Source organism: Phyllobates terribilis, unplaced genomic scaffold (assembly GCF_046119375.1).
Source record: "Phyllobates terribilis strain yellow unplaced genomic scaffold, ASM4611937v1 Scaffold_115__1_contigs__length_5345438, whole genome shotgun sequence".
NCBI lineage: Eukaryota > Metazoa > Chordata > Amphibia > Anura > Dendrobatidae > Phyllobates > Phyllobates terribilis.
Window position 1 is genome coordinate 730260 of NW_027362875.1, and position 72089 is coordinate 802348.

Sequence of the window (72089 nt, forward strand, 5' to 3'; positions counted from 1 at the left end):
CTGGGACAAGACTGCTCCCAGCCCGACATCCGATGCATCCATCTGGACCACAAACTCTTTGGAGAAGTTGTGCGCCACCAAGACTGGCTGTTTACAGAGGGCCAGTTTCAATTCCTGGAAGGCCACTTCAGCTTCCGTGGACCACTTGGCCATAGCTGACTTCGTCCCTTTCAGCAGATCCGTCTGCTATCAGGGCAAAGTTAGGGACAAATCTTCGATAGTAGCCCACGATGCCTAGAAATGCCCTGACCTGCTTCTTCGAGAGGGGCTGTGGCCAGTTCAGGATCGCCTCGACCTTATTTATTTGTGGTTTTATTTCCCCTCTACCAACCACGTAGCCCTGATACTTTGCTTCTTCAATCTCCATGGCACATTTCTTCGGGTTGATGGTAAAGCCCGCCTTCCTTAGGGCGTCAAGTATGGCTTGAACTTTTCCAAGAATACGTTCCCAGTCCTGGCTGAATATGATGATGTCATCTAGGTAGGCCGCTGCATACTTTTTGCGGGGTGCTAAGATCCGGTTCATGGCTCTCTGGAAGGTGGCCGGAGCTCCCTGCAACCCAAAAGCCATCCTGATGTATTGATAACATCCGTCTGGCATCGAGAAAGCCATCTTCTCTCTGGCCTCTTTGGACTGGGGAATCTGCCAATATTCTTTGGTGAGGTCCAGGGTGGTGATGTACCGAGCGGGTCCTAGCCTTTCAATAAGCTCATCTAACCTAGGTATTGGGTAGGCGTCAAACTTCAAGACCTCGTTCAGCTTCCGATAGTCGTTGCAAAACCGCGATTCTCCATCTGGTTTCGGCACAAAGACTATAGGACTGGACCAGCCACTCTTGGACTCCTCAATGACTCCCAGGTTCAGGATCCGCTTCACCTCTTTCGAGATCACCTCTCTGCAGGCCTCTGGGTCCGATATGGTTTTAGGTTGACATGAACATGAGGCTCTGTGAGTACTTCATGCTCTATGGCCTGATTGAGTCCTGGCAACTCCGAAAACGGGTCTTTATTTTAATGTAGCAACTCTTTGCACTGTTGCTTTTGGGCACGTGACAGTGACTCTGCCACCTTGACCTCTTTCACATAAGCGTCAGGCTCCGCCACTAAACACGAAGCTTCCACGGGTTCCCTATCTCACTATGGCTTAATCAAGTTGACGTGGTACACCTGGTAGGGCTTCCTTCTCTCTGGCTGGTAGAGTTTATAGTTGACCTCACCAACCTTTTCAACTATTTCGTAGGGGCCCTGCCACTTCGCTAAGAATTTGCTCTCCGCTGTAGGTACCAGTACCCGATCCCTAGGATTGAAGTGTCTCACTTGTGCTGATCTATTGTTCACCCTAGATTGCGCCTCTTGTGCTTGGAGGAGGTGCTCTTTCACGATGGGCATCACCCTGGCAATTCTCTCTTGCATTTGGGCCACGTGTTCGATTACACTCTTGCAGGGTATAGACTCCGCCTCCCAGGTCTCCTTTGCCACATCCAGGAGTCCTTGGGGGTGTCAGCCATCCAACAGTTCAAAAGGGGAGAATCCAGTACAGGACTGTGGTACCTCTCTGATGGAGAAGAGAAGGTACGGAAGTAGGCAGTCCCAGTCTTGGCCGTCCTCTCTACGACCTTCTTTAACATTGCCTTCAAGGTTTTGCCAAACCTTTTACACCAAGCCATCCGTCTGTGGATGGTAGACTGAGGTCTGTAGTTGTGTGATTTGCAGAGTTTTGCACTACTCTCTCATCACCTTTGACATAAATGGGGTCCCTTGATCCGTTAGGATCTCCTTAGGTAACCCCGTTCTAGAAAAAAAATGGACAAACTCCCGAGCTATATACTTGGAGGAGGAGTTACGTAGCGGCACAGCCTTCGGATACCATGTCGCATAGTCGAGTACCACTAGGATGCACTGATGCCATCTGGTGGACTTTACCAGGGGCCCCACCAGATCCATGGCTATGCGATCAAAGGGCACCTCGATGATAAGTAACGGCACCGGAGGCGTGTCAACAGAGTGGTCAGCTGGCAGGTGGGACAGGACCTACAATAATTTACAATTTCTCGGTGACAACCGGGTCAATACAACCTCTGGAGGATTCGTTCCTGTGTTTTTTCTACCCCCAGGCAACCACCTAACACATGTGCATGGGCCATGTCTAATACCTTACGACTGTATGTTCCCAGCACCAGCAACTGCTCGACGAGCTCCCCTCTCACCTTGGTGACTCAGTCCCCATTGGCGGCAAAGTATGGGTATCTGGTGTCACCCCCGGCTCTTGAGCAACAACGTGAAGTATAGACACATTATCAAATGTCCCTTTAAGCGTTAAATCCCTGAGTTGGGCAGTTCCACAGTTTCCCTTGGACACCTCCAGCTCAGGGATGTTGGCGTCAGGAGATGCTGCCCCATCCTCATCGCCCACAAACACACATGGGAAACTCTTCGGTTACGGCCTGCGGCGAGGTTTCTTCAGGGGTGTTCTGGCTGTCATCTAAGCAACCAGGTGTCACCACTTTCCCCCTCATGTCCCAGAATAATGCACAATCCCGTCCAATTATTATCAGGTGCAACAAGTCTTTAACGACCCCCACTTCCTGAGCTGTGGTGCCACAGTCCGTGTTTACATCCACCCTGGCAACAGGACATTTTTTAGCATCCCCATGGATACACCAGACACCCACCACCTTCCCAGGAACCAGCCAATGAGGGAGTTTGGCGCTTATCAGGGTTACCAAACTTCCTGAGTCCAGCAGTTCAGACACTTGCATCCCGTTCACGGACACTGAGCACGCCAGAGGGCTCTCGCCGTGTTGATGAACCGCACTAGAGGCAGGGTAGGCAAGTAGAAGCAATGCCGGCCTATGCTGCAGTCCATTGGCTCAGAGTTCCTGGGCCACCAAGCAGCTATATGGCCAGGGGCATGACAACTCCAACAGAGGATGGATTGGGACTGATTCCCCAGCTGCGATTCATCTGCCTCTTGGACTTTGGACGAACGCCCAGTGAAGATTTAGTCCCCTTCTTTTGGGAGCCCCAGAAAGGTGACCTAACCACTGCTAGACCACCCAGGGAGCCCTCTACTGCCCGGTACCTCTCTACTAGGCCCACCAGGTTGTCTGCATTTTGGGGATCTCCCTGGGCAACACAGGACTGAATCGGCTTCGGCAGAGAGTGGACAAACCGATCCACGATCCATGACCACTCTCTCTACCATCTGGCTGGGGAACAAGTCTCTGGCTGCAGCGACTTTTGTACCAGGTGCAGAAGATCAAACATTTGTGACAAAGGAGTTTTGTCCCTGTGGAAGTCCCAGAGGTGGACTCGTACTCTGACTGCCAGGGTTATGCCCAGCCGCCCCAGGATCTCAGCCTTAAACTTGCTATACTCCTTAGAGTCCTGCAGTGCCAGATCAAAATACGCCTTCTGTGGTTCCCCGATCAGATATGGCGCCCACTGCTCTGGTAGTAGTATCTCATGGTCCGCCACCCTCTCAAACACGGCCAGAAACGCCTTGACGTCAACCCCCCGGAGTCATCTTTTGCAACGCCCCTCTCACGGTTTTCCTCACCTGGGTCTCATCGCTTTGGCTTGGAGGTGGTGCGGCTTCTCCGATACGGAGGGCCTCCGCCAGGAGCGTCATCTGTTCCTGCTGCTGTCACTGCTGTATCTATTGCTGTTGAAGCTGGAACTGTTGTTGGTCTGCTGAGCTTGCTGCTGAGGTATATTCGCCTGCACCAGTTGCTTTATCAGCTCCTCCATGTTGCCGGACGAACCTTGCTGGCTGGCGGCCTTCACCCAGGACATATACGTTTTCCTGTAGCAGTCACACTGCCCCTTGGGATTTGTGCCCGCATTCTCCACCAATCTGTGACAGATAAGCTCTCGGGCCGGCGCAGGTTCACACAGGAATGCAGTCCGCAGGTTCAAAAACAAACTGGTGGTTTATAAAATGTCCATAAACCAACCAGGAAAACAAAACATAACAGCCTTTTTCTGGCACAAAAGGTATAATAGAACAAAACTCAAAATAACCCGTCCATATGCAGCACGGCTTCAGCCGTTTAAATGTAGTGCTTCTCTCTACCTCCAGCAGACTCTGAGCAGCACATGCAAGGTCTGCTCACCTTGCACAACACACAGCACACTGAGACAGGCACAGCTGTCTTAAATCAGGCCTTCCAAGACCTGAACTGAAGGTAAGTGAGCAGCTGACCCACCATCCCCCACCCCCAGCTCTTTCAGCTGCTCCTTTAATCCGGGCCCATTAACTCCCTCTCAGCACTATGTGTGCTGGAGCCTGCTTCTCCAGGTCCTACATCACCGAAGGTTGGTACTTCGAGGACACATACCTCCCATCCATGACCTGTCCGGAAGCCACCTTACAGCGCACAGATACGTACACTTCGTACACGCGCGGCTCTGCTCCGTACATCTCGTACACACGCGGCTACGCTCCGTACACCTCGTACACGCGCGTCTCCGCTCCGTACACCTCGTACACGCGCGGCTCCGACCGTACACCTCGTACCTGCGCGGCTCCGCTCCGTACACCTCGTACACGCGCGGCTCCGCTCCGTACACCTCGTACACACACGGCTCCGCTCCGTACACCTCGTACACACACGGCTCCGCTCCGTACACCTCGTACACACACGGCTCCGCTCCGTACACCTCGTACACACACGGCTCCGCTCCGTACACCTCGTACACGCGCAGCTCTGCTCCGTCCACCTCGTACACACACGACGCTCCGCTCCGTACACCTCGTAAACACGCGCGGCTCCGCTCCGTACACCTCGTACGCACACGGCTCCGCTCCGTACACCTCGTACGCACGCGGCTCTGCTCCGTGCACCTCGTACACACGCGGCTCTGCTCCGTGCACCTCGTACACACGCGGCTCTGCTCCGTGCACCTCGTACACACGCGGCTCTGCTCCGTGCACCTCGTACACACGCGGCTCTGCTCCGTGCACCTCGTACACACGCGGCTCTGCTCCGTGCACCTCGTACACACGCGGCTCTGCTCCGTGCACCTCGTACACACGCGGCTCTGCTCCGTGCACCTCGTACACACGCGGCTCTGCTCCGTGCACCTCGTACACACGCGGCTCTGCTCCGTGCACCTCGTACACACGCGGCTCTGCTCCGTGCACCTCGTACACACGCGGCTCTGCTCCGTGCACCTCGTACACACGCGGCTCTGCTCCGTGCACCTCGTACACACGCGGCTCTGCTCCGTGCACCTCGTACACACGCGGCTCCGCTCCGTGCACCTCGTACACACGCGGCTCCGCTCCGTGCACCTCGTACACACGCGGCTCCGCTCCGTGCACCTCGTACACACGCGGCTCCGCTCCGTGCACCTCGTACACACGCGGCTCCGCTCCGTGCACCTCGTACACACGCGGCTCCGCTCCGTGCACCTCGTACACACGCGGCTCCGCTCCGTGCACCTCGTACACACGCGGCTCCGCTCCGTACACCTCGTACACACGCGGCTCCGCTCCGTACACCTCGTACACACGCGGCTCCGCTCCGTACACCTCGTACACGCGCGGCTCCGCTCCGTACACCTCGTACACGCGCGGCTCCGCTCCGTACACCTCGTACACGCGCGGCTCCGCTCCGTACACCTCGTACACGCGCGGCTCCGCTCCGTACACCTCGTACACGCGCGGCTCCGCTCCGTACACCTCGTACACGCGCGGCTCCGCTCCGTACACCTCGTACACGCGCGGCTCCGCTCCGTACACCTCGTACACACGCGGCTCCGCTCCGTACACCTCGTACACACGCGGCTCCGCTCCGTACACCTCGTACACACGCGGCTCCGCTCCGTACACCTCGTACACACGCGGCTCTGCTACATCCACACTGTAAACCCCTGCTGACCCCACACATAAACTTCAGCTCATCCAGCACCATGACAACCAGCACAGCAGAGTCCTGCATCCACTGAGGCCCCTGATCATGTGACCCCTGACTCCTCCCCTCCTGTGACCTCATCACAGCTCCTGTGCGCACAGAGCAGCCATATATGTGGTGGTGGCTCTGCAGGTGGAGGTATGTGGAGACCCCATTACTGGGCGCAGGGGGCATTAACCCCTTCAGCACGGAGACTCTTTTGGGGTCTAGTGTTGCCCCTTTATAAGAATCATAAGGTTTTTGTTCTGTTTCCTGTAATAGATACATACGACCCAACTATGGAGACAGGAAGGGAGGAAACGTATTGTTCTCATAGTACAGGACCCCTTTACTGCCCCACAGTGTAATGCCCCCATTATGCCCCTTATGCAGGATGTATGATGCCCCCACACAGTGTAATGCCCCAATTATGCCCCTTATGCAGGATGTATGATGCCCCCACACAGTGTAATGCCCCCATTATGCCCCTTATGCAGGATGTATGATGCCCCCCCACAGTGTAATGCCCCCATTATGCCCCTTATGCAGGATGTATGATGCCCCCACACAGTGTAATGCCCCCATTATGCCCCTTATGCAGGATGTATGATGCCCCCACACAGTGTAATGCCCCCATTATGCCCCTTATGCAGGATGTATGATGCCCCCCACAGTGTAATGCCCCCATTATGCCCCTTATACAGTATGTATGATGCCCCACACAGTGTAATGCCCCCATTATGCCCCTATGCAGGATGTATGATGCCCCCACACAGTGTAATGCCCCCATTATGCCCCTATGCTGGATGTATGATGCCCCCCACAGTATAATGCCCCCATTATGCCCCTTATGCAGGATGTATGATGCCCCCCACAGTGTAATGCCCCCATTATGCCCCTTATGCAGGATGTATGATGCCCCCACACAGTGTAATGCCCCCCATTATGCCCCTTATGCAGTATGTATGATGCTCCACACACAGTGTAATGCCCCCATTATGCCCCTTATACAGGATGTATGATACCCCACAGTATAATGCCCCCATTATGCCCCTTATGCAGGATGTATGATGCCCCCACACAGTGTAATGCCCCCATTATGCCCCTTATGCAGGATGTATGATGCCCCCACACAGTGTAATGCCCCCATTATACCCCTTATGCAGTATGTATGATGCCCCACAGTGTAATGCCCCCATTATGCCCCTTATGCAGTATGTATGATGCCCCCACACAGTGTAATGCCCCCATTATGCCCCTTATGCAGTATGTATGACGCCCCTACACAGTGTAATGCCCCCATTATGACCCTTATGCAGTATGTACAGTGGTGGCCAAAAGTATTGGCACCCCTGCAATTCTGTCAGATAATACTCAATTTCTTCCTGAAAATGATTGCAATCACAAATTCTTTGGTATTATTATCTTCATTTAATTTGTCTTCAATGAAAAAACACAAAAGAGAATGAAGCAAAAATCAAATCATTGATCATTTCACACAAAACTCCAAAAATGGGCCAGACAAAAGTATTGGCACCCTCAGCCTAATACTTGGTTGCACAACCTTTAGCCAAAATAACTGCGAACAACCGCTTCCGGTAACCATCAATGAGTTTCTTACAATGCTCTGCTGGAATTGTAGACAATTCTTCTTTGGCAAACTGCTCCAGGTCCCTGAAATTTTGAAGGGTGCCTTCTCCAAACTGCCATTTTGAGATCTCTCCACAGGTGTTCTATGGGATTCAGGTCTGGACTCATTGCTGGCCACCTTAGAAGTCTCCAGTGCTTTCTTTCAAACCATTTTATAGTGCTTTTGGAAGTGTGTTTTGGGTCATTGTCCTGCTGGAAGACCCATGACCTCTGAGAGAGACCCATCACCTCTGAGGGAGACCCAGCTTTCTCACACTGGGCCCTACATTATGCTGCAAAATTTGTTGGTAGTCTTCAGACTTTATAATGCCATGCACACGGTCAAGCAGTCCAGTGCCAGAGGCAGCAAAGCAACCCCAAAACATCAGGGAACCTCCGCCATGTTTGACTGTAAGGACCGTGTTCTTTTCTTTGAATGCCTCTTTTTTTTCCCTGTACACTCTATGTTGATGCTTTTTCCCAAAAAGCTCTACTTTTGTCTCATCTGACCAGAGAACATTCTTCCAAAACGTTTTAGGCTTTCTCAGGTAAGTTTTGGCAAACTCCAGCCTGGCTTTTTTATGTCTCGGGGTAAGAAGTGGGGTCTTCCTGGGTATCCTACCATACAGTCCCTTTTCATTCAGACGCCGACGGATAGTACGGGTTGATACTGTTGTACCCTCGAACTGCAGGGCAACTTGAACTTGTTTGGATGTTAGTCGAGGTTCTTTATCCACCATCCGCACAATCTTGCGTTGAAATCTCTCATCAATTTTTCTTTTCTGTCCACATCTAGGGAGGTTAGCTACAGTACCATGGGCTTTAAACTTCTTGAAGACACTGCACGGAAGACACAGGAACATTCAGGTCTTTGGAGATGGACTTGTAGCCTTGAGATTGCTCATGCTTCCTCACAATTTGGTTTCTCAAGTCCTCAGACAGTTCTTTGGTCTTCTTTCTTTTCTCCATGCTCAATGTGGTACACACAAGGACACAGGACAGAGGTTGAGTCAATTTCCTTCTATGACAGAATCACTGACTGGGTGGATCAGGGAAATGCTGTAGATATAGTATATCTTGACTTCAGCAAAGCATTTGACAAAGTATCTCACACCATCCTTATTGAAAAAATGACCAAGTATGCAATGGACCAGGCAACTGTTAGGTGGATTCATAACTGGCTTAGTGATCGGACTCAAAGGGTGGTTGTAAATGGCTTCACATCCAGCTGGGTGAATGTCTCAAGTGGGGTACCACAGGGCTCCGTCCTGGGACCTGTATTGTTCAACATCTTTATCAATGATTTAGATGAAGGAATTGAGGGTAAACTGATTAAATTTGCTGATGACACAAAGCTAGGAGGGATAGCTAATACTAGAGAAGAGAGAGAGAGGATTCAAAAAGACCTAAATAAACTGGAGCAGTGGGCAGCAACCAACAGAATGGTTTTTAACAGGGAAAAATGCAAAGTACTACATCTGGGCAATAAAAATGAAAAAAGCATATACAGAATGGGAGGAATAGAGCTAAGCAACAGTACATGTGAAAAAGACTTAGGTATACTAATAGATCATAGACTGAACATGAGTCAACAGTGTGATGCAGCAGCAAAAAAGGCAAATACAATTCTGGGATGTATTAACAGAAGCATACAGTCTAGATCACGTGAAGTCATTATCGGTCTTTACTCCTCTTTGGTCAGACCTCATCTGGAATACTGTGTACAGTTTTGGGCACCACATTTTAAAAAAGACATAGACAAACTGGAGCAAGTTCAGAGAAGAGCGACCAGAATGGTGACTGGTCTGCAAACCATGTCCTATGAGGAACGGTTGCAGGATTTGGGAATGTTTAGCTTGCAAAAAAGAAGACTGAGAGGAGACTTAATAGCTGTCTACAAATATGTCAAGGGCTGTCACATTGTAGAAGGATCATCTTTATTCTCATTTGAACAAGGAAAGACTAGAAGCAATGGGATGAAACTAAATGGGAGGAGACACAGATTAGATATTAGAAAAAACTTTTTGACAGTTAGGGTGATTAATGAGTGGAACAGGCTGCCACGAGAGGTGGTGAGTTCCCCTTCAATGGACGTCTTCAAACAGAGGCTGGACAGACATCTGTCTGAGATGATCTAGTGAATCCTGCTTTGAGCAGGGGGTTGGACCAGATGACCCAGGAGGTCCCTTCCAACTCTACCATTCTATGATTCTATGAAAAAAGACTTCCCTCCCGTTTGATGACATGGGAGCATTAAAAGACCCCCTGGACAGACGAGCCGATACCTTCTTAAAAGGTGCATGGGAGACAGCTGCAGGAGCACTGAGACCAGCAGTAGCAGCCACCTGCACATCTAGAGCCCTGATGGTTTGGCTGGAACAGTTAAACAGTCAGCTAAGGAATGGTGTCTCTAGGAAGGAGATTATTTCTTCCCTTCCACTGATTCAGGGTGCAGCGGCCTTTCTTGCTGATGCGTCTGCAGACTTAGTCAGATTCGCAGCAAAGTCATCAGCTCTGTCAAATGCGGCTCGACGAGCGCTATGGATTAAATGCTGGCTTGGGGATGTACAGACAAAGTCCAGGCTGTGTGCAATCCCTTGCGAAGGGGAATATCTCTTTGGCCAGACTATGGACGAATTATTGGAGAAGGCCGGAGATCCTAAGAAGTGTTTTCCATCAGTACCTCTACCCTCCTTTAAGAGATCGTTTCGGAAAAGAAAATTCATCCGAAGAAGATTCTTCAGGGAACCGGACAAGTCCGAAGAAAGAGGTCGAAAAGGTAGAGGCCTTCTCTTTGGTTCATCTCCAAAAAATCAGCAGAAGCCAGGGAATGCACAATCAGCCCAGGTGGGAGGGAGATTGTCATTATTTTCCCCAGCTTGGGAACAGATTTCTCATAGTAATTGGATTTTGAGCCTGATTAAATATGGTCTAAAATTTCAATTTCAAGCTTTTCCTCACAAGAGATTCGTGATTGTTCCCTCTAGTTCCTCCCCAGAACGCCAGACTGCCCTCGTATCGGAAATTCAAGTCTTAATAAGGAAAAACGTCCTGATTGAGGTTCCGGATTCAGAAAAGGGTCTCGGATTCTACTCCCCGCTCTTCTTGGTCCCAAAACCGGATGGGAGTTTCAGGACAATTATAAATCTAAAATCCTTAAATAGCTTCCTTAAAGTAGACACTTTCAAAATGGAATCCTTGAAAACAGTAATAAAGTTGCTTTTTCCCCACTGTTATATGGTAGTTCTCGATCTCAAGGATGCGCATTACCATATTCCCATTCATAGTTACTATCAGAAATACCTGAGGCTGGCCATTGAAATTGAGGGGGTGGTTAAACACTTTCAGTACACTGCACTTCCCTTTGGGTTAGCAATAGCCCCGCGAATTTTCACCAAATTAATGGCAGAGGTTATGGCCCATATAAGAGAAAGAGACATTCTAATAATCCCTTACCTAGATGATCTCCTGATAGTGGGAAACTCTGTTGTTCAATGCGAGGCCCACCTTCGGGTGACCATGTCTGTCTTGGAGGGCTTGGGGTGGTTTCTAAATTTGGAAAAATCTAGATTAACTCCACTCAAAGCTCAGCAGTATCTGGGGGTCATGTTAGATTCTAAAAAACGGTTATGTTATTTATCTGAAGAAAAAATCACAAGAATCCAGGGTTTGGTAAGACAGTGTATGGATAAACCCTCTATGTCACTCCGTAAAGCCATGTCGTTATTAGAGACCTTAACCTCGAGTTTTTCCGCAGTTCGTTGGTCACAATTTCATTCAAGGGCTCTTCAGTGGGATGTATTGTATAACAACTCAGTCCTAGAAGGACATTTAGACCGTGAGTTTACCCTGTGTCCTCGGGCCATACATTCCCTTCATTGGTGGTTATGACACGATAATCTTTCTAGGGGGGTCCCCTGGGAGTGTAAGCCGATGGCAGTCTTAACTACAGATGCGAGTGCTGCAGGTTGGGGAGCTCACTTCAATGGGAACTTAGTTCAGTGGACCTGGTCAAGGAGTGAGATACAGTTGTCATCAAATGTTAAGGAGCTTTTCGCGGTGGATTATGCGTTCAACAAGTTCCTTACAGGGCCAGCATGTCCGTATACTCTCGGACAATCAAGTCTCGGTAGCTTATATAAATCACCAAGGGGGAACCCGCTCAAGAGACTTAATGAGGGTAGCGGACAGACTTCTTCAGAATATCATTGTCTCTCCCTTTCGGCTATTCATCTAAAAGGGAAAGAAAACGTCACAGCGGATTTCCTAAGCCGTATTTCCATAAAAGAGGGAGAATGGTCCTTGAATCCTCAAATCTTCTCCAGAATTGTGGCAATGTGGGGTCTTCCGACAGTGGACTTATTTGCGACGAAATGCAACCGGAAGGTGACAACATTCTGTTCCCTAGACCCCAGAGAAGAACCCCTGACAGTGGACGCCTTTATGGTTCCCTGGAAATTCCCTCTGACATATGCATTTCCTCCCATGATCCTGCTTCCAGCAGTTATAAGGAAGATCAGGGCAGACAAGGCCAGAGTAATACTCATATGCCCCTTTTGGCCCAAAAGACCGTGGTTCCCTTGTCTCCGAAAAATATCCATATCAGATCCCTGGATCCTTCCGGAGATTCCAGACCTTCTCACACAGGGTCCGGTTTCCCATACTCCAGCCTCGAGTCTCCATTTGACGGCGTGGAATTTGAGAGGGTGCTGTTAACCAACAAGGGATTCCCCGCAAATGTAGTAAATACTCTCTTGTCTAGCAGAAAACCCGTTACCACCCGCATTTATGCTAGGACCTGGAGGAAGTTTTTATCATTTACTGAATTTAAATCAGAGGAGGGTCCCCCTATTGGGAAAATACTAGAGTTTCTGCAGCGGGGCTTAGAATTGGGGCTTACCACTAGTACCTTAAAAGTACAGGTGTCGGCTTTGGGAGCTTTGTTTTCTTCCGATATTGCAGCTAATTATTGGATAGCACGATTTATAAAAGCTTCCTTTAGGTGTAGACCCATTATCAAAGCAAAATCCTCTCCCTGGGATTTGAATTTGGTCCTAGAGGCCTTAACTAATCCTCCCTTCGAGCCCCTAGATTTAGCCTCCCCAAAAATTATTCTCCTAAAAACAGCCCTGTTAGTGGCCCTGACTTCAGCCAGAAGAGTGAGTGACATACAGGCTCTTTCCATATGTCCGCCATTTACTCAGATTCTGGATCATAGGATTGTATTAAAACCTGACCCAGCCTTTCTTCCAAAAGTAGTCACTCGGTTCCATAGAACTCAGGAGGTAGTTCTCCCAACCTTTTGCTTTCCCCCCAAAAATCAAAAAGAGGAGAGGCTACACACTTTAGACGTGAGGAGGTGCGTACTCAAATACCTACAGATTTCACGCAGTTTTAGGAAGGATAATTCCCTATTTATATGCCATCAGGGGGCTAGAAAGGGTTGTAAGGCCTCAAAGTCTACGATTGCAAGATGGATTAGAGAGGCCATATCCCTCGCCTACTCCTCAGGGAATAAGGAGGTTCCGGAGGGGTTGAGAGCTCATTCCACCAGAGCGATAGCAACCTCCTGGGCGGAGAAAACGGGGCTTTCCATCGAAGAGATATGTAAGGCTGCCACTTGGTCTTCTCCTTCTACCTTTTATAGGCATTATAGATTGGACCTGGGTGTCTCTGCTGATCTCACCTTTGGGAGAAGGGTGCTTCAAGCGGTGATCCCTCCCTAATTTCCTTTCGTCTCTGTAATTCTCTCGTGGTGCTGTCATGGGAGAACGAATAAAGCCTTAGTTACTTACCGGTAACGGGATTTTTCGGAGCCCATGACAGCATCCGTATATTCCCTCCCTTCACTGGTGTTTTGCACTCCCGTAGAGTTGGCTTTCCTTTGTTTTGTGCACCTTTGGGAGAAGTTGGTGAAAGTAATGTACTTAATGTAATGATGTGTTTATTGTAACTAACCTTGGCAGTCCTCTCATGCTCTGTTAACTAAACTGAGGCGAGAGAGAGGTGCCGCCCTTTTTAACCTGTAGGTTTCCTGTCCTTGATGGGCGGATCCTCTCTCTCGTGGTGCTGTCATGGGCTCCGAAAAATCCCGTTACCGGTAAGTAACTAAGGCTTTTCTCAGCTAAAAGTCTAGACTCTTAGATCAGGAATAGGCAAGACATTTATAGGATTTTTACAGGATGAAAATGGAGAAATGGTAAGAGAGGATGTTGAGAAGGCCGAACTTTTTAATTCCTATTTTGCATCTGTTTTCTCTCAGAAAGAAAATGTAACATCAACTGATCTTCACTGTCCTTTTAAAGGAATAGAAGAATCCAAGTTATCTGTAAACAGAGAGATTGTGAGGGAATATTTAGCTAACATAAATGAGTTCAAGTCTCCAGGTCCAGATGAATTACACCCCAGAGTACTGAAGGAGATCGTAGAAGAAATTTTAGAACCACTCTCCATAATCTTTGAAAATTCTTGGAGAACAGGAGAAGTCCCAGAAGACTGGAGAAGAGCAAATGTTGTTCCTATCTTCAAAAAGGGGAAGAAGGTGGACCCAGGGAACTATAGGCCGGTGAGTCTGACTTCTATACCAGGAAAGATCTTTGAACAAATTATTAAACAACATGTATGTAAGTACATGGATAAGAATGAAGTGATTAACCAGAGTCAGCATGGGTTTGTAACTAACAAGTCATGTCAGACTAACTTAATTTCCTTCTATGACAGAATCACTGACTGGGTGGATCAGGGAAATGCTGTAGATATAGTATATCTTGACTTCAGCAAAGCATTTGACAAAGTATCTCACACCATCCTTATTGAAAAAATGACCAAGTATGCAATGGACCAGGCAACTGGATTCATAACTGGCTTAGTGATCGGACTCAAAGGGTGGTTGTAAATGGCTTCACAGCCAGCTGGATGAATGTCTCAAGTGGGGTACCACAGGGCTCTGTCCTGGGACCTGTATTGTTCAACATCTTTATCAATGATTTAGATCAAGGAATTGAGGGTAAACTGATTAAATTTGCTGATGACACAAAGCTAGGAGGGATAGCTAATACTAGAGAAGAGAGAGAGAGGATTCAAAAAGACCTAAATAAACTGGAGCAGTGGGCAGCAACCAACAGAATGTTTTTTAACAGGGAAAAATGCAAAGTACTACATCTGGGCAATAAAAATGAAAAAAGCATATACAGAATGGGAGGAATAGAGCTAAGCAACAGTACATGTGAAAAAGACTTAGGTATACTAATAGATCATAGACTGAACATGAGTCAACAGTGTGATGCAGCAGCAAAAAAGGCAAATACAATTCTGGGATGTATTAACAGAAGCATACAGTCTAGATCACGTGAAGTCATTATCGGTCTTTACTCCTCTTTGGTCAGACCTCATCTGGAATACTGTGTACAGTTTTGGGCACCACATTTTAAAAAAGACATAGACAAACTGGAGCAAGTTCAGAGAAGAGCGACCAGAATGGTGACTGGTCTGCAAACCATGTCCTATGAGGAAAGGTTGCAGGATTTGGGAATGTTTAGCTTGCAAAAAAGAAGACTGGGAGAAGACTGAATAGCTGTCTACAAATATGTCAAGGGCTGTCACATTTTAGAAGGATCATCTTTATTCTCATTTGCACAAGGAAAGACTAGAAGCAATGGGATGAAACTAAATGGGAGGAGACACAGATTAGATATTAGAAAAAACTTTTTGACAGTTAGGGTGATTAATGAGTGGAACAGGCTGCCACGAGAGGTGGTGAGTTCCCCTTCAATGGACGTCTTCAAACAGAGGCTGGACAGACATCTGTCTGAGATGATTTAGTGAATCCTGCTTTGAGCAGGGGGTTGGACCAGATGACCCAGGAGGTCCCTTCCAACTCTACCATTCTATAATTCTAGGACATTTCATAACTTTCCCAAATTCTTATGAAAAAATATTCCTCACAAACTGCATTGAACTACTGTACCCAATTTATTATATATTTTAGGCGTCGGAGTGGGACCATTTTATACCGAATCCACCAAAATGGGCACCGACTCCGACTCCACAGCCCTGGTTTGGACCCTAGGGACACTCATCTACCATAAACTATTAAAGTGGGATAGCCACCACTGCATCCTACTAAAAAAAAAAAAAATATCCAAGGGCCAATGTTTTACAGTTGAGAAGAAACTGCTCTAATGTCACAGATATTAATATACAGGCAATAGACATGAACACCAGATTCAGGGAAAAAGGTATCCAAAGTACATTTTGGATTCCGCACGATTGTTTGCTGAAAAACAGGAGAGAGAGACACTTCTACATACCTAACCAAGACGCCAAGAAAAATATGGGATAACACAAGTAATAGGAACTTGTGACCATATCTTTAATATCCTCAGAAAACACTAGGATGTACTTGTGGCTGACCTGGACCTGAGGGTGCTTTGTGATCTGCTCCCACAATAACTTTCAGAAAGGGTTAGTCAATTAGGGACCGTTTAGTGCATAGTTTCTAAAAAAAACTGCACCCAAGGGGACATGGCTGGATAGAAGAATCTGTTTTTTTTAGATGTGTAGAAAGTTGTACATGTAATTGGATGAGACCATGTAAATCTTTCTCGAGTTCCTCTACAGGTGAAACCTCTTTCCAGAGGGATTATTCCAACTGTAAAACCTTGTATACTTGTATATGTGGCCACATGCACCTACCTCCTAGGTTATGTAAGCACGACCAAGAGGCAGTCTAAGAGGAGTGTCGGGGGGGGGGGGGGGCATTTGGGCGAAATACGCCATGGTTGGGTGTCACGGGTGTGTCAGAGGTGACAGACAGTCGCCCTGCAGGGGTTTGCAGGAGATCTCCACGTTTGGCAATGCAGACAGCTGCCTAGATGAGAGGCTGTGTTTAGGACCCAGATTCTACCTCCATTTAGTCTGGGTGTATATATACCTGGTGTGTCTATGTTGGCGTCGCCGGGTATACTCATTTCTACTTGGAACTTGGCTGAAGCAGTATCACGTCCTCTTTGGAGTCTTGAGGCCGTGTGCCCTGTTGGAGTTTCTTCTAAAGCAAAGTTTTAATTCCCCTGTGTTGTCTTTCCCTTTTGTCTTTAGAGTGCTAGCGGAGGTTGACTAGTGCTCATCTCCTTCCACCCCCAGCTATAGCCTTACGACAGGGATAGTTGGGCGAGGCATGTGATGGGCGACAGCTGCGGAGGCTGTATAGAGACGTTAGGGGGAGACAGGGTGATGCTAGTCCAGATTAGGAGGTCACCTCTTCCCCCTTTTCCATAGTGTCTGGGCTCCCTTTCCCTTTCTCCTCTGTGTTGCACTCACACCTGGCGTGACATTGGGACACCCCATTAGTGAGACACTGAGACACATGAACAGTGCACATTGAGGTGAAACAAGAGACATCTCCTTTTGCATCATTGAGGTGGTTAAACCTAATGTGAGAGGTGGTGATCTTAATAGATGTATCCTCAAAAAAGAAAGTGAATGTATTTCCAGACTGGATTCACTAGGCCCTAAGGGACTGAATGAGCAAATTTCCTATGCCTGTTTTGTATGAATACAGCCCCATTCTGGATTACATTTTAGGATTTTATACTCTACCCATTGCTACTCAGTTCCCTGTGAACGAGGTTCACATATTGTTTTACTTCATCAAGAGATCTGAGCTTCTATATCAGAATTATTTCTTATCAGTTATATCCCAATTATACTATTTAGTAACTAACAAGTGTGGTGTTCCTTGTGTATCTCTAATTATGCAATAGGGGTCAAATATGACCATTTAGGAGTATACTGTGGGCCACCATACCATATATTTTGTAGTGATAAAGTAGATCCACATGCCGATTGCATGATGGAAGGATGTGCAATACTTGTTTTTAGTCTCCCATGATACTGATCTCAGAGGATTTTTCTGTTGGTGGAATGCAATCCAATACCATATGCACTCCGGTGTGGAACGCAGACATATGGGCATGCACATTTGTGGACAATGATCCTAGATGGAATGATGACTACGGGCATGCGCAGTCACAGGTACGAGTTTCACGGCGGCAATCAGTTTATCTGGTGTTTCAGCATAAAGCACGTCACTTCCGGACATGCACACTAGGTGATGGACATTATCGAACCTCTAGCTCATGAGAAGTAGCGTAGGTGCTGTATATTATTGTAGACAGACTCTATTCTGTATATCCTGTGACAATTCACCTCTAGGAATGGGAATGAGCCTCATAGTCTGGGAGGGGTTTTGGATGAAGTGGGATATTTAAACATGGACACCTGGCTATTAGGCACGCTATGTTGAACATCATGAATTATCATCCCTGTATCAAGCCTCCTAATGAACCTGTTGGGAAAATGCATTGAGGCGAATTATTGAAACATTCTCTGAGTACCATAGCCTTTCCTTTATACATATTGTAGGGGATTTACTCACTGGGGCACAATAGGAGGAAAACAGGAGGCATGTTCTTAAATTTCATGTGGGTTTATTACTTCATAAACCCAGAAGCCAAACAGAAAAGCAAATAGCCTTTAGATCAGGCAAACAAAGTAAATGTCCTTAGCAGGTCTCTACTCAGCCAGGCCTGTGTGGCACACAAGCTGGGGTAGCGTCCAGTGTCTTGGCTTGGTCTGAAGACAAACATACACAGTAGGCCTTCTACCTCCAAACACACAGACCATGTGCCAAACAACAGCCTTCATTTTATAGGCTGTTAACCACACCCAGAGATGAGGTATGTGGGTAGCTGGACCCGCCCATTCTCTCCTAGCTACCCGTAACCCGGCTCCCAGGTGCACCAAACGATCTTCTTAGTGCTTATGTGCTCTAGAGAAACACTCCGGGTTACATCACACAGACCAGCCATCTCTGTGACGCATACCTCCCATGGACTACGCGACCATTAGCCACCTTACATACCCCCCCGCCTAAACCTGTGGGGTTGACACCTTTTACTACCAGACAGGGGATTCTCGAGAGAGCATCGGCATTACCATGTAGCTTCCCTGCTCTATGTTCTACAGGGAAGTAGGAGTCCTGTAGGGCTAAAAACCCGAGGGTGACTCTGGCATTTTTTCACTTTTTTCCCTCATCCATCTGAGTGGAGCATAGTCGGATAATAATCTAAATTTTTGACCTAACAGTACGGTAAGGTGTCCACCGCACACTTTATAGCCGAGCGTTCCTTCTCTATGACCGAATAATTTTTCTCGCAGTAGAACAGCTTTCTACTCAGGTAGAGGACAGGGTGCTCCTCCCCGTGTATCTCCTGGGAAAGGACTGCTGCTAACACGACATCTGAGGCATCTGTCTGGAGTATAAACTCTTTCTTGAAGTCCGGGGCAACCAGGACCGGTTGCCTACACAGAGCCAGTTTCATCTTTTGAAAGGACGTCTCCGCCTCTGCTGTCCACTTGGCCTTGGCTGATTTTGTCCCTTTAAGGAGGTCAGTCAGGGGTGCGGCCATCATGGCGAAGTTTGGGATGAATTTTCCTGTAGTATCCCACGATTCCCAGGAAGGCTCTGACTTGCTTTTTCGACACCGGTCTCAGCCAATTTTGGATTGCTTCTACTTTAATATTTTGGGGTTTTATCTTGACTCTACCCATTACATATCCGAAGTACTTGGCTTCTTATTTCCCCATGCCACATTTCTTCGAGTTTATTGAAAACCCCACCTTCCTCAGAGCATCAAACACAGCCTGAATCTTTTCCAGATGACTCTCCCAGTCTGGACTGAAGATAATAATATTGTTCAGGTATGTTGCAGCATATTGCTTATGGGATGCAAGGATGCAATCCATAGCTCTCTGGAATTTTGCAGGGGCCCCTGCAGTCCAAACGGCATACGGGCATACTGGAAGCATCCGTCCAGCGTAGAAAACGCAGTCTTCTCTTTGGCTACCTGTGCCATGGGGGTCTGCCAATATCCCTCCGTCAGATCCAAGGTGGTTATGTGCCTTGCTGGCCCAAGCCTCTTGATCAGCTCGACGACGCGTGGCATGTGATATGCATCAAATTTGGAAACCTCATTCAACTTCCGATAGTCGTTGCAGAATCTCCACTCACCATTGGGATTTGGGACCAAGACAATCAGGCTCGACCAACTGCTCTTGGATTCGTCAATGACACTGAGCTTCAGCATACAAGCTACCTCTTTGGATATCAACTCTTGTCGGGCCTCAGGTATCTGATAGGGCTTCAAGTTCACCCGCACATGTGGCTTCGTCAGAACCTTGTGTTCTATGACCCTTATGCAGCCCGACAATTCCGAGAACAGATCCCTATTCTTCTGCATCAACTCCCAACACTGCTGTTTCTTGGCCTTCGTTAGCGTTTCCGCTATTGCGACTCCTCCAACGTCACCTTCTAGCTTGCCCAGCAAGCATGGAGCTTCCACAGCCTCTCTGTCTTGCCACGGCTTGATGAGGTTGATGTGGTATATCTGGTACAGCTTACGTCGTCCCGGTTGATGAACCTTGTAGTTCGCTTCACCCACTTTTTCCACCCTTGCCACATGGCCAAGAACTTACTTTCCACCGTAGTAATTAGCATGAGGACTCCGGTCTCCCGGATTGAAGTGCCTCACTCTGGCTGACTGGTTGTAGACTCTGGCATGAGCTTCTTGTGCCTGGAGGAGATGTTCTTTTACAATGGGCATCACCTTCACAATCCTCTCCTGCATCAGAGCAACCATGCTCGATGACGCTCCTATGGGGCGTGAATTCGGCTTCCCAGATTTCCTTTGTGACATCCAGAAGACCCTGCGAATGTCGGCCATACAGAAGTTCGAATGGCGAGAACCCTCTAGAGGCCTGTGAAACCTTTCGGTTGGAGAACAACAGATATGGTAGGAGACAGTCCCAGTCTCTACTGTCCCTTTCTATGTCCTTCCTCAGTATACTCTTCAGAGTCTTGTTAAACCTTTCGACTAGGCTATCTGTCTGAGGATGGTATACTGAAGTCCTCAGTTGGGAGATTTGGAGGGCTTTGCATAACTCCCTCATCACCTTACTCATAGAGGGAATTCCCTGGTCAGTGAGTATCTCCCTTTGGTAAGCCTGTTGGGGGGAAAAAACGTGGACCAACTCACGGGATTTATTCTTTGCGGAGGAGTTTCTCAGTGGAATCACTTCAGGATAGCGTGTGGCATAGTCCAGGATAACCAATATAAATTGATGCCCACAAGCAGATTCAACCAGGGGACTGACCAAGTCCATAGCAATTCTCTCGAACGGCACTTCAATAATGGGCAATGGCACGAGGGGACTTCAAAAGTGAGAGGTGGGGTCGGTTAACTGGCACGTAGTGCAAGACCTGTAATACTTAAATATTTCCCGGTGACATCTGGGCCAATAGAACCTTTGTAAAAGATAATGCCTTACCAACACCAGATGCAGCAAGCCTCCATGATAAAGGCGGGGCCAGCACATGTGCAAAATACTGATGCAGACAGCCACTCACTAACCTACCAATTCATGGAGGGGGGTGGCTGTCTAGTATTATACATGCACACCGATGGAGTCTGCATAGGGCGCCAGTCACACAGATAAGTGTGGTGCACAGTTTCTGGCTTGCAGCTTGTTGATGACACCCATACTATTAGATCAGGCGGGCTGCCCAGCACTATATACGTGCACCCCCACAAGACAGACGCCCCAATTCCCCCAGCCAACACTAAAGAGGCCTAGCCTCATCCTGCAAAAAAATGTGCAAAAAAGATGAAAAATAGTGTAGAAGATAAATACACCACATGAGGTGTTGGTCGATATTTTGGCCAAAATACAGAAGCTCGCAACCCAAACGTCAAGGGTCCTCATACTTGCGAGTCCTAACACTAAACATTAAAAATGGTGAACATTGGACATAATTTCAAAAAACATCACAGTAAGGCTGTATGCCCACTATGCGTTTTTTAAGCGTTTCCGCAGCGGCAATTCCGCTGCAGAAACGCTTAAACGCTTGGTAGAAGGTCTGTCATGTTCCCCAATGATAATCCCATGTGCTGTGCACATGCTGCGGAAATTTCCGCTGCGGATTATCATTGCGGAAAAATCCGCAGCACTACCAATTATTTTGCAGAAGCGCGGCATGTTCGCCGCCATTGACTTACATTGGAACGCATGGAATCCGCATCATTGCATCTGCAGATGCGGAATCCATGCGTTTCAATGTGCGGATGGTACCCGGGTTTGGAGAAGAGGAGACTCTCCTCCGGACCCGGGTACCATAGAACCTGTAAAAAAAAGAATAAAATAAAAAATATACATTATACTTACCTTCTGATGGCCCCCGGTGTCCTTAGCGATGCGTCTTGGCTTGCTGGCAGCTCACGATGGTCTGAAAAAGACCTGCCATGACGTCAATTAGTCATGTGAGGGGTCACGCGACCGCTGACGATGGCAGGTCCTTTAGTCTACCGCGAGCCAGGACGCATCGGATAAAGACACCGGGGGCCATCAGAAGGTAAGTATATATTTATTTTTTACCATTCTTTCGGTCACACTATATAAATCCATGCTGGTTGCATGGATTTATATAGTGTGACCAAGTTGTCAAGCACTTTCCAAGTGATGTTAAAATCGCTTGGAAAGCGCTTGACAACCCGCATGCGGAAATGCTTGTGAAGAACGCTTCACTTCCGTACAATCCGCATGCGTTTTTTCTGCCAAGGAGATGCAGAAACGCTCAGGAAAAAATCCAGAGCATTTCTGCATCGTGGGCACATAGCCTAAAAGATAATGCCTTACCAACACCAGGTCAGATTACCAATGCACTGCAGGATGCAGCAAGCCTCAATGATAAAGGCGGGGCCAGCACATGTGCCAAATACTGATGCAGACAGCCACTCACTAACCTACCATTTCATGGAGGGAGTGGCTGTGTAGTATTATACATGCACACCGATGGAGTCTGCATAGGGCGCCAGTCACACAGATATGTGTGATGCACATTGTCTGGCTTGCAGCCTATTGATGACGCCCATACTATTAGGCTGTGTGCCCACGATGCGTTTTTAATGCTTTTCCGCAGCGTTTTTGCATGTAGAAGGGCAGCAATGTTCCCCAATGATAATCCGCAAATTTAATTTCCGGTGCGGATTATCATTGCGGAAAAAACGCAGCACTACCAATTATTTTGCGGAAGCGCTGCGTTTTCGCTGCAATTGACTTGCATTAGTACGCGCCAATTCCGAAAGACTGCATCTATACTTGCGTAATTGGCACGTTCTAATGTGCGGATGGTACCCAGTTGTGGAGGACAGGAGACTCTCCTCCACACCCAGGTACCATTAAAAAAGCTGTAAAAAAAGAAGAATAAAATAAAAAATAAATATATACTTACCTTCTGGCGGCCCGCAGTGCACTCCTCCTTGCTTCCCGGCACTTAGCGATGGAATGAAGGACCTGCTCTGATGTGAGAGTCATGTGACGGGTCACACGACGCTGACGTTGGCAGGTCCTTCAGTCTACCACTGCCGGCGGCCGGGACCGAGCGAAGCAAGACAACGCAGGCCATCGGAGGGTAAGTATAGATTTATTTTTTTACATTCTCTCAGGTCACACTATATAAATCCATGCTGGTTGCATGGATTTATATAGTGTGACCAAGTTGACAAGCACTTTCCAAGTGATGCTAAAATTGCTTGGAAAGCGCTTGTCAACCCGCATGCGGAAACGCAAGTGAAGAACGCTTCACTTCCGCATGTCCCTGGCAGGAAAAAGACATGTACAATCCGCATGCATTTTTTTCTGCAAGGGAGATGCAGAAACGCTCAGGAAAAAATCCTGAGCATTTCTGCATCGTGGGCACATAGCCTTAGATCAGACGGGCTGCCAAGCACTATATACATGCAAGCACACAAGACATATGCCCCAATTCACCCAGCCAACACTAAAGAGGCCTGGTGGGGTATTTATCATGTGGTGTATTTATCTTATACACTATTTTTAATCTTTTTTGCACTGTGCACCCGCCCTATGCAGACTCCATCGGTGTGCATGTATAATACTACACAGTCACCCCCTCCATGAATTTGGTAGGTTAGTGAGTGGCTGTCTGCTTCAGTATTTTGCACATGTGCTGGCCCTGCCTTTATGATGCAGGCTTGCTGCATCCTGCAGTGCATTGGCAATCTGACCTGGTGTGGGTAAGGTATTATCTTTTACTGTGATGTTTTTTGAAATTATGTCCAGTGTTCACCAATAGAACCTTTGCACGATCCGTTCCTGCGTTTTAACCACTCCCAGATGTCCCCCCAAGACATGTGAATGGGCCATGTCCAACACCTTCCGTCTAAAGGGGCCCGGCACTATTAACTGCTCCACACTCTCCTCCCTCACTTTCTTGACCCGGTACAACAACTCCTTACTCATCATAAAATGGGGAAACCTTGTGTCAGTCCCTGACTCCTGTGCAACCCCATTAATAATAGTGACATTATTAAAGGCTTCCTTCAGAGTTAGGTCCCTATGTTGGGCTGACCCAAAATTCTCGCTGGTCACCCCTAACTCTGGAATTGCAGACTCAGGGGGCACTACCTCCTCATCCCCCACAAGGACACAAAAAGGAAACCTGTCTGACTCTGGGTGTGGTGATATCTCATTAGGGTTAATTTTTTTCTTATCTGAGCCAGCGAACTCAGAACCCTTCCTCCACAGATCCCAAAACAAGCAAAAGTCCCAGCCTATAATAATAGGGTGCAACAAGTTCTGAACGACGCCGACCTCGTGGGACTCTGTACCGTGGGCCATTTCAATGTCCACTCTGGCCCGTAGGGTAGTCTTTAGCATCACCATGAATGCGCTGAACGCCGACTTTTTTCCCCGGGATAATTTGGAGGGGGTCACCAGGCTCCCGGAGTCTAGCAGTGCCGTTACTTCCCATCTGTTCACCTTCATGTGACATGCTTGTGGCCCCTCGCTGGGTGGACAGTTCACCCTGCAGGCCGGATAAGCATAATATGAACAACATTGTCCTATGCTGCAGTCCATCGGCTCAAGGGTCAGGGGATGACGGGCGGCTATATGGCCTGGGCCGTGGCACCGCCAGCAAACAACATCACCTGTATGGACCTTGGGCACCACCTCCCTCGTCCATTTGGACCTTGGAAGTCCCACCACCTTTTGGGCCTGCACCCCCTGTTGGGAACTCCAGCATGTAGTGGGCTGCCTTCCCAAGGAACCTTCAACCCCCTGGTATCTCTCGATCAGTCCGACCAGTTAATCCGCATACCGGGGATCACTCTGGGCAACCTAAGGCTGTATGGGCCTCGGCAGGGAGTGCACAAACCGGTCCATCACCACCCACTCTACCATCTGCGCAGGCATTGAGGACTCTGGCTGCAGCCACTTCTGGACCAGGTGCAGCAGGTCAAACATTTGGGACAGAGGTGGTTTGTTCTGGTGATACGAACCCACTGTGCCCTGATAGTCATTGTCAACCCCACGCGTGCGAGAATCTCACTTTTTAGCTTGCCATACTCTTTGGCATCCTGCAAAGCTAAATCATAGTACGCCTACTAGGCGTACTTCTGGGGCTCCCCAAGTCAAGTATGGCGACAATACCTCTGCCCACTGCTCTTGTGGAAATTTCTCCCTCTCGGCCACCCTTTGAAACACCATCAGGAAGGTCTCAACGTCATCCCCCGGGGTCATTTTCTGCAAAGCCCATCATACCGCCTTCCGGACATGGGAGTCCTCAGTCTGACCTGGGGTTGGAGCGCTCATCCTGTCCTGGATGGCGGTTGCCAGAAGCTGCATCTGCTGACGTTGTTTCTGCTAGTGCTGCTGGATCTGCTGTAACTACAGCCTGTTGGTCTCCTGTTGATGCTGCTGCGACTGGACCAGGTGTTTCAGCAGGTCCTCCATTTCGTCTGGCGATGCTTGCTGGCTTGCGACAGACTTCACCCAGGGCATGCAGTCCATCCTGTAGCAGTCACACGTCTCTGCTGGTAATGCTACCCGCAAGTCTAACACTAATTGTGGAGGTTTTACTCACTTGGGTGTGACAGGAGGAAAACAGGAGGCATGTTCCTTTAAAAGTTCATGTGGGTTTATTGCTTCATAAACCCAGAAGCCAAACAGAAAAGAAAATAGCCTTTAGATCAGGCAAACAAAGTAAATGTCTTTAGCAGGTCTCTGCTCAGCCAGGCCTGTGTGGCACACAAGCTGGGGTAGCGTCCAGTGTCCTGGCTTGGTCTGAAGACAAACATACACAGGAGGCCTTCTCCCTCCAAACACACAGACCATGTGCCAAACAACAGCCTCCATTTTATAGGCTGTTAACCACACCCAGAGGTGTGGTATGTGGGGGGTAGCTGGACACGTCCATTCTCTCCTAGCTACCCGTAACCCGGCTCCCAGATGCACCAAACGATCCTCTTAGTGCTTATCTGCCCTAGAGAAACACTCCGGGTTACATCACACAGACCAGCCATCTCTGTGACACATGCCTCCCATTGACTACACAACCATTAACCAACTTAGAATACTTTGATACATATCTGGTTTTATGATTACCCCACGGCTGATGAAAGGGAATCTGTCACCCCCTGGAACTTATCTGACCTCTAATATTGGCATACAGGTGATAGAAATGTGAATCTATACATACCTTTATGCCTCATATTAGAGGTCTGTTTGCTGAGAAATGGCTTTTTATTCAGTGAAGATTCTGATGCTTGCTGGCCTTGGGGAGTGGATTCCCTTTAATAAATACTCACTTAGCCCCATTCTTCGTGCAGATACTAATAAATACAGGACCTATGAGATTTTTACCATATGATAGTTGGATAGTTAGGGGTGTATCATCCATAGCAGCAGCCCACAGGGCCACTATGGTGCCTGTTAAAAAAACACAGAATTTGAGCTTGGTTTAAGTTGGTATCCATGCAGCACATAAATGCATGTTTACTATGGCCATAAATGAGAAAAAAACTATAAGAAGAAAAATGATCTTAAACCCTGCTGTAAATAAATAAATAAAAAGCAAAAGTGCATTTAAATAAAATAGGGTTCCTAGTAACACTGTTTTTGATCAAAAATAGCATGAAAGCTATCCCACCATGGTAAAATGAACCCATTCTGGATAGTCCTACTCTGCTTAATATTAAAAAACTTACCATGTATCAAAGCCTCAAACTTCTGTGTGTGAATCAGACATGAGAACTAACGTGATAGAAGATTACAGTCCGGGGAAGACGGGAAACATTCATATAGACGACCGGTGGAGATGTAGTCCGTGAAGAACTCTGGCTAAATATGTTTGTAGAGCCGTAGTAGAAGATGAAGATGACGTCGTCCTCCTCATGAAGTAGTTATTTCTCATGTCACGTGTAATGAATATCTCCTGCAGTATTGCTAATGCCGATTGCAGTGTCGGTAAATGAGACGAGAATTAGCTTTATGGAAGATGAGTCTTTGAGAAACGTATTCAGCTACAGACTCCAAGGAAGAAACTGCTTGTTGTCTGTGGCCTAAAATATATAGGTTTTATTACTAGATGTAAAGCAGAAAACGAAATACTGTAAAATAATAAATCTCATATGTTTCCCCTTATTATCTCCAGTAATTGTATTATTACACAATATCAGATCCTCTCAGTGAAGATCTTCTATTTAAGAGAATTTTCCTTATGGACCCATCAAAGATGGATATGGATAGAGACAAGATGGCAGAGAGGATATTACACCTCACCCTAGAGATCCTCTTCCGTCTTACTGGAGAGGTGAGAGATTCTGATGACGCCACATTACATCAATTTTATCTATGGGAATAACAGATGGACAGAACTGGAGAGGTGAGGACTCTGGAAATGTCTGAAGTGAGATTTATTTATATGTCTTTCCATAACCAGGATTACATATTAGTGAAGACCTCTAGTGAGCGCTGTCAGGACCCTGTGTCTGAGGGATGGGAAAGACCCCTGAGCCCAATCACAGAGGCTCCACCTCACCCCCTGATACATGAGGATATCAATGACCAGAAGATCGTAGAACTCACCTACGAGATGATTGAGCTGCTGACTGGAGAGGTGACACTGCTTCGAATGCTGGGACTTTATACAGTAATGCTATGAAAGGATCGGGGGGATGACTGTATCATTGTATGTGTCAGGTTCCTATAAGATGTCAGGATGTCACTGTCTATTTCTCCATGGAGGAGTGGGAGTATTTAGAAGGACACAAAGATTTGTACAAAGACGTCATGATGGAGGTTCCTCAGCTCCTCACATCATCAGGTAATAGACAGGACTAAATACACACGGCCTATAATTATCTGTATGTAAAGAATAAATTCCGTCCCTGTATGTGTTTCTTCCAGAGCTATCCAGTAAGAGGACAACACCAGACAGATGTCCCCATTCTTTTCTTCCACAGGACTGTAAACAAGAAGATCCCAATGTTCCTCAGGATCATCAGGTAGATGGAGAGAAGGTGTCATGAGATCTCCCCTATGATGTGTAGACGGCTGTGAAGGTCTTGTGTTCAGTCTTGTTTTATCCACCAGTATTATGTGTTTTCTATTTGTGTAATGAGAACGGTGGAGATGACAGGATTAGAGCTGATCATAGATGTGACTTCTCCATCTGTCTGTGACTTTTACAATATTTGTTTCAGGGTGAAGATCTCACCCATATTAATACTATAGAGGCATATGTGAGGGGTGATGAGTGGTGTAAAGAGGAGATTCCTACATGTGACTACCCAGGTGAGTAGTGACCACTAAATGCAGAGAAGTTACAGATTCTTCTCAGTCACCGGCTGTGGCTTCTTTATCGGTGGTGTAGTCCGGCCGTATCACAATCATATGATCACCATTTTGCCTCTAGACCACAACATTCTCTTCCACCCAAAACTGTTCAAATGATTTTGGGCATTGAAACCCTTTTCCATAGAACTTACAACCTGGAGGATCCACCTACTCACTGTGATTAGGAGACGTTACCTGCCCAGATCTGTAAACCACAAAGCCAGAAAATCACTTAAAAAATATTATGATAGGCCTGTAAGAGAAAGTGGAGGGTAATGATGCTGTTGGCTTCCTAGAACCCTGATATCTTATTGGATGAATCTACCTTTCTCCCTTCTGTTTTGCTGAATGTGCTCATATGGTCCCTACAAGACCAGGTCCAGTCTTTCTGGCCAAACTTCACTTTTATGATCGACAACATTAAATGTGCAGTGAGGCCAAGTGTGAATTTCTGTACAATAACAACAGAGTTTCCCTTTATCCTGACTTTTCAATTTCTTTTAAAACCGACTAATTTCAAACCAAATTGTGATAAACTACAAAAAAAAAACATTACACATGTGACCCGGTGTATCTTTAAGCTAAATTTAAGACTCCTCATCTCTTCACTATTATAAAAAGTTCTCTTTAAATGTCAATATTTCTTGAAACTCATCTGACAGAAAATATTGTCCCTTACGATAGTTTAGATTGCCAAGAGCCACCGAGCCCCATACTCTAATTACCCCAGAGAGGTTTCACCACTAGTTACTCACTACTTACTGATGGAGACTGTTGAGTTTGATCATTTCAGTAGATGTGTTATGGTCTATACTCACAGTTTTGACTATAGTAGTTAGTGCCCAAAATAGTCTGATTTCACCCCTTCCTGCAGCCAGTTTTGTGTTCCTATCTGGGCCCATTTTTCAAATCTGACGTGTGCCACTTTATATGGTGACTAGCTACTGAACTCGTTCTACGCCCGGGTGGTGAGCATTTTTATTGGTATATGGTCTCCCATGCTGGTATGTGTGGTATGTGCTGCCCCCCTCCTGGTATTTGTGCTGCCCCTATCCTGTCCCCACCATCTTATCCTGGTATGCATGGCACCCTCATCCCCAATCCAGGTATGCGTGGTACCCCATCCCTCATCCCCAATCGCGGTATGCGTGGCTCCCCATCCCCAATCGCGGTATGCTTGGCTCCCCTCATCCCCAATCGCGGTATGCTTGGCTCCCCTCATCCCCAATCGTGGTATGCGTGGCCCCCCTCATCCCCAATCGCAGTATGCGTGGCCCCCCTCATCCCCAATCGCGGTATGCGTGGCTCCCCTCATCCCCAATCGCGGTATGCGTGGCTCCCCTCATCCCCAATCGCGGTATGCATGGCTCCCCTCATCCCCAATCGCGGTATGCGTGGCTCCCCTCATCCCCAATCGCGGTATGCGTGGCTCCCCTCATCCCCAATCGCGGTATGCGTGGCTCCCCTCATCCCCAATCGCGGTATGCGTGGCTCCCCTCATCCCCAATCGCGTTATGCGTGGCCCCCCTCATCCCCAGTCCCGGTATGCGTGGCTCCCCTCACCCCCAGTCCCGGTATGCGTGGCTCCCCTCACCCCCAGTCCCGGTATGCTTGGCTCCCCTCACCCCCAATTCCCGGTATGCGTGGCTCCCCTCACCCCCATTCCCAGTATGCGTGGCTCCCCTCACCCCCAATCCCAGTATGCGTGGCTCCCCTCACCCCCAATCCTGGTATACGTGGTACCCCTCACTCCACAATCCTGGTATATGCATGGTCCCCTCACCCCACAATCCTGGTATATGCATGGTCCCCTCACCCCACAATCCTGGTATATGCATGGTCCCCTCACCCCACAATCCTGATATGTGTGGCCCCCTCATTCCTTCCACACTGTACTCACAAACAAAAAAAATAAACAGTTATACTCACCTTTCTTCTCTGTACTCCAGCGCTGCAGCGTCCTGTTCTGCCGTAGGCCGGGGGAGGAGAGTGGCGTCATTTTGCTGAAGACACACTGTAAATGTGTCTTCAGTAACATGGCGAAGGATAGCGCTATGTGCACGCGCCGATCCGACGCCTCACTCCGCCCCCTGTCTCCGGCCAGATTAGAGGCGCCGCAGCAACGCTCCTCCTGGTCAGGTAAGTATGCAAGTATGGCGCCGGAGATCGCGGTATGCGTTCAGTGTCTACACATACCGCGATCTCCGGCGCCATACACCTCCTCTTACCTGTAACGGCTGGATGCCTGCTTCTGTCTGGAGCCAGACTGCGCGTCACACATGCGCAGTCTATCGAGGCTTCAGACAGAGGGACTCTTAGCCGATTATATTATAGATAACTTTTGAATTCTTCACAAAGGATTATAGGAAACAAATGGACCTTACAAATAATATTCTAACTTCTCTTAAATCCGACAATCCCCTATATATGGTTGTACACTACTGTCTGGGCACATGGCAGGTTAAAAAGGGAAGGAGCGGCATTTAGCTATTTGAATGCAGATTTTGCTGGGATAGTGTGCAGACACAATGTATTGGGGACACTGTTCGTTGTCACCTGGCAGCTCAAAAGATGGCCACCACAAACAGGCTTGGCGCTATCTACTCCATTTTCCAGATCACAGGGTTTGCCTTGCTCATCATCCTTTAACCCCTCTTCATGTATTTGGACTTAGACAGAGACCCCCTAAGCTTGGGCCACAGTGTTACCTAATGTTCTGTGGTGTGAGATGGCAAGAAGAATAGTCAGATAGCCGGGTCAGAACATGGAGGTCAGAGAAAAGCCGTTAGCTGAGCACATAGGACTGAACCAGAGGAGAACAAGGCTGTATCTGGCAGCTTCCAGCAATATGCTTCCAGCTTTAGTAGGGTGCGGTGCTTTCCAGTTGGCTGAAGCAGGGAGCAGATTACTCCAGCTGGACAGCACACACACCCACACTGCCAGACTGGATGGTACTACAGGTCCCAGCAACCCTAATCTTAGTGGCTGGACAGAGCCTGCGCTGCCCAGAGCTTCTGGTTCTATCGTCTCCTCCATCACCAATGCCGCCTGCAGGATGAATAAGGAGGTGAGAGAAGCAGACGTCGCAGGAGCAGATCCCAGAGGAGATGGGACACACCATTTACAGAAGCCCTAATGTGACCAAATTGCAGAAAACCAGAGCAGTAGAAATCCCCATAAAGTGACTCCATTTTGGAAATTATAACCCTCAGTGAATTATTCTATAGCAGTAGTGACTATTTTGACTCCACAGTCACTTTCTGGAAATTAGCACACAGTGGATGTTGGAGAGTGAAAATTACAAATATATAATTTCATTACCCAACACATAGTGCCCAGATTGTGCTCCAGGAGACACACACCGTAAATTAAGTGGGTTCTTCTCACTATAGTAATGTCAAATACATGGTTGCTGAGTGTGTTTTGGGCACACTGCAAGGCTCAGAAGCGAGGGGGAGATCTGACTTTGGGAGAGTGGATATTGCTGGATTGGTTTATGGAAGCCATGTTGCTTTTCAAAAGCCTTTGAACCACTAATGATGTGGAAACTTCTGTTTTTCCACTGACAGATGATGGACCTGAGTGGGGACTTGGTTTTTGTGAGATAAGTAGAAGTTTTTATTGATATTATTTTCGCCTACATAACATTGTTTGGTGGCTTTTTATTCCATATTTGGGAGGCAGAATTAACAAACAGTTGAACACCACGCTCTACTGGTTCATCCTATGAGGTTTTCTATTAGACTGTGAACTGTTATTGTCTTGGTGAATAATGATGGCTAACATAAGGCAAAATTTAAAAAAAATCACAGAAAAAAATACAGCCTTACCAACACAAATCATATAAGAAATGCACTAGCAGGATGCAGCAGACCCCCATGATAAAGGTGGGGGCAGCGCAGGTGCAAAATACTGATGGAGCAACCACTCACAATCATACCAATTCATGGAGAGGATGGTTGCCTAGTATTAAAGATGCACACAGATGAAGCTTGAATAGGACGCCAGTCACACAGGTAGGTTTGATGCACAGTGTCTGACTTAGGATACTGATGATGTCCATACTATTACATCAGGAAGGCTGCCCAGCACTATATAAGTGCACCCCACATGGACAGACACCCCAGTACACCCAACCAACACTAAAATGCTAATGCATTTGTTATCTGATTTGGTGTTGGTAAGGCTGATTTTTTCTGTGATGTTTTCTTGGTAGATAATGATACTTTTACGTAAAGTACATTTTTACGGAGAGTTTAAGTAGAAATATTCAACATTATAAATTTTAAGGATGTGTTATTCATAAATAATAATTGGTTTTATTCTTGGCAGATGACTGTACCAGGAGATCAGAGGAACAGCTGACATCTTCAATTTTTAAATCAGATGATTTTGAGATCACACAAGACACAATTGAAGTGAATGACATTACTCCAGATATACCATCATCCCTTCACAGCAAAGATCTGTCATCTGATCATTTGAAACAGGTCCTGTCTTCTGATTCATTACCGACTACTAAGGAAAATCAAAGTCACAAAATAAGCATTAAAAAACAAATTGCTCCTAAAGCAAAGAAATCATTTTCATGTTCAGAATATGGAAATAGTTTTTCCCTCGAAAAGTCTTTTCTTAACCCCTTAAGCCCCGCGGGTGGTTTGCACGTTAATGACCGGGCCAATTTTTACAATTCTGACCACTGTCACTTTATGAGGTAATTACTCTGGAACGCTTCAACGGATCCCCCTGATTCTGAGATTGTTTTTTCGTGACATATTGTACTTCATGATTGTGGAAAAATTTCTTCGATATCACTTGCGTTTATTTGTGAAAAAAACGGAAATTTGGCGAAAATTTTGAAAATTTTGCAATTTTCAAAATTTGAATTTTTAAGCCCTGAAATCAGAGCGATATGTCACACAAAAGAGTTAATAAATAACATTTCCCACATGTCTACTTTACATCACCACAATTTTGGAACCAAAATTTTTTTTTGTTAGGGAGCTATAAGGGTTAAAAGTTGACCAGCGATTTCTCATTTTTCCAACAAAATTTACAAAACCATTTTTTTAGGGTCCACATCACATTTGAAGTCACTTTGAGAGGTCTTTATGACAGAAAATACCCAAAAGTGACACCATTCTAAAAACTGCACCCCTCAAGGTGCTCAAAACCACATTCAAGAACTTTATTAACCCTTCAGGTGCTTCACAGGAATTTTTTGAATGTGGAAGAAAAAAATGAACATTTAACTTTTTTCACAAAAATGTTACTTTAGACCCAATTTTTTTTATTTTCACAGGGGTAACAAGAAAAAATGGACCCCAAAATTTGTTGTGCAATTTCCCCTGGGCACGCAGATACCCAATATTTGGGGAAAAAATACTGTTTGGGCGCACGGCAGGGCTCGGAGGGGAAGGAGCGCCATTTGACTTTTTGATTGTAAAATTTGCTTGAATAATTAGCGGACGCCATGTTGTGTTTGGAGAGCCCATGTGTGCCCAAACTTTGGAGCTCCCCCACAAGTGACCCCATTTTGGAAACTAGACCCCCCAAGGCACCTTTCTAGATGCATAGTGAGCACTTGGAACCCCCAGGTGCTTCACAAATTGATTCGTAACAGTGAAAAAAAAAAACACTTTTTCATTTTTATGAATCAATTTGTGAAGCACCTGAGGGTTCCAAGTGCTCACAATGCATCTAGATAGGTGCCTTGGGTGGTCTAGTTTCCAAAATGGGGTCACTTGTGGGGGAGCTCCAATATTTGGGCACACAGCGGCTCTCTAAATGCAACATGGTGTCCGCTAACAAATTTAACGCAAAATTGGCTCAAATTGTTAGCGACACCATGTTGCGTTTGGAGAGCTGCTGTGTGCCCAAACATTGGAGCTCCCCCACAAGTGACCCCATTTTGGAAACTAGACCCCCCAAGGCACCTATCTAGATTCATAGTGAGCACTTGGAACCCCAGGTGCTTCACAAATTGATTCATAAAAATGAAAAAGTGTTTTTTTTTTCACTTTTTCATTTTTACGAATCAATTTGTGAAGCACCTGGGGGTTCCAAGTGCTCACTATGCATCTAGAAAGGTGCCTTGGGGGGTCTAGTTTCCAAAATGGGGTCACTTGTGGGGGAGCTCCAAAGTTTGGGCACAGAGGGGCTCTCCAAACGCAATGTGGTGTCCGCTAACAATTTGAGCCGATTTTCCATTCAATTTGTTAGCGGATACCATGTTGCATTTAGAGAGTCCCTGTGTGCCCAAACATTGGAGCTCCCCCACAAGTGACCCCATTTTGGAAACTAGACCCCCAAGGCACCTATCTAGATTCATAGTGAGCACTTGGAACCCCAGGTGCTTCACAAATTGATTCATAAAAATGAAAAAGTGTTTTATTTTCACTTTTTCATTTTTACGAATCAATTTGTGAAGCACCTGGGGGTTCTAAGTGCTCACTATGCATCTAGATAGGTGCCTTGGGGGGTCTAGTTTCCAAAATGGGGTCACTTGTGGGGGAGCTCCAAAGTTTGGGCACACAGGGGCTCTCCAAACGCAACATGGCGTCCGCTAACAATTTGAGCCGATTTTCCATTAAGTTTGTTAGCGGACACCATGTCGCGTTTGGAGAGCCCGTGATGTGCCTAAACAGTGGAGCTCCCCCACAAGTGTCCCCATTTTGGAAACTATACCCCTCAAAGATTTTATTAAGGTGTATAGTGAACATTTTGAACCCAGAGGTACGGCACATTATTTGTTTACATTAGGTCATCATATTGAATAAGTTGTCATTATTCTTGAGCGCAAGTGCTCGCTACTTGAGTTTGCATCGGGTACTCAGGTATGCACCATGTACAGCGTGTGCTCGAGTGACATGCTCGAGTCCCTGCTCCGCATGTTTCACGGTTATTATACACCCAAAAAAAAACATGCGGGGATCGCTCGTGCATGGCAGGCAATCCCCGTAAAGTTTTTTGGCCGCGAAGCATATGGGGCAGAGACTCGAGCACGTCACTCAAATACCCACGATACTAAATGCATACCAGAGCACCCGATGCAAACTCAAGTAGCGAGCACTTGCTCTCAACACTAGTCGCCATATCGTCATCTTTTTTTCTTACTTTTGAAAAAAATCCCAACCCCAGCCCTAACCCCAGCACAACCCTAGCCCCAGCACAACCCTTAGCCCTAGCACAACCCTAGCCCCAAACCCAGCCCTAACCCTAGCCCAATCCTAACTCAAGAGTTTATTTTTGACGCCGTTCCTTGTGCGGTATAAGTGATTAGACGACTTTATTCTTCGGGTCGGTGTGATTACAGCAATGCCAGAATCATATGGGGTTTTTATGACTGACAGCTGTCACACACTAAAAGACGCATTTTTTGTAAAATCTAGTTTTTGCATCGCCATATTTTGAGAGCTATAATTTTTCCAGATTTTGGCAGACAGTCATGTGACGGCTCGTTTTTTGCGGGATGACTTGACGTTGTTATTGGTGCCATTTTCAGGCACGTGACATTTTTTGATCGCTTTCTATTCCGATTTTTGGGAGGCAGAATAAACAAAAACCAACAATTCAGGAATTGTTTTTTTTTTTTTTTTTTTTTTATTCTGTTCCGCGTGTGGTAAAATTGATGAGGCAGCTTTACTCTTCGGGTCAGTACGTTTACAGCGGTACCACATTTGTATCATTTTTCTATGTTTTGGCGCTTATACACAATAAAAGCTATTTTATAGAAAAAAATATTTTTTAGTATCGCTTTATTCTGAGAGCTATAACTTTTTTATTTTTCGGCTGATGGAGCTATATGGCGGCTTGTTTTTTGCGGGACGAGATGACGTTTTCAGCGGTATCATTTTTATTTATATGCGTCTTTTTGATCGCGTGTTATTCCACTTTTTGTTTGGCGGTATGGTGATAAAGCATTGTTTTTTGCTTGGTTTTTTTTTTTTTTTTTTTACCGTGTTCACTGAAGGGGTTAACTAGTGGGACAGTTTTATAGGTCAGGTTGTTCCGGATGCGGCGATACCAAATATGTGTACTTTTATTGTTTTTTTTTATTTTTTTTATAATAATATTTATTGATGGGTACATTATATTTTTATTTTTGGTGTATTATTTTTTTTATTTTTTTTATAATATTTTTGCACATTTTTTTTTTTTTTTTTTTTCCACTTTCACACAGTTTATACACTTTATTACTTTGTCCCACTCTGGGACTTTCACTTTTTTTTTTCTGATCGCCTGCATGGCACAGGAATGGAGCACCATCCCTATGCCATGAAGGCTGTCAGAAGTGCACAGTGTGAAGATTGCTTGGAGATGCACTGCGCATGTCCAAGCAATCTTCCTGCTCTCTGGTGACCCGGATGTTGTCATGACGACATCGGGTCGTCATGGCAACACCCGGGAAGCCTTTGCAGACTGCGCTGGAAGCCGGAAGAGGAGGTGAGTATCGCCGATCACCTCCCCTTGCCCCCGCAATGCCGCGATCGACTTCGATCGACTTCGATCGCAGCATCGCGGGGGTTAATGTGCTGGGAGCGGTGCGTGACCGCTCCCTGCACATAGTACCGGGTGTCAGCTGTGACAATCAGCTGACACCCGGCGGCGATCGCGCCCGCACAGCCTGTGTGCGCGCGCGATCGCGATGACGTACTAATACGGGTCTGGCTCTTAAGTCCCAGGGCACAGACGCGTATTAGTACGTCAGATGTTATTAAGGGGTTAAACATCAAAACATTCACACAGCAGAGAATAGATTTTTTTTATTTCAAGTGTGGGAATTTTTTTTAACCAGAAATCAAATTTTGTTAATCACCAGAGAAGTCACACACAGAAGAAGCCATTTTCCTGTTCAGAAAGTGGAAAATGTTTTACTGAGAAATCAAGTTTAACCAAATATCAGAGAACTCACACAGGGGAGAAGCCTTTTTCCTGTTCAGAATGTGGGAAATGTTTTAGCCGGAAATCTCTTGTGCTTAACCAAACCTGAACTCACACAGTGGAGAAGCCTTTTTTCTGTTCAGACATGAAACCTAACGTGATGGAAGATTACAGTCCGGGGAAGATGGGAAACATTCATATACAGTCATGGCCAAAAGTATTGAGAATGACACCAAAATTATATTTTCACATGATCTTCTGGCCTCTGGTTTTTATTAGTGTTTGTCTGATGTTTATATCACATACAGAAATATAATTGCAATCATATTATGAGTACCAATAGGTTATATTGACAGTTAGAATGAGTTAATGCAACAAGTCAATATTTGAGGGTTGCCCCTTCTTCTTCAAGACCTCTGTAATTCTCCCTGGCATGCTCTCAATCAACTTTTGGACCAAATCCTGACTGATAGCAGTCCATTCTTGCATAATCAATGCTTGCATTTTGCCAGAATTTGTTGGTTTTTGTTTGTCCACCCGTCTCTTGATGATTGACCACAAGTTCTCAATGGGATTAAGATCTGGGGAGTTTCCAGGCCATGGACCCAAAATCTCTATGTTTTGTTCCATGAGCCATTTAGTTATCACCTTTGCTTTATGGCAAGGTGCTCCATCATGCTGGAAAAGGCATTGTTGGGCCCCAAACTGCTCTTGGACGGTTGGGAGAAGTTGCTCTTGGAGGACATTCTGGTACCATTCTTTATTCATGGCTGTGTTTTTAGGCAAGACTGTGAGTGAGCCGATTCCCTTGGCTGAGAAGCAACCCCACACATGAATGGTTTCAGGATGCTTTACAGTTGGCATGAGACAAGACTGGTGGTAGCGCTCACCTCTTCTTCTCCGAATAAGCTGTTTTCCAGATGTCCCAAACAATCGAAAAGGGGATTCATCAGAGAAAATGACTTTGCCCCAGTCCTCAGCAGTCCACTCCCTGTACCTTTTGCAGAATATCAGTCGGTCCCTGATGTTTTTTCTGGAGAGAAGTGGCTTCTTTGCTGCCCTCCTTGAAACCAGCCCTTGCTCAAAGAGTCTTCGCCTCACAGTGCGTGCAGAAGCACTCACACCAGCCTGCTGCCATTCCTGAGCAAGCTCGGCACTGCTGGTAGTCCGATCCCACAGCTGAAACAGTTTTAAGATACGGTCCTGGCGCTTGCTGGTCTTTCTTGGGCGCCTTGGAGCCTTTTTGACAACAATGGAAGCTCTCTCCTTGAAGTTCTTGATGATGCGATAGATTGTTGACTGAGGTGCAATCTTTGTAGCTGTGATACTCTTCCCTGTTAGGCCATTTTTGTGCAGTGCAATGATGGCTGCACGTGTTTCTTTAGAGATAACCATGGTTAACTGAAGAGAAGCAATGATACCAAGAACCAGCCTCCTTTTAAAGTGTCCAGTGATGTCATTCTTACTTAATCATGACTGATCGCCAGCCCTGTCCTCATCAACACCCACACCTGTGTTAATGGATCAATCACTAAAACGATGTTAGCTGCTCCTTTTAAGGCAGGACTGCAATGATGTTGAAATGTGTTTTGGGGGTTAAAGTTCATTTTCTGGGCAAATATTGACTTTGCAAGTACAGTAATTGCTGTTAAGCTGATCACTCTTTGACATTCAGGAGTATATGCAAATTGCCATTACAAAAAATGAAGCATTAAACTTTGGAAAAATTACTATTTGTCTCATTCTCAATACTTTTGGCCATGACTGTAGACGGCCGGTGGAGATGTAATCAGTGAAGAAATCTGGCTAAATATGTTTCTAGAGCCGTAGTAGAAGATGAAGATGTCGTCCTCCTCATGAAGTAGTTATTTCTCATGTTACGTGTAATGAATATCACCTGCAGTATTGCTAATGCCGATTGCAGTGTCGGTAAATGAGACGAGAATTAGCTTTATGGAAGATGAGTCTTTGAGAAATGTATTCAGCTACAGACTCCAAGGAAGAAACTGCTTGTTGTCTGTGGCCTAAAATATATAGGTTTTATTAGTAGATGTAAAGAGGAAAACTTAATACTGTAAAATAATAAATCTCCTCATATGTTTCCCTTGTTATCTCCAGTAATTGTATTATCACACAAGATTTTTATGATGTTACATCGGCTCATCATCTTCTCATTTAGGTCTCTACAATATCGGATCCTCTCAGTGAAGATCTTCTATTTAAGAGAATTTTCCTTATGGACCCATCAAAGATGGATATGGACAGAGACAAGATGGCGGAGAGGATATTCCACCTCACCCTAGAGATCCTCTTTCGGCTTACTGGAGAGGTGAGAGATTCTAATGACGTCACATTGCATCATTCTTATCTATGGGAATAACACATGGACAGAACTGGAGAGGTGAGGACTCTGGAAATGTCTGGAGTGAGATTGATTTATATGTCTTTCCATAACCAGGATTACATATTAGTGAAGACCTCTAGTGAGCGCTGTGAGGACCCTGTGTCTGAGGCATGGGAAAGACCCCTGAGCCCAATCACAGGGCATCCATCTCACCCCTTCATACTTGAGGACATCAATGACCAGAAGATCGTAGAACTCACCTACAAAATGATTGAGCTGCTGACTGGAGAGGTGGGAATGCTGGGACATTATACAGTAACGCTATGAAAGGATCGGGGGATGACGGTATCATTGTATGTGTCAGGTTCCTATAAGATGTCAGGATGTCACTGTCTATTTCTCCATGGAGGAGTGGGAGTATTTAGAAGGACACAAAGATCTGTACAAGGACGTCATGATGGAGGTTCCCCAGTCCCTCACATCACCAGGTAATAGACAGGACTGAATATACACGGCCTATAATTATCTGTATGTAAAGAATGAATTCAGTCCTGTATGTGTTTCCTCCAGATCTATCCAGTAAGAGGACAACACCAGACAGATGTCCCCATCCTCTTCTTCCTCAGGACTGTAAACAAGAAGATCCCAATGTTCCTCAGGATCATCAGGTAGATGGAGAGAAGGTGTCATGAGATCTCCCCTATGATGTGTAGACGGCTGTGAAGGTCTTGTGTTCAGTTTTGTTTTATCCACCAGTATTACGTGTTTTATACTTGTGTAAAGAGAACAGTGGAGATGTCAGGATTAGAGCTGATCATAGATGGGACTTCTCATCAGTCTGTGACTTTTATAATATTTGTTTCAGGGTGAAGATCTGCCCCATATTAATACTATAGAGTCATATGTGAGGAGTGATGAGCGGTGTAAAGAGGAGATTCCTACATATGACTACCCAGGTGAGTAGTAACCACTAAATGCAGAGAAGTCACAGTTTTATCTCAGTCACCGGCTGTGGCTGCTTTATCGGTGGTGTAGTCCGGCCGTATCACAATCATATGATCACCATTTTTCCTCTAGACCACAGCATTCTCCTCCACCCAAAACTGTTCAAATGATTTTGGGCATTGAAACCCTTTTCCATAGAACTTACAACCTGGAGGATCCACCTACTCACTGTGATTAGGAGACGTTACCTGCCCAGATCTGTAAACTACAAAGCCAGAAAATCACTTGAAGAAAAATATAATGATGGGCCTGTAAGAGAAAGCGGAGGGTAATGATGGTGTTCCTTCCTAGATCCCTGATATCTTATTGGATGAATCTACCTTCTCTCCCTTCTGTGCTGCTGAATGTGCTCATATGGTCCCTACAAGACCAGGTCCAGTCTTTCTGGCCGAACGTCACTTTTATGATCTACAACATTAAATGTGCAGTGAGGGCCAAGTGTGAATTTCTGTACAATAACAACAGAGTCTCCCTTTATCCTGACTTTTCAGTTTCTTTTAAAACCGACTAACTTCAAACCAGATTGTGATAAACTAAAAAAAAAACATTACACCTGCGCCATGATAGATCTCTAAGCTAAATTTAAGACACCTCAGCTCTGCACTATTTTAAAAAGTTCTCTTTGAATGTCTAATATTTCTTCTTGAAACTCGTCTGACAGAAAATATTGTCCCTTATGATAGTTTAGATTCCCAAGAGCCACCGAGCCCCATACTCCAATTACCCCAGAGAGGTTTCACCACTAGTTACTCACTACTTACTGATGGAGACTGTTGAGTTTGATCATTTCAGTAGATGTTATGGTCTATACTCACAGTTTTGACTATAGTAGTTAGTGCCCAAAATAGTCTGATTTAACCCCTTCCTGCAGCCAGTTTTGTGTTCCTATCTGGGCCCATTTTTCAAATCTGACATGTGTCACTTTATATGGTGATAACTTTGGAATTCTTCACAAAGGATAATAGGAAACAAATGGACCTTACAAATAATATTCCAACTTCTCTTGAATCTGACAATCCCCTATATACGGTTGTACACTACTGTCTGGGCACATGGCAGGTTAAGAAAGGAAGGAGCGGCATTTAGCTATTTGAAAGCAGATTTTGCTGAGATAGTTTGCAGACACAATGTATTGGGGACACTGTTCATGGTCACCTGGCAGCTCAAAAGATGGCTACCACAAACAGGCTTGGCGCTATATACTCCATTTTCCAGATCCCAGGGTTTGCCTTGCTCATCATCCTTTAACCACTCTACATGGATTTGGACTTAGACAGAGACCCCCTAAGCTTGGGCCACAGTGTTACCTAATGTTCTGTGGTGTGAGATGGCAAGAAGAATAGTCAGATAGCCGGGTCAGAACATGGAGGTCAGAGAAAATACGAAACCACACAAAAGTAGTCAGTAAACGGGTCGGAGTCACAACAGGAAACAAATACACAAGCCGGGAGCTGAGCACAGAGGTCTGAACCAGAGGAGAACAAGGCTGTATCTGGCAGCTTCCGGCAATATGCTTCCAGCTTTAGTAGGGTGCGGTGCTCTCCAGTTGGCTGAAGCAGGAAGCAGATTACTCCAGTTAGACAGCACACACACCCATACTGCCAGACTGGATGGTACTACAGGTCCCATGCACCCTAATCTTAGTGGCTGGACAGAGCCTGCGCCGCTGAGAGCTTCTGGTTCTGACATCTCCATCACCAGCGCCGCCTGCAGGATGAATAAGACGGTGCCTGGTGAGAGAAGCAGATGTCGCAGGAGCAGATCCCAGAGGAGATGGGACACACCATTTACAGAAGCCCTAATGTGACCAAATTGCAGAAAACCTGAGCAGTAGAAATCCCCATAAAGTGACTTCATATTGGAAATTATAACTCTCAGTGAAATAATCTATAGGAGCAGTGACTATTTTGACTCCACAGGCACTTTCCAGAAATTAGCACGCAGTGGATGTTGGAGAGTGAAAATTACAAATATATAATTTCATTACCCAACACATAGTGTCCAGATTGTGCTCCAGGAGACACACACCGTAAATTAAGTGGGTTCTTCTCACTATAGTAATGTCAAATACATGGATGCTAAATGTGGTTTGGGCACACTGCAAGGCTCAGAAGCGAGGGGGAGATCTGACTTTGGGAGAGCGGATATTGCTGGATTGGTTTATGGAAGCCATGTTGTTTTTCAAGAGCCTTTGAGCCACTAATAATGTGGAAACCTCTGGTTTTCCACTGACAGATGATGGACCTGAGTGGGGACTTGTTTTTTGTGAGATGAGTAGAAGTTTTTATTGATATTATTTTTGCCTACATAACATTGCTTGGTGGCTTTTTATTGCATATTAGGGAGGCAGAATTAACAAACAGTTGAACACCACGCTCTACTGGTTCATCCTATGAGGTTTTCTATTAGACTGTGAACTGTTATTGTCTTGGTGAATAATGATGGCTAACATAGGGCAAAATAAAAAAAATCACAGAAAAAGATACAGCCTTACCAACACAAATCATATAAGAAATGCACTAGCAGGATGCCGCAGACCCCCATGATAAAGGTGGGGGCAGCGCAGGTGCAAAATACTGATGGAGCAACCACTCACAATCGTACCAATTCATGGAGGGGGTGGTTGCCTAGTATTAAAGATGCACACAGATGAAGCTTGCATAGGACGCCAGTCACACAGGTAGGTGTGATGCACAGTGTCTGGCTTAGCCTAATGATGCCCATACTATTACATCAGGAAGGTTGCCCAGCACTATATAAGTGCACCCCACATGGACAGACACCCCAGTACACCCAACCAACACTAAAATGCTAATGCATTTGTTATCTGATTTGGTGTTGGTAAGGCTGTTTTTTTCTGTGATGTTTTCTTGGTAAATAATGATACTTTTACATAAAGTACATTTTTACAGAGAGTTTAAGTAGAAATATTCAACAATATAAATTTTAAGGATATGTTATTCATAAATAATAATTGGTTTTATTCTTGGCAGATGACTGTACCAGGAGATCAGGGGGACAGCTGACATCTTCAATTTTTAAATCAGATGATCTTGAGATCCCACAGGATACAATTGAAGTGAATGCCATTACTCCAGATATACCATCATCCCTTTACAGCAAAGAGCTATCATCTGATCATTTGAAACAGGTCCTGTCTTCTGATTCATTACCGAATACTAAGGAAAATCAAAGTCACAAAATAAGCATTAAAAAACAAATTGCACCGAAAGCAAAGAAGCCATTTTCATGTTCAGAATATGGAAATAGTTTTTCCCTCGAAAAGTCTTTTCTTAAACATCAAAGCATTCACACAGCAGAGAATAGATTTTTTTGTTTCAAGTGTGGGAAATTTTTTAACCAGAAATCAGATCTTGTTAATCACCAGAGAAGTCACATAGAGGAGAAGCCATTTTCTTTTTCAGAAAGTGGAAAATGTTTTACAGAGAAATCAGGTTTAATCAAATATCAGAGAACTCACACAGGGGAGAAGCCTTATTCATGTTCAGAATGTGGGAAGTGTTTTAGCCGGAAATCAGATTTGGTTGAGCATAAGAGAACTCACACAGGGGAGAAGCCTTTTTCCTGTTCAGAATGTGGAAAATGTTTTAGATTGATATCAAGTTTTATCAGACATCAGAGAACTCACACAGGGGAGAAGCCTTTTTCATGTTCAGAATGTGGGAAATGTTTTAGCCGGAAATCATATTTGGTTGAGCATAAAAGAACTCACACAGGGGAGAAGCCTTTTTCCTGTTCAGAATGTGGAAAATGTTTTAGATTGAAATCAAGTTTTATCAGCCATCAGAGAATTCACACAGGGGAGAAGCCTTTTTCCTGTTCAGAATGTGGAAAATGTTTCAGATTGAAATCAAGTTTTAGCAGACATCAGAGAACTCACACAGGGGAGAAGCCTTTTTCCTGTTCAGAATGTGGAAAATGTTTTAGATTGATATCAAGTTTTGTCAGCCATCAGAGAATTCACACAAGGGAGAAGCCTTTTTCCTGTTCAGAATGTGGAAAATGTTTCAGATTGAAATCAAGTTTTAGCAGACATCAGAGAACTCACACAGGGGAGAAGCCTTTTTCCTGTTCAGAATGTGGAAAATGTTTTAGATTGAAATCAAGTTTTATCAGCCATCAGAGAATTCACACAGGGGAGAAGCCTTTTTCCTGTTCAGAATGTGGAAAATGTTTTAGATTGAAATCAAGTTTTATCAGACATCAGAGAATTCACACAGGGGAGAAGCCTTTTTCCTGTTCAGAATGTGGAAAATGTTTTACATTGAAATCAAGTTTTATCGGCCATCAGAGAATTCACACAGGGGAGAAGCCTTTTTCCTGTTCAGAATGTGGAAAATGTTTTAGCCGGAAATCAGATTTGGTTAAGCATAAGAGAACTCACACAGGGGAGAAGCCTTTTTCCTGTTCAGATTGTGGAAAATGTTTTAGCCGGAAATCAAATTTGGTTGAGCATAAGAGAACTCACACAGGGGAGACGCCTTTTTCATGTTCAGAATGTGGGAAATGTTTTAGCTGGAAATCAGTTTTGGTTAAGCACCAGAGAATTCACACAGGGGAGAAGCCTTTTTCCTGTTCAGAATGTGGGAAATGTTTTAGCTGGAAATCAGTTTTGGTTACGCACAAGAGAAAGCACACAGGGGAGAAGCTTTTTTCCTGTTCAGAATGTGGGAAATGTTTTAGCTGGAAATCAGTTTTGGTTACGCACAAGAAAAATCACACAAGAGAGAAGCCTTTGTCCTGTTCAGAATGTGGGAAATGATTTAGCTGGAAATCAGATTTGGTTAAGCACCAGAGAACTCACACAGGGGAGAAACCTTTTTCCTGTTCAGAATGTGGGAAATGTTTTGTGAAGAAATCATCACTTCTTAGTCACCAGAGAACTCACACAGACGAGAAGCCATTTTCATGTTCTTAATGCGGGAAATGTTTTACACGGAGATCAACTCTTAACAAACTTCAGAGACGTCACACAGGGGAGAAGCCTTTTTCATTTTTAACCGAAAATTATATCTTCATAAAGGAGTTGTCCACTACTAGACCAACTCCTTCTCATTCCTCATGTTTAGCCTTTTTAAAATAAAAACACTCATACGCACTTCCTGTTCTGGCGCAGTTCCATTGGTGTCACAACTCGCGTTTCCGTAAGGATGTTACATCACACAAGATTGTTACATCACACAATCCTGCTGCCAATCAACGCCACCTTTAGACGTATTGTACATCAACAGGAAGGACATGGCCTGGACACAGCATCAAGAGAACGCACACACTGAGAGCACTCTCTTCAGACCATGTTCCTGGGGCAATTATAAGCAATTTACAGCCTTAAACATGACGTTCGATATGGGAAAGAAAGAAGAGATCGGAGGTTAATCTGAGGTCCTCCACCTCTGTCAGCATGTCTGGTATGCAGCGTTTCTTATGGAAGGTCTTATCTTCCTGCTCCGGAGCCATTACTGCCTCACCTCAGCGTGGAAAAAGAAGCAGTCTTAACCCTCATGATGCCAGACAGCTCCAGACTGTCAGTCCTGCACCAACTTCTCTCTTAATGTCGGCCTCACGAGAAAACAGCTCCACAAATCTCCCTGTACTCTCACCAAAGCCCACATACTGAGCAGTGCTTGCTTCACAGGGACATTTACCCCCCAGCCACAGGTTATTCTGATATGGGGAACAACATAACTTATTTGTATATTAGATTGCGTCTAGCCCTACTAAAGAAGATATGGAGTAATATAGTCAGAGGCTGGAGACCACATACAATACTGAAATACGTCCCCTCACTTCTATCCTGTCACAGCTTACTGACAAGTTACAGAGATTAGAGGATAATGTCCAAGTTAGAGGCCATCATAATGCTCAGAAACTAACACTGGATCTTCACAGGCAGTAAATAAACCATCTGTTTAATATGGTTGATGATCAAGAAAATCACAATAATATCTGGATAAGGGGTATACCTGAGCGCATCAATGCACAAGTGATTATGCCAACACTGCGATCATTATTCACTAATATTCTTGGTGATCCTATTGATAAGGAGGTGGAGATTTATAAGGCGCACCGTACAATAGGCAATCATGGCCCAGATCCTGAGCGTCCAAGGAACACTATCTCTCGCATACATTTTTTCAATGTAAAAGAGGCCATTGTGAGGAAAGCAGAGGAGTTGGATCCTGGTGATTTCAATGGAAAACGCATATAATTGCTCACACATCTATCCTGAATGACACTTGCTAAAAGAAGGGTATTGAAACCACTACTTGATGCCATCCGGGAAAATGGCCTGATGTACTCCTGGGGGTACCCATTCCAGCTGTATATTTTCAAAGATCCAAGCAACATGAGACCTATTTGTGATGCCCTGGACATTCCATATATCTGACTGGCCACCTGCTTCACCATTGCCACAGAGAGTTCCAGCACGTCACAGAAGGTGTTCAATGGATCAGGAACTTGATGGTGATGCAGCCAGATGGGAAAGGAACCTGGCAATCATATGAGCTCCTGAAATGAATCTTGTCTTCCCTGATGAGAGACAGTTTGCAGATGCTTACTTATTTCTTTAAGCATATAATTAGATATATCTAAATAGAGCATTAGGTGCCACTCTTCCACTATATAGAATGTCTAAGTTCATATAAGATCTTAGACCAGGATATAAGTTGAGTCCACATGATACTACTGTAATATCAGGCTTTATTACTTTACTTGCTTTATATTCCATGGTTCCACCTAATAGGAATCCTAGAACTGAAAGTTTGACTTACGCCTGTAAAGACAACCCCCAGTTAGGGACTTGCATTGGGATCTGCTTGTTTCGCAATTTCCTACTGTTTTGATATATTCATAATCTATACTTCTTAGACACTGAGAGGTTGACGTTACTATCTACCGTCTATACTTCCTCTTTTAATCTTTCTCTCTTCCATTCCCCCTTTTTTTCATATAATATGGCACAACTCAAAACTTGTTCATTGAATGTCAGAGGACTTAATGTTCCAAAGAAAGGAGCTCGTGTTTTATCATAGGCATAAACAGCACGTACATTTTCTCTTTCTTCAGGAGTCACACTTTAGAGGCGATCATACACTGTACCTCAGTTTACTAATAGATATTATTCATCTTGGCGTCCCAGAAAAATGCTGTTTTGAAGTCTAAGGTGCTGAGTATCGGCCGCCACAGATCACTGCTGCATACTATTGTAGAAACACTGTCTGACACGAAGAGGAGGTATGTGTTTGTTAAGATCTCCATCTACTCCAAAATTTTGACTTTGGCAAACTTCTATCTCCCTAATTGTGACCAAATTAAGACATGCTGTCATTACTTAAACAAACTAAAATATTTTGCGGAGGACCTTATCATCATTGGAGGTGACTTTAATTTTGTCTTGGATCCTTCTTTAGACCCGTCCCTGGGCTGGAGTCACCAATCTAAAACACAAACAAAAGCTTTGCTAATTGTGCTTTGATCTCAACTGGGCGATGTATGGAGGATACTACATCCAGACGTAAAGGATTATGCCTATTATTCTCCTTTACACAATATGCATAGCCATATAGTCCTTTTCTTAATTAGCCGTCACTTGCCTACATGGCAACCTACATCTCAGGTAGGAACTGCTGTATGGTCAGATCATGCTCCTGTATATTGTAACTAGCTATTGAACTTTTCTATGCACGGGTGGCGAGCATTTTTATTGGTATATGGTCTCCCATGCTTGTTATATGTGCTGCCCCCCTCCTGGTATTTCTGCTGCCCCCATCCTGTCCCCACCATCCCATCCTGGTATGCATGGCACCCCTCATCCCCATCCTGATATGCATGGCACCCCTCATCCCCATCCTGGTATGCATAGCACCCCTCATTCCCAATCCTGGTATGCATGGCACCCCTCATTCCCAATCCTGGTATGTATGTTACCCTATCCCTCATCCTGATATGCATGGCACCACTCATCCCCCAATCCTGGTATGCATGGCACCCCATCCCTCATCCTGGTATGCATGGTGCCCCTCATTCCTATCCTGGTATGCATGGTGCCCCTCATCCCTATTCTGGTATGCATGGTGCCCCTCATCCCTATTCTGGTATGTATGGTATCCCTCATCCTGGTATGCATGGCACCCCATCCCTCATCCTAGTATACATGGCACCCCTCATCCCAGAAACCTGGAATGCATGGCACCCAATCCCTTATACTGGTATGCAATGCACGCTTCATCCCCAATCCTGGTATATATGGCTCCCTCATCCCTATCCTGGTATGCATGGCACCCCATCCCCTATCCTGGTACGTATCGCACCCCTCATCCCTATACTGGTATGCATGGTACCCTTCATCCCTATTCTGGTATGCATGGTACCCCTCATCCTGGTATGCATGGTACCCCTCATCCCTATCCTGGTATGCATGATACCCCGCATTGCTATCCTGGTATGTATAGTACCCCTCATCCCTATCCTGGTATGCATGACACCCCATCCCTCATCCTGGTATACATGGCACCCCTCATCCCAATTCTGGTATGTATGGCTTCCTCATCCCAGAAACCTGGTATGCATGGCACCCAATCCCTCATCCTGGTATGCATGGCACGCCTCATCCCCAGTCATGGTATATATGGCTTCCTCATCCCTATCCTGGTATGCATGGCACCCCTCATCCCTATACTGGTATGCATGGCACCCCTCATCCCTATACTGGTATGCATGGTACCCCTCATCCTTATTCTGGTATGCATGGTACCCTTCATCCTGGTATGCATGGTACCCCCTGCATTCCTGTCCTGGTATGTATAGTATCCCTCATCCCTATCCTGGTATTCATGGTACCCCATCCCTATCCTGGTTGCATGGTACCCCGCATTCCTATCCTGGTATGCATGGTACCCCATCCCTCATCCTGGTATGCATGGTGCCCCGCATTCCTATCCTGGTATGTAGTGTACCCCTCGTCCCTATCCTGGTATGCATGTTACCCCATCCCTATCCTGGTATGTATGGTACCCCTCATCCCTATTCTGGTATGCATGGCACCCCGCACCCCCCAATCCTGGTATGCATGGTCCCCTCACCCACCGATCCTTGTATGCATGGCACTCCTCATCCCTATACTGGTATGTATGGCATCCCTCACCCCCCAATCCTGGAATGTGTGGTCCCCCTCATCCTGGTATGCATGGCACCCCATTCCTCATCCTGGTATGCTTGGTTCCCCTCATCCCCCAATCCTGATGTGTTGCCCCCTCACCCGCCAATCCTGGTATGTATGGCTCCCCTCATCCCTTTCACGCTGCACACATACAAAAAAATAAACACTTAATCTCACCTTTCTTTGTGCTCCAGCGCTGCGGTGTTCTGTTCTGCCGGAGGCTGGGGGAGGAGTGCGGCGCCAGAGTACGTGCATGCCCATACTGCGCTGTCTGGCGCCATTTTGCTGAAGACACACTGCAAATAGCGCTATGTGTATGTGCTGATTCCGACACCTTCACTTCTGCCCCGGTCTCCGGCGAAGAGAGGCACCGCGGCAACGCTCCTCCCGGTCAGGTAAGTATGGCGCCGGAGATCGCGGTATGCATTCAGTGTCTACGCATACCATGATCTCCGGCGCCATACACACTCCTCTTACCTGTAACGACTCCATGCCTGCTTCTGTCTGGAGCCAGTCTGCGCAGGCGTGTCGCGCTTGCACAGTCTATAAAGGCTTCAGACAGACACACGCATCCCCGGTTATATTATAGATCTGACTATGCCGGCCTCCACCAAGGCTTCAGATGTTGGAACCTAAATGATAATCTGCTGAAAGACTCGCTCTGTGTCTCAGACCTTCTTGAGACTATAGACTCCTTCAAATATATGAGCATGATGAAACTGCCTTACCATTTAAATAGGAAGCACTCACATGTGTCCTCAGAGGTATAATAATAAAACCTAGATAAAAGCTAAAAAAAGGAGAGAACAGCTAAAGTCTCATTTGCTTGAGCAGATTGATCTCCTTGACAAACAACATAAATGATCTGCTTGCCTCCAGGTATATGTAGACTGGCTTAACACTAGAAGGGAGCTAAAAGTAGTTTCATGGATGGGGTACTCGCAAATATTGTGTAATTTCAGGGCATTTACTTATGGAAGGAACCAAGTGGAAGCTTCCATTCTCGGTACTAGATATGGGGCCTCCTCGAGAAAATGACTTAAAATGTCGTACACTAAAGTTAATATATAAGGTGTGGGATAGGGGTAAAAATATTCTGGGGATTGGAAAGTACACAAACTATACTCCTTTATGGCACACCTATAACTTACCAGAGCTATAGAAGCTAAATAATATTAGTGAGTGGGAGGATAGGGGTACTAGAATAAACGCCATACTGATTGATACATCACCCAATGGATACCATTGCTAAAGCAGTGGATACAAAAGGTCTATTAACCCTTATTTATAGGCAGTTACTGGCCCTACATTTGGATAAATATCCTTTGTTAGTTAAGACAAAATGGGAGGAGGATGTGAGTCCGTTATCTGAGGAGCAATGGGGGAAATACTGGATTTGACACCGAATCTTTCATTGTCAGAGTCACAAAGATTGTCCCGAATTCTTCTCATTCATAGGGTATATAGATACCCAAGTATTTTATTTAAAATTGAAATACAAACGGATGACACATGTCCTAGATGTGGTCAAAAGGACGCCCACCTGATGCATATGACGTGGAAATGTGTAAATATTGGCGACTACTGGAAGGGGGTGATCGCTCTTGTACTATCTGTATTTGGGATACAACTTCAGTTGGAACCTAAAATCTGTATCCTAGGTCTCCTGGGAGAAGACGTAGATCCAGACTCCCATATGGCAATAGCTAGCTCAAGAATATTATTCCAAGCCAGAAAGTTGTTGGCACTACATTGGATAGACAATTCTCCCCCAACGATAACAGAACTAAAATCCAGGATAAATAACACTCTATGCTTGGAAAGGGGATCTTATATTAAAGGAACGCTCTCAAGAAATCCATACACATATGGGATCAATGGTTAAATACACCGGGTATTGCTTCAAAGAACCTTCTCAGAAATACTATCCTGGATCGTTTGTACATTTCCTTACAGTAAACCAGGAATGTATATCCTTATATCCAAGGTGTCAGCAAATGATAATCTCAGTCCACACAATTGTCCCTTCTTAGATATTTTTCTTTTTCTTTTGAAGTCTCAATAGGGAAAAAAATAAGCCGTCAGGAAGTATTCAGATATTTATGTACAAATGTAAAATTACTGTTCCAAAACCTTGTACTATAGAGCGATATTGGGATTTATATCATTGTAAACCGGTTCTTGTATTGTTACTGGTTTTTATTTTATTTTTATTTTTTTTTGTCACAAAGTTTATTTAAAAAAAGAAAATGTTGGTAATTCTTAGTTTTGTTAAATAAAAATGAAAAAAAGAAAGGAGCGAAGGTCTTTACTAGATCAAACATATACAAAATGCCAAGATCACATGTGAAGGTACTCGTACGAATTCACAGATAAATGTGGTCTCTCATTGGCAAGAAGGTTACATCCACACGTGTAAAGGACATACGTATCCAAAATAAAAGGGGCACCCGGGCCAGAAATTCATAACCCCTCTGACATAGCGGAAGCATTTAGTTTCTTTTATAGTTCGCTATATAATATTCATGGACAATACCACGACATGCCACCTAATATTCTTGAAACTAAAAATGACAATTATATTAACCTCTTAACAACATTAGACGTACTAATACGCGTCTGTGCCCTGGGACTTAAGAGCCAGACCCGTATTAGTACGTCATGGCGATCGCCGCCGGGTGTCAGCTGATTGTCACAGCTGACACCTGGTACTATGTGGAGGGAGCGGTCACGCACCGCTCCCAGCACATTAACCCCCGCGATGCTGCGATCGAAGTCGATCGCAGCATTGCGGTGGCAAGGGGAGGTGATCGCAGATACTCACCTCCTCTTCCGGCTTCCAGCGCTGTCTGCCGTGGCTTCCAGGATGTTGCCATGACGACCCGATGTCGTCATGACAACATCCGGGTCACCAGACAGCAGGAAGATTTTTTGGACATGCGCAGTGCATGACAAAAGAATCTTCTCCCTGTGCAGCCCTGACAGCCTGTATAACACAGGAATGGTGCTGCATCCCTGCGCTATACAGGCGATCAGAATAAAAAAAGTGAAAGTCCCATAGTGGGACAAAGTAATAAAGTATAAAAACTATCAGAAAGTGAAAAAAAAAAAAAATAATCCACCAAAAATAAAAATATAATGTACCCATCAATAAATATTATAAAAAAAAAAACAAACAATAAAAGTACACATATTTGGTATCGTCGCATCCGGAACAACCTGACCTATAAAACTGTCCCACTAGTTAACCCCTTCAGTGAACATGGTAAAAAAAAAAAACGAAGCAAAAAACAATTATTTATCACCCTACCGCCAAACAAAAAATGGAATAACACGCGATCAAAAAGACAAATATAAATAAAAATGGTACCGCTGAAAACATCATCTCGTCCCGCAAAAAACAAGCCACCATACAGCTCCATTAGCCGAAAAATAAAAAAGTTATAGCTCTCAGAATAAAGCTATGCTAAAAAATAATTTTTTCTATAAAATTGCTTTTATTATGTAAAAGTGCAAAACATAGAAAAACGATATAAATGTGGTACCGCTGTAAACGTACTGACCCAAAGAATAAAGCTGCCTTATCAATTTTACCACACGCAGAACAGAATAAAAAAACAATTCCTGAATTGTTGGTTTTTGTTTATTCTGCCTCCCAAAAATCGAAATAAAAAGTGATCAAAAAATGTCACGTACCTGAAAATGGCACCAATAACAACGTCAACTCATCCCGCAAAAAAACGAGCCGTCACATGACTGTCTGCCAAAATCTGGAAAAATTATAGCTCTCAAAATATGGCGATGCAAAAACTAGATTTTACAAAAAATGTGTCTTTTAGTGTGTGACAGCTGTCAGTCATAAAAACCCCATATGATTCTGGTATTACTGTAATCACACCGACCCGAAGAATAAAGTCGTCTAATCACTTATACCGCACGAGGAACGGCGTAAAAAATAAACTCTCGGGTTAGGGTTGGGCTAGGGTTAGGGCTGGGTTTGGGGTTAGGGTTGTGATGGGGTTGGGATTTTTTTCAAAAGTAAGAAAAAAAGATGACGATATGGCGACTAGTGTTGAGCGCAAGTGCTCGCTACTTGAGTTTGCATCGGGTGCTCTGGTATGCATTGAGTATCGTGGGTATTTGAGTGACATGCTCGAGTCTCCGCCCCATATGCTTCGCGGCCAAAAAAACTTTGCGGGGATTGCCTGCCATGCACGAGCGATCCCCGCATGTTTTTTTTTTGGGTGTCTAATAACCGTGAAACATGCGGAGCAGGGACTCGAGCATGTCACTCGAGCACACGCTGTACATGGTGCATACCTGAGTACCCGATGCAAACTCAAGTAGCGAGCACTTGCGCTCAAGACTAATGACAACTTATTCAATATGATGACCTAATGTTATCAAATTCTGTGTCGTACCTCTGGGTTCAAAATGTTCACTATACACCTTAATAAAATCCTTGAGGGGTATAGTTTCCAAAATGGGGTCACTTGTGGGGGAGCTCCACTGTTTAGGCACATCAGGGGCTCTCCAAACGCGACATGGTGTCCGCTAACAAAGTGAATGGAAAATCGGCTCAAATTGTTAACGGACGCCATGTTGCGTTTGGAGAGCCCGTGCGTGCCTAAACATTGGAGCTCCCCCACAAGTGACCCCATTTTGGAAACTAGACCCCCCAAGGCACCTATCTAGATGCATAGTGAGCACTTGGAACCCCCTGGTGCTTCACATATGGATTCGTAAAAATGAAAAAGTGAAAAAAAACACTTTTTCATTTTTATGAATCAATTTGTGAAGCACCTGGGTGTTCCAAGTGCTCACTATGCATCTAGGTAGGTGCCTTGGGGGGTCTAGTTTCCAAAATGGGGTCACTTGTGGGGGAGCTCCAATGTTTGGGCACACAGGGGCTCTCCAAACGCAACATGGCGTCCGCTAATTATTCAAGCAAATTTTACAATCAAAAAGTCAAATGGCGGTCCTTCCCTTCAGAGCCCTGCCGTGCACCCAAACAGTGTTTTTCTCCACATATGGGGTATTTGCGTGCCCAGGGGAAATTGCACAACAAATTTTGGGGTCCATTTTTTCTTGTTACCCCTGTGAAAATAAAAAAAATTGGGTCTAAAGTAACATTTTTGTGAAAAAAGTTAAATGTTCATTTTTTTCTTCCACATTCCAAAAATTCCTGTGAAGCACCTGAAGGGTTAATAAAGTTCTTGAATGTGGTTTTGAGCACCTTGAGGGGTGCAGTTTTAGAATGGTGTCACTTTTGGGTATTTTCTGTCATAAAGACCTCTCAAAGTGACTTCAAATGTGACGTGGTCCCTAAAAAAATGGTTTTGTAAATTTTGTTGGGAAAATGAGAAATCGCTGGTCAACTTTTAACCCTTATAGCTCACTAACAAAAAAAAATTTTGGTTCCAAAATTGTGCTGATGTAAATTAGACAAGTGGGAAATGTTATTTATTAACTCTTTTGTGTGACATATCTCTCTGATTTAAGGGCATAAAAATTAAAATTTTGAAAATTGCAAAATTTTCACCAAATTTCCATTTTTTTCACAAATAAACGCAAGTGATATCGAAGAAATTTTACCACAATCATGAAGTACAATATGTCACGAAAAAACAATCTCAGAATCAGGGGGATCCGTTGAAGCGTTCCAGAGTAATTACCTCATAAAGTGACAGTGGTCAGAATTGTAAAAATTGGCCTGGTCATTAACGTGCAAACCACCCTTGGGGGTTAAGGGGTTAAGGACACTGCCGTTCCTTCCTTACAGACCCCTGAGCAGGAGATACTAGACAAAGCTTTTGCTGAATAAGAGATAGGAGAGGCCATTAAATCATTCCCTATGGGGAAGAGCCCTGGGGCAGATGGGTTCAATAATAGATTTTATAACATGTTTGCACCTCTGTTATTACAATTTTTAGCCAAAGTGTTCAATGATATCTCAGAAGACTCCCCCTTTTGCCCCCCAATCACTTAAGGCTCATATAATGGTTTCATCAAAGCCTGGAAAAGAACCAAATACCTGCCCTAATATTCATCCAATATCATTAAATAATGTAGACGTCAAAATATTCTCTAAAGTGATTACATCACGGCTCTCCCACTATCTACCCTCAATTGTCAGCAACGATCAGGTTGGCTTCATTAAGGGCAGAGAAGCTCGTGATAATAAAAATAAAATGTTGTTAATTTCACATGCAAAAAACAGGGGATCCCAATGTGCCTTGTTTCTGCCTACACTAAAAAAGCATTTGACACAGTGCATTGGACTTTCTTGAAGAGCACCTTATGACAAATTAGGATGGACTCTTTCTTGTTACCTAAAATTCTATCCTTTTACACTGACCCTAAAGCGATAGGGTAAACGGCCTTCTATCTGACACATTTTCTATTAAAAAGGGGACGAGACCAGGGTGTCCCTTATCACCTCTGCTATACACATTGGTGATGGAACATTTAGCGGTAGCATTACACACAAATCCAGATATTAGTGGAGTTACTATAGACTCACATCACTATAAACTAGCTCTATACGCAGATGACTTCTATGTTTCAAACCCAATGATCTCATTTCCCTCTATAATAAAGGAATTTGAATAACTCGGCCATGTAAGCAATTTTAAAGTCAACTACTCTAAAACAGAAGCCATGAACATAACTTTTAACCCTGAACTGACACAATAACTAATTTCTAACTTCCCCTTTAAGTGGCAGAAAGACACAATTAAGTACCTGGGTATACAAATTCTGGGGAACTTGGATGATCTGTATCATTTAAATTATATCCCCCATCCTTGAACAAATGGTTGAAAATCGAATGAATTATAACTTGAAACCAATGCTCTGCTTTGGTTGTATTAGTGAGATCAAAATGGACATTTTACCAGATCTTCTTTATATATTTCAGACCGTTCCGGTCTGCGTTCCTCAGACCTTTTTCTCCCGTCTCAACAATTCTAACAGCAAGTTTGTGTGGGGAACATCGAGGCCTAGGATACGTGTTAAAATATTGTGAAGAAACAGGAGGGAGGGTTAGGGAGCTACAACGCTGAATCCAAACAGGGTGAAGATAGTCCACTGAAGGGTGCCGGTCCCGCTGGTGAGCACAGACATATGAAGAAAACGAAAAGGAGAAAATCAGCACTCCAACAGGCAAAATATGAAAAAAAATTATTGGATCATTTAAAAAAAAAAAAAAAAAATGTAAAATTCTTATGCGTTTCTGGCGCTAGGGTTGCGCCCATAGTTATAGCAGATGAGAAAAGGACAATGAAGTCATATATATATATACAAGCACAATGGAGACACATGACACGAAATGAGAAATCAATTAGACATGCAAAAGGTGTGAAGAAAATCCCGGCCACAGTTCACATTGAAGACAACGAGATCAAATACAGACAAGATGATCATTACAAGCGTCACACAACAAGCCAGGAATGCAAAACACCATGATGGTGAAAAATAAGATAGAATTAGACCTCATACTGTTATTCATGCCTATCCGTATCCCCCTCTGTATATAAACTGTTTATTGCAGGACATTTGTGTGAAGACCACCAGTGTTAGTTGCCAGGGGATTATCCCATATAGGAACACAACACCGGGATTAAGTGTACAGGTGTGAGATCACAGGGTCAGAACATCACAAATGCCATCAACTATAGCAACGGAAGGTGGGAGGATATACTGATTATAGAGGGACAGGAACATGTATGCATGAGATGGATGATAGATTCAGTATAGAGCATCGCAATAACAATGTCCAATAAACAGATAAAACGCATCAGTGTCTAAATTGTGAATAGAAATATTGTTCTTATCGATCTGACACGTAAAAATATAATATAAAATAATATGCACAATAACCAATATGGAGAAACTATAAACCTATAACAATGAACATATAAAGGGGAAAAAAATATGCAAATCAAAACTGATTACATAGTAGAAGATTTACAAGGAAATCCACCCGCATCTGATCTGGTGCAAAGTATAATATCCTGGCAAAGGATCATAGAGCCGCAGATATACCGAGCATTATCTGTCATATCAACGGGAGGCAAATAGATGCATCATTGTAAAACAGACGAGAACAAGTACAGAACACTGGTGAGATTACTGTGGAGCATTGTAATGGCGAATCAGATTACTGTGGAGCATTGTAATGGCGAATCAGATTAGATGGAGCATTGTAATGGCGAATCAGATTACTGTGGAGCATTGTAATGGCGAATCAGATTACTGTGGAGCATTGTAATGGCGAATCAGATTACTGTGGAACATTGTAATGGCGAATCAGATTAGATGGAGCATTGTAATGGCGAATCAGATTACTGTGGAGCATTGTAATGGCGAATCAGATTACTGTGGAGCATTGTAATGGCGAATCAGATTAGATGGAGCATTGTAATGGCGAATCAGATTACTGTGGAGCATTGTAATGGCGAATCAGATTACTGTGGAGCATTGTAATGGCGAATCAGATTACTGTGGAACATTGTAATGGCGAATCAGATTAGATGGAGCATTGTAATGGCGAATCAGATTACTGTGGAGCATTGTAATGGCGAATCAGATTACTGTGGAGCATTGTAATGGCGAATCAGATTAGATGGAGCGTACAAATCCATGATATCCAAGAGCTGAATGTATAACAGATCAATGGCAATGGGAGACGTCTGCATAGAGTCTGATGGAAAACCTGATCGTGAAGCTATAGATGGAGCAAGCATTTCTATCTGTATCAACGAAAAACAGGTAATTACATTATAATACAACTGACAAAAACAAATATCTGATGCAGAACTGAATCGTGAAGCTGTGGATGTATCGGGAATTTCTATCAGTATCAACGAAAAACAAATCATTGAATTATATTGCGAGAAAACTGACAAAAATAAATATATGAGAAATGGAAGATAAATAAGCTGCAGAACATTGCAATGGAAATACTCAGTCATTGCTGAAAAATCTTTAAGATATTTGCATCATTTCTGTGCGTTCTGCGAAGATGAATCAGCGATGATAACGCAATATACAGAAAGGCAAATAAGTACACCGGCAAATAATAACCGGAAAAACACAAAATAAATTCAGAAAACCTGGAATGTCACCATATAGATGTCTGCTGGGAAGAAACCAGTATGAATTTCATCAATAGATGTAAAACAGGTCATTGCGGAAATTCATTACCCGAAGGGTATTTAGTATTTACACGTCAGATCCAGAAGGCTTCACGCATATTAAGGTGTTTCTGTTTCCACCCCTTACTGGATAATTAACTTTTTCAAGACCAAAGAAAGAAAAATGTGTGAGATCATTATTATGTATGGACACAAAATGTTTTGATGCCCCGGAGTATGTGATATTAGAACTATTGATATATGAAATCTGCTCCGGTGGTCTCTATGAATCCTACCAATTTGTGTAAAACAATGTTGTCCACTATTCTGGAGGAAGGCATTTATTTGTTGGTGTTTAATAACAAAATTCAGCGCTGGCTGTTACCTGATTATCCCATTTTTCATGGGCTCCCCAAAACACACAAGGGTATCTCCCCTCCCCACCCTTCACCCTATTATCTCGGGTATGGGTTCATTGAATGAGAATTTAAGCCAATGGCTGGTGAACATTTGTATCCTCTGGTTATTCAAACACCAGGCTATGTGAAAGATACTACGTCTGTCCTGAGGGGTTTTGACAGGTTTGTGTGGCAGGAAGAATATAGGTTTGTCACCAGCAATGTTGTCAACCTGTATTCCTCCATCCCTCACACATTGGCCATCATTGCCGTTCAACACCATTTAAATAAATATAGTGGATATTCTGTGAATTTAAAAAGGTTCATTATAACATAAAATATTTGTTGTCCCACACCAATTTTATGTTTGATTCTAAATATTATTTACAAGGACTTGGAGCCCCCATGGGCTCCAAATTCTCACCATCTTTGGCTTTTCTGTACATGTTATGATGGAAGAAATTCACATTTTTTCTGATGATAATCCATTTTTTGAGCACATTTTTTGGTTTGGTAGATATGTTGGTGATGTACTTTTGGTATGGAGAGGTGACCCCCCAGTTAGTGTCACAATTTGTTTTGTATTTGAATTCCTTAAATTTAAAATTCACTGTCAGTGAACCTTTGATTTCCACTCCATTTCTGGATATTTTCCTGACAGGGATAGTAACATCTCATAAAGTGGACACCACACTCTATAGAAAACCTTTGTCAGGCAACACATTACAGTAATGTGTCTTCCAATTCTCAACTTACTCTATACAGTTCGCAGGGATGACTCAGTATAGTTGGAGGGAAGCACTCCGATGCCGTTCAGCGAATGTGACCCGTGCTACACAAAATATGTAACTTCCAACATAAGTGCTGATCCATCCTCTGTGGATTCTTCTATGCCTAAGTGAGACCTGCCCACATACCCCGTGATGACATCACGGGGGCTAGTCTCCAGCCTTCATATTTTTATTAGATATCTGTTTTTTGCAATAACTTATCGTGGGTTGATCGTAGAGGCCCGAAAGTGATAACATATTTTCCGTTATGATTTTACCTTTCTCCAGAGACCACACACGGTATAGCTGCCGTTTGCTATTTTGTTAATTTTGTGCCACAGCTCCCTAGAGGGGTTTACAGCGACGGTTAAATATCCATATTGTTCCTTAGCTGACCCTGCCACCCAAAATATAGGCCCCATTATTATCGGACATTATATGGAACTTTAGTTATTCCATATCGGCTTTTGGCCGTCTGCAGGCCTTTGTTACATTCCCTTTAAAGCACTGGGAATACAACCTCAGTTAGCTGTAAATCTATCACAAGCCTGTGTTAATTGGGTTTGGTAGCAGCTTTTGGGCCAGCATTTGCTTGCAAGGCCCTTCTCATGTGTGTGTTGATTTGCATAGAGGTCACTTGCCAAAGTGTCAGCTCTTCTCCCGTGGAAAATTACTATAGGGGAAGAGGGAAGAGGAGTCTGAGAGAGAGACTTCTTAATATCTATGACAGGGGAGAAGAAAAAGATTTTCAATATTTCCATGACAATCTGTTTTTCATTGATACAGATAGAAATGCTTGCTATACCTATAGCCTCACGATCAAGTTTTGCATCAGACTCTATGCAGAAGTATCCCATTGCAATTGATCTGTTATACATCCAACTCCTGGATAGCATGGATTCCATCTAATCTGATTCACCATTGCAATGTTCTACAGCAGGGGTCCTCAAACTACAGCCCGCGGGCCACATGCGGCCCGCGGAGGATTTTTATCCGGCCCCCCCGGCTGTGGGCAGAGGAGAGCGGTGTCAGCGCCGCCCTTCTCCCCCGCTTGCTCAGGGCCCCGGCAGCCGGATACTTACCTCTCCCCGTGCCTCCGCAGATCCGCTGTCTTCCTGGTGCGCGCTCCCTGTGACGCCTCAGGTCAGAGGGTGCGGTGACGTCTTTACACCGCGCCCTCCCCTGAGCCGTCACAGGCAGCGCAGAGTGGGACGCTGGAGTACAGACCTGAGCAGCGGCAGCAGGTGAGGAGGAGGGAGGTGAGTATTGCATTTTTTTTTTAAATGTATGGAGGCATGGGACATAATATTAGGGGTGACATGCTGCATGGGGCATTATATGGGGGGGTGACATGCTGCATGGGGCATTATATGGGGGGGGTGATATGCTGCATGGGGCATTATATGGGGGGGTGACATCCTGAATGGGGCATTATAACGACAGGGGAGTGATATCCTGCATGGGGCATTATATTGGGGGGTGACATCCTGCATGGGGCATTATAAGGGGGGGAACAGCCTGCCTATTGAGGACCTATGCTACCTATTGGGGACATTTACCCGCCCATTGAGGACCTATGCAGACTATTGGGGACATTTACCTCCCCATTGAGGACCTATGCTGCCTATTGGGGACATTTACCTGCCTATTGGGGACCTATGCTGCCTATTGGGGACATTTACCTGCCTATTGGGGACATTTACCTGCCTATTGGGGACATTTACCTGCCTATTGGGGATATTTACCTGCCTATTGGGGACATTTACCTGCCTATTGGGGACCTATGCTGCCTATTGGGGATATTTACTTGCCTATTGGGGACATTTACCTCCCCATTGAGGACCTATGCTGCCTATTGGGGACATTTACCTGCCTATTGGGGACCTATGCTGCCTATTGGGGACATTTACCTGCCTATTGGGGACATTTACCTGCCTATTGGGGACCTATGCTGCCTATTGGGGATATTTACTTGCCTATTGGGGACATTTACCTGCCTATTGGGGACCTATGCTGCCTATTGGGGACATTTACCTGCCTATTGGGGACATTTACCTGCCTATTGGGGACATTTAACTGCCTATTGGGGACATATGCTGCCTATAGGGGATATTTACTTGCCTATTGGGGACATTTACCTCCCCATTGAGGACCTATGCTGCCTATTGGGGACATTTACCTGCCTATTGGGGACCTATGCTGCCTATTGGGGACATTTACCTGCCTATTGGGGACATTTACCTGCCTATTGGGGACCTATGCTGCCTATTGGGGATATTTACTTGCCTATTGGGGACATTTACCTGCCTATTGGGGACCTATGCTGCCTATTGGGGATATTTACTTGCCTATTGGGGACATTTACCTGCCTATTGGGGACCTATGCTGCCTATTAGGGACATTTACCTGCCTATTGGGGACATTTACCTGCCTATTGGGGACATTTAACTGCCTATTGGGGACATTTACCTGCCTATTGGGGACATTTACCTGCCTATTGGGGACCTAAGCTGCCTATTGGGGATATTTACTTGCCTATTGGGGACATTTACCTGCCTATTGGGGACCTATGCTGCCTATTGGGGATATTTACTTGCCTATTGGGGACATTTACCTGCCTATTGGGGACCTATGCTGCCTATTAGGGACATTTACCTGCCTATTGGGGACATTTACCTGCCTATTGGGGACATTTAACTGCCTATTGGGGACATTTACCTGCCTATTGGGGACATTTACCTGCCTATTGGGGACCTAAGCTGCCTATTGGGGACATTTACTTGCCTATTGAAATACCGGTTTATCTAACTTTACTTGTTCTTCATTTTAAATATTGTATTTGTTCCTGTATTGTTTTTTTTTACGTCAAAATAAGATATGTGCAGTGTGCATAGGAATTTGTTCATAGTTTTTTTTAAAAAACTATATTCCAGCCCTCCAATGGTCTGAGGGACAGTGAACTGGCCCCATGTTTAAAAAGTTTGAGGACCCCTGTTCTACAGTAATCTCACCAGTGTTTTGTACATACTTGTTTTCATCTGTTTTACAATGATGCATCTATTTGCCTCCCGTTGATATGACAGATAATGCTCGGTATATCTGCGGCTCTATGATCCTTTGCCAGGATATTATGATTTGCACCAGATCAGATGCGGGTGTATTTCCTAACATCGGTGGTTTTCATACGAATTTCCTGCAATAAACAGTTTATATACAGGGTGGGATACAAATATGCATGAACAAGAGTATGAGGTTTAATTCTATGTTCCTTGTATGTAGTATTATTTGGTCACTATCTGGTGGTAATATGTGGTCTGGTCATGGTGTGGTGGTATTTGTTCCTTGTATGTGGTGTTGCTCGGTCACTGTGGTGGTAATATGTGGTCCGGCCGTGGTGTGGTGGTATTTGCTCCTTGTATGTAGTATTATTTGGTCACTATGTGGTGATAATATGTGGTCTAGTCATGGTGTGTCGGTATTCTTTGTATGTGGTATTATTTTGTCACTATGTGGTGGTAATATGTAGTCCGGCCATGGTGTGACGGTTTTTGTCCCTTTGTATGTGATATTATTTGAAAAAATGTATGTAACACATTCCCTTAAAGAAAAATAAAGAAAAATATACCTAAATAGAGTACTGGATATTTTAAGAAATGTTTAATAGGTTAGAGTAGGGCACGGCCAGAAGAGTTAACCTTGTCGTGGCGGCAGCTTACAAAATCTTTTGGCCAAACAAAAGCTGCTGCTATGTATGTGATATGGTGTTCTATGGGAACTGTTAGGGTATGTGCTCATGGTCAGGAGCCACTGCTTATGCAGCATCAAACCTGCAGCGGCCAGGTGTTACAGCATAGTGGATAGGATTTCTAGAAATCTCATGTCCACTATGGGACTCTGTGCACCTATGGATCACCCACGGAAACTGACATGCAGTACATCTTTCAGACCCGCAGCATGTCAATTTCTCTTGCGGGTCCACATGTGGACTTTCTCCACAGAATAACATCTATGAGGAAACTCCGCATGTACAAAAAAAAAATCGCGCCACTCAATTGCATAAAATGAGGGCAGAAGCCGCACGGCTATCCCGCAGATTCGGGGCTGCAGGCGCCTCCTGAGCGTGGGCACATACCCTTAATGTGTGATTGATAAGGATGTGGTGCAGAAATGGAGTGGGCGGTGTGACTGTGGAAGGTTCGAGGAGTCGAGGTGGAGCTGGGGTGAAGCCTGGGCGGAGTCTCAAGGGTGCCCGAAATTTTTTTGCCAGTATGGGGCCTGAAATTCCTGGTGGCAGCCCTGCACACATATACATACACTCATATACTAATCTTTTATGATATTGGGGTCTTCTGGAGAGGGCTGCAGAACGCACTGTGGAGGAGGGGACACAGCAGACAGGACTGATTTCAGCTTCCTGCCCCTGCTTGCTGTCCGATGCTGTGGACTCTCCTCCCCCACCCTCTACTCTTTCAGGAAATGCTGCTGGGAAAGGAACAGCAGGAGGCAGAAGACCCCCTGTAAGACCCTGCAGGAGGACAGACACAACAGTCAATGAGCGCTCTCATCAGTCTGATGGGGAAGCGTTCATTGGCCAGCGGCCTCTCTCCTGCATGACACGCCCCCTTTTTCAATACCCGCACTCTGCTCAGGGTATCAAGAATCATTACGAGTGGGAGTGGAAGGGGGTTAAGCAGCATCAGCCCTCAGTCAAGGGGCCCCATAACAGCTGCGTGGTCTACTGCCTGAGAACTACGCCCCTTCCTGCATGGGCCCCCCTCCACCTCTGGGCCCGGGTGCGGCTGCATCGGTGGTGTGTCCGCCCCTGGCTGAACCCCTCGCTGCGGCTCTGAGCAAATGTAATATTATTTACACACAAACGAGTGGTAAAGAAATCAGTGAGACACCTGTGGGATAAGAATGTAAGAACGTCCATTACACCCTCACTCACAGCACCGGACTGGGGTGTCTGGGGCACACCAGGGAAATTGACTCCAGAGGCCCACCCACCTGGGCCAACCCAACCTTCAGCTATTTGCAGATACCTGTTAGCCGTTATACTCGTTATATTGGCGGCTCCTGCCCATCACTGTGCGCTCACCAGAAATGCGATGTACAATTACTGTAGTTTGCATTAAAGGGTTTTTATTGGTGAAAACAAGTTATCAGCGATGCACAGGTTGGGAAGGGAATCACTTATTTATTGGTGGAATCCGCACTGTCAGAAGATTGTGGCACTTTGAGTATTTGGTGAGATTTTTACCTCAGTATTTATAAGACAAAACCAGGAGTGGAACAATCCGAGGTAATGTTTTATGCATTTCTCACCCACTCCTGGTTTTGTCTTATAAATACAGAGGTGAAAATCTCACCAAATGCCAACTTGCTTTCTCTGGTGAACCTCTGTAGCTGCATCTCTGCTGCTGTGTAATAGTTATAGGACAGGGAGGGGTTAAACATCCAAGTATTTAATATCTATTGGAAATAAAGAGGTTTTCCCTTATCGATATCAGATAAAACAAATGACCAACCACAATCCACTCTTACCAAGACCAATATTACCAGATAGAAGGCAGAAATACTACCACACCGTGACCAGATCACATTTTACCACCACATAGTGCCCAAATAATGCCACATACAAGGCACAAATACCGCCACACCATGACCAAAGCACATAATACCAAAACATAGTGATCAAATGCTACCAGATACAAGGTATAAATACTGACACACCATGAGACCACATATTACCACCACATAGTGACCGAATAATACCACATACAAGGGACAAATATCGTCATGTCATGACCAAAGCACATAATGCCACCACATAGTGACAAATAATACTAAAATAATAAAAATGTAAAAAAGTTCTGTATATTGGGTCAGTGTACAGGTTATACAGTGATCACCAGTGACATTATACACAGGAGCTCTGTATATAGTGTACAGGTTATACAGTCATCACCAATGACATTATACACAGGAGCTCTGTATATAGTGTCAGTGTGCAGGTAATGCAATGATCACCATTGATATTATACACAGGAGCTCTGTATATAGTGTCAGTGTGCGTGTATAGGTAATACACATACTCACAAGTTATTTATCTGTCACAGACCGATATATCATATCTTCTATGCAGGACTTATCTCTGCAGAAAATAACATAGTTAGCTATAACTGATCACTTCCAGAGCACAATCCACACTTTTCCCAAGACTTCTACACTACATGAAATGACAAAAAAGCAACATAGTGCCGCACTACACAGTAACATTGCTCCAGTGTCATTCTGTGTCTGCTCATCTCTGTCAGCAGACATATTTGTCTGATGGCAAAGATGTAGCAGAGCTGAAGACAGAAGACCCATGGATTACATTGAAGTGAGGATTTTTCTTCATTAAAGATGGAGTCCCTAAATGTGTTTTATTTTTAATAAAAAAAAAAATTTCTGTCTTTTTTTTTTTTTCTGTTTACTAGAAATTCAATCGTGGCTATGTCTAATTTGGCGTGACACCATGAATTTCGGGCTTAGTACCAGCTGATAATACAAAGCTGGCCTGGTACTAACCCTATTATTACCCAGGGTGCCACTCACCACCAGGGCCGCTGGAAGAGCCGGGTAAAGCACCTAGAAATGGTGCTATGATGAATGCGCCATTTTCAGGGGTGGCTGCGATTTTCAACGTGGGGGGCCAAGAACGCTTGGGGCTAACTATGCTGCGAATCCCAGCCCGCAGCTGCCTTGTTTTATCTGGCTGGCGATCAACAAATATTCGGCTTCTCTGTCTTTTGATCGGCAGCCAAGGTAAAGCCAGGCAGCTGGGGGTGGCAGTCGGTAGCTGTCTGCTTTATCTGCGGTGAGAATCAAAAATTCTGCGGAGCTCTATGTCATGTTTTTAAAAATTTATTTTCACACTTCTATATGTCACAGACCCAATAGCCAATCGCAGATGCTGTCAAAGAGGATGGGCGTCTGTGATTGGCTATTCGAGTAATGTACAATCAGCCCATACATTCTAGTATGGTACTATGTATGGGCTTGTTTCAGGTTACTCAAGCAGCCAATCACAGACGCCCATTCTCTGTGTCAGCGTCTGTGATTAGCTGTTGGGATTGTCACACATATAGAAGTCTGAAAATAAATAATAAAACAAAAATGACATAGCGCTCCGCAGAATTTTTGATTCTCAGCACAGATAAAGCAGACAGCAACAGGCTGCCACCTCCAGCTGCCTGGCTTTATCTTGGTTGGCGATCAAAAGTCAGGAAAGCCCAATGTTTTTTTTAAATTATTTAAAATAATAATTAAAAAAAAAATGCGTGGGCTCCCGCAATATTTTGATCGCCAGCCAGGTAAAACCAGGCAGCTGGAGGCTGGGATTCTCAGCATGGTAAGGCCTAAGTATTCTGGGCCCCCCACACTGAAAACGGAAGCCCACAGCCACCCCTAGAATTGGCGCATTCATCATAGCGGCATTTCCAGGCACTTTATCCGGCTCTTCCAATGGCCCTGGTGGGGGGTGGCACGCTGGGTAATAATGGGGTTAGTACCAGCTTTGTATTATCAGCTGATACTAAGCCGAAAATTCATGGCGTCACGCCAAATTAGACATGGCCACCATGAATTTCTACTAAACAGAAAAAAAAGACATAAAACAGAGAATTTTTTTTTTAATAAAAATAAAACACAAAACACATGTAGGGACTCCATCTTTAATAAAAAAACAAAATGGGAAATGGGCATGCATGATGGTACCACCAGTTGCTGGCAGGACATGCTGGGCATGATAGTACCACAGAGGCTGACAGGACATATTAGGCATGATTCATGCCTTGTATGTCTTGCCAGCCTCTGTGGTACTATCATGCCCACCCAGCATGTCCTGCCAGCCAGCCACTGGTGGTAGTAGTACTAGCATGATAGTACCACACCACCACCAGTGGCTGGCAGGACATGATAGTACCACAGAGGCTGGCAAGACATACTAGGCAGGCATGATTCATGCCTAGTATGTCCTGCCAGCCTCCGTGGTACTATCATGCCCACCCAGCATATCCTGCCAGCCACTGGTGGTAGTACATGCAGCTGGGCATAGTACCAGTAACCAGAGGCTGGCAGCAGGACATGCTGGGCATGATGATAATCATGCCCATTGCCCAGTAGTATTTACTGCCAGGGGTCCTCCCCCCCCCCCTTTCATACTCACGCGTCGAGATGAGCTGCAGGCCTGCAGCCGCTTCCTGGGGCGATGCCAGGTCCGTCCTCCACAGCGTGCACAGGAAGCAGTCCCAGGGCGATGACGTCATCGCCCTGAGACTGACCACCTGTGCACACGCCGGCAGTGTCACGCTGCGCATAGGAGGCAGAGGGGCACTGCGGCAGCAGGCAGATCAGGGAGATCGCTCATCCTGCTTTGCCGCTGCAGAGGGCCCATGACTAATCATATAGGCAGTGCTGCCGATATGATTAGCGAACTGGGGGGCCCCTCTATTCTCTGTACAGGGCCCAGGGAGTGTAGGGGGGCAGGGCTTGGGGGGTATGGCCATTGGGACCCGGGGCCCACCGGGGGTTTTCCCGATCCTCCGGTGGGCCAATCCGCCCCTGGGTGTAACTCTACAACATGTCCTTTCTATTTCCAGGCCGCTGTGACTTGAAAAGTCTATGATTGTCCTTCTTGCAGTCTTCACTCCAGGGAGGGTAGGTGGGACGTTCGACTCCGGGACCAGCAAAGAAAGGAAGTAAAGTGGGATGTCCCGGTGTTTATGTATCCATGGGACTGCTTGTGGCAGCTGTCCCTTCCGCTTCATTGGACTCTTCCGGGGACTTCAGGATCACTGGTCAGTAAGGGGCAGCGAAGGGGGATCACTAATCGCCACGGCCCAGGGAGGGGCCACCACAGTCAGTGACTCCCTCCTTATTTAGTATGGAGTCTACCAGACTGTGGGGATCCCCAACCAAACCCCGACGCTCAGCCCCCCTACCGCCCCCCTTTCCTTGACAATACAATAATGTAACTCTTACAACTGGATGGGTGAGGATCGGTCACAGCTTTATTAATTCTTTATATTCATTCCATTAGAAAGGCATTTTATTTCCAAAATAATTCAGCTTGTTGCAGCATGCCCTGTGTCTCCACACCGGCAAGTTGGCCAACAAGTGTAACTCTCCAACATGTCCTTTCTATTTCCAGGCCACGGAGGATCCTGCATACTCGTAGGCAGGACTCCGACCCCCACCCATCATCATCATTAACGCTTGTTCCACTCCATCCTGGAGTCCTGACAGGAATATGTCCAGTCCAATATCCGTTAAGTGAACACCGTCGTGCTGTATGAGGCCTGCTTTATCTCCTTCCAGTTCTCGGTGTCGTATCACTACACCACCTCTTTCTTTTACAAATTTTGCCATCCGAATATTTATTACCCGCCTTGTCCGTTGGATGGCCGCGCTGTCTCATGCACCTCGCCATACCGCTCTCGGCACAATCTTCGACCATACTATCGTTAATTTTCTAAAAAGTGCTCTGAAGCGCTCAGTGTCTAGCTTCATTATTGCCATTAGTTCTGCGAGGTAGTCTCCCCCGGCATGTATAACTAATATGACCGGACCTGTTGCTTCTCTCCCTATCTCGATCACCTCCATTAGTACCTGTGGCCATCACAGACCTCTAATACCTCTCCAGTTGAAATATGTGTTATGAAATCCCATATTCCTCCCGCCCGGGCGGATTTTCGCCCTTTTTTCTGCCCAGTATATGTACGAGTGGCCTATCACCCACACTGTTGGCTTAGCGTCACCTGTAAAAGAAACAAACCACGTTAGGATAACAAGTCCAGTCTTATGTATCTCGCAAAACAAGCGGATCGCCATCTCCCTTTGACAGTCCTGCTCTTGCTGCTTCCGTAGCTGCGCCTATGCGGAATGAGTGTGTCCCGTAATCTTTGGGGTGGTACCCTGCTGATGTTAGGCATTTATTAAATATAGATTGGAACTGGTATCTTGATAATGGAGTTCCATCAATGTGTGATAGGAAGAAATTACTTTGTGGCCTGATGGTTATATATGTTTTTACTATTGTTACCGGACACAGTGTACTGTTAGTGGGTTGTAAAAGCACCCAAGTGCCCCTGCCCGCTGGAACCGTTTTCGATTTGCGTATGCGTAGGCATATTGCATTATTGTCTATGACTACGTCCTGGTGTAATAAGGAGATCACAAATGCAGTATACAGTAGTGTCGCTTCAAACTGTGAGTGGCATGTTACTGGTGTTAGAGATATGATTTCTGACAACAGTTTTAGTGACACAGGACGTCTGTACTCCTGACTTGGTTGAGCTCTTTTCCACCCTTTTAAGGCTTGTCTAATGATGAATCTCTTTGTCACATCTGTCCAATTCAGTAGTTGGAAGTGAAATGCTACTCCGGTCAGACACCGCTGCGCTGACACCCCTGATATGCCTCTCATCATTAGCTGGTGGAGAAATTCTATGGTGACTTGTAACCAGGGCTGTAGAGTCGGAGTCGTGGAGTCGGTGCTCATTTTGGTGGAGTCGGAGTCGGTATAAAATGGACCGACTCCGACTTCTAAAATATATAATAAATTGGGTGCAGTAGATCAATGCAGTTTGTGGGGAATATTTTTTCATAGGAATTTGGGAAAGTTATGAAATGTCCTATAAATGGCTGTTCTATTCCTGATCTAAGGCTACATTCACACACAGCGTTTTTGCTGCGTTTTTTGAGGATACGTTTTTCAGCTGCAAAAGCAGATTAGCTTTTTAAAAAAACGCATCACCTGAAAGGTTTTTGAGCTCATAGATAATGTTTTCAATAGCAAAAGCAGATTAGAAAAACGCCGAACAAACTGACATGCTCATTCTTTGTGAGGATCCGTTTTTGATGGACCTGTACAAATTGCAGTCAGCAGAATCCTGATAATAGAGATACTTCTCTTGCATGCGGGGCACCATGTCCCAGACCTCACACTGTTCCTCCCCTCCCCACCATGCCTCCGCCACTGCCCTATAATGGCAGCGCAATGAATTGTTGGTGGTGTTCTAATTGTGGCCAGCAGAATCCATTGTGAGCAGATTATTGTGTTGCATGGGTGTCCAGGAGGCCCACCCCTTGCTACTAGTGCCCCATCCTCATCCTGCAGCGGCCATGTTGCTACACCCATTGCATCACGTCCGGCCTCTGACCAGATGTCCCTTGCGGTGGCGGCCATCTTGATGCACCCTTCCTGTAGTGTGCTTCCTTCCGGTGGTGGCCATCTTGGCACACCCGGAATACAAGCCGCAATACACACTACACCCGGAATGTGTATGATGAAGATCATCATAATCAGTGTGTGACACAACTTAGAGCTACAATCAACAATATTCTGAACTATGTTGGAACAAGGAACTTTACTTCTATTGCTCTTCCTGCTATAAGTTCTGGAATGTATGGATTTCCTATGCAAGCCTGTTCCCAAGCAATAGTCCATGCTATACGGGAGTATAGAGGACTAACTACGCTGGAGGAGATAAGACTAATCAGCAATGACTATCATAAATCTCAAATTCTCACCCGAGCTGTGGAAAGTGCCGCAGCTAGATCAGACCCACTCAGCCGCCAGATGACCTCAGAAGATAACCCAAATGAACTATTTCCTGGATAAATAAGTCCACCTCCTGTTGCTGTGTTGCCGGTATCTCCCTCAACATCTTCTCAGTCAGAATCTCCAGTGCCAGATTACTATAATAGATATGTGGCATTCACACCCTCGCAAGTTAATCAAGTGATTAGTCAACTACCTGACCCAGACAGACACCCTATGGCGTTCTACAGAAGAATCAGACAAATTCAACAAACTTATTTGGCTACTTGGAAAGATCTTCATGAAATCACTAGCATTAAAGTGGGAGATGCCTTCTGGCCAATAATTCAAGTAGCTCTGAATGACAGCCAAGTGACAGACAAGGAGACTTACCAATCAGGTAATCAGAGCTTTTTGTCAACAACTTCAGCAATCGGCCAAGGAGCAGCTCACAGACTCATCTACCAGTGTATTAGACTGTTCTCAAGAATCAGGGGAGAATGT

The 72089-nt window shown here is 45.1% G+C and overlaps 1 protein-coding gene across 1 annotated transcript; it reads left to right on the top strand.

Moving 5' to 3' along the window:
• Nucleotides 1–13519: 13519 nt before the first annotated feature.
• LOC141201412 (uncharacterized) lies at nt 13520–45533 on the top strand. Its single transcript, XM_073663402.1, has 13 exons — nt 13520–14091; nt 27097–27255; nt 27385–27561; nt 27645–27768; nt 27852–27949; nt 28148–28238; nt 32613–32770; nt 39343–39492; nt 39622–39798; nt 39872–39995; nt 40078–40175; nt 40373–40463; nt 43506–45533. Exons 2-13 carry the CDS (start codon nt 27163–27165, stop codon nt 45293–45295), a joined length of 3171 nt encoding a protein of 1056 aa, XP_073519503.1. The 5' UTR covers nt 13520–14091; nt 27097–27162; the 3' UTR covers nt 45296–45533.
• The last annotated feature ends 26556 nt before the right edge of the window (nt 45534–72089 follow it).

Coding starts and splice junctions, on each gene's coding strand:
- LOC141201412 (XM_073663402.1), top strand. CDS start 27,163: ATGGACCCATCAAAGATGGATATGGATAGAGACAAGATGGCAGAGAGG. Junction 27,256..27,384: donor TCTTCCGTCTTACTGGAGAG/GTGAGAGATTCT, acceptor TTCCATAACCAG/GATTACATATTAGTGAAGAC. Junction 28,239..32,612: donor TCCTACATGTGACTACCCAG/GTGAGTAGTGAC, acceptor TATTCTTGGCAG/ATGACTGTACCAGGAGATCA.